The sequence below is a fragment of the Curcuma longa genome, chromosome 5 (assembly GCF_044706935.1).
Source record: "Curcuma longa cultivar G26 ecotype Majalengka, Jawa Barat chromosome 5, ITB_CL_G26_1.1, whole genome shotgun sequence".
Classification (NCBI taxonomy): domain Eukaryota; kingdom Viridiplantae; phylum Streptophyta; class Magnoliopsida; order Zingiberales; family Zingiberaceae; genus Curcuma; species Curcuma longa.
In genome coordinates, this window is record NC_133865.1 from 5463272 (window position 1) to 5520894 (window position 57623).

Here is a 57623-nt window from a genome sequence, read left to right on the forward strand (position 1 = left end):
ACCATACCGAATTTTTCGGTATCGGTAACGGTACGAAATTATTATTGTTCGGTATTTCGGTATAGCAACATTTTTGGTATAATACCGTACCGAAATTATCAGTATACCAAAATTTTCAGTATTTTCGGTGTAATATACTGAAAATTCGGTATTTCGGTATTTCGGTATACCGAAAATACCGAAATTCCGGTATACCGAATTTTCGGTATGGTAACGGTATAGATTTTTTTATGCCGAAATTTTCGGTACGGTATCGTATGCAAAATTCGGTATACCGTACCGACCCAGCCCTAAGCCTGCTATGCCTCCCAAACAACCAAGAACCGAGCCTCCTTCTGCCGCGGCCTCTGCAGCTGCTGCCGCGGCTCGCGCCGCTGCTGCCGCGGCCTCCGCCGCCAATGCCGCGGCCTCCGCCGCCGCTGCCGCGGTCTCCGTCGCCGATGCCGATGCCCCGGCCTCCGCCTCCGCCGCCCCGGATCGCGCCAGATCTGCCGGATCTTTCAATTTCAATCCGGCCCCGTGCGGAAGGCACACTCGCTTTCTAGACTAAATATCACTTTTGTTTTTGTCGCTAGAAGTTTTTAGCAATTTGTTTTGAGTCTGTTTTTTTGTCGCAAGAAGTTTTTAGCAATTTGTTTTGAGTCTGTTTTGAGTGTTTTTGTCCCGAATCAGAAAACCATAATAAAATTCTGCTTGGATTACACTAGTTTCTTGCTAGGGGTGGGAAAAAATATCGAATTTTCGGTATACCGCACATACCATATCGATATTTACCGTCCATATCGAAAATTTCGGTATACCGAAAATTTCGGTACGGTATAATACCATACCGAATTTTTCGGTATCGGTAACGGTACGAAATTATTATTGTTCGGTATTTCGGTATAGCAACATTTTTGGTATAATACCGTACCGAAATTATCAGTATACCAAAATTTTCAGTATTTTCGGTGTAATATACTGAAAATTCGGTATTTCGGTATTTCGGTATACCGAAAATACCGAAATTCCGGTATACCGAATTTTCGGTATGGTAACGGTATAGATTTTTTTATGCCGAAATTTTCGGTACGGTATCGTATGCAAAATTCGGTATACCGTACCGACCCAGCCCTAAGCCTGCTATGCCTCCCAAACAACCAAGAACCGAGCCTCCTTCTGCCGCGGCCTCTGCAGCTGCTGCCGCGGACTCCGCCGCTGCTGCCGCGGCCGCTGCCGCCGCTGCTGCCGCGGCCTCCGCCGCTCGCTGCCGCGGCCTCCGCCGCCGCTGCCGCGGCCTCCGATGCCGATGCCCCGGCCTCCGCCTCCGCCGCCCCGGATCGCGCCAGATCTGCCGGATCTTTCAATTTCAATCCGGCCCCGTGCGGAAGGCACACTCGCTTTCTAGACTAAATATCACTTTTGTTTTTGTCGCAAGAAGTTTTTAGCAATTTGTTTTGAGTCTGTTTTTTTGTCGCAAGAAGTTTTTAGCAATTTGTTTTGAGTCTGTTTTGAGTCTGTTTTTGTCCCGAATCAGAAAACCATAATAAAATTCTGCTTGGATTACACTAGTTTCTTGCTAGGGGTGGGAAAAAATATCGAATTTTCGGTATACCGCACATACCATATCGATATTTACCGTCCGAAAATTTCGGTATACCGAAAATTTCGGTACGGTATAATACCATACCGAATTTTTCGGTATCGGTAACGGTACGAAATTATTATTGTTCGGTATTTCGGTATAGCAACATTTTTGGTATAATACCGTACCGAAATTATCAGTATACCAAAATTTTCATTATTTTCGGTGTAATATACTGAAAATTCGGTATTTCGGTATTTCGGTATACCGAAAATACCGAAATTCCGGTATACCGAATTTTCGGTATGGTAACGGTATAGATTTTTTTATGCCGAAATTTTCGGTACGGTATCGTATGCAAAATTCGGTATACCGTACCGACCCAGCCCTAAGCCTGCTATGCCTCCCAAACAACCAAGAACCGAGCCTCCTTCTGCCGCGGCCTCTGCAGCTGCTGCCGCGGACTCCGCCGCTGCTGCCGCGGCCTCCGCCGCTGCTGCCGCGGCCTCCGCCGCCGCTGCCGCGTCCTCCGTCGCCGATGCCGCCTCCGTGCCGATGCCCCGGCCTCCGCCTCCGCCGCCCCGGATCGCGCCAGATCTGCCGGATCTTTCAATTTCAATCAGGCCCCGTGCGGAAGGCACACTCGCTTTCTAGACTAAATATCACTTTTGTTTTTGTCGCAAGAAGTTTTTAGCAATTTGTTTTGAGTCTGTTTTTTTGTCGCAAGAAGTTTTTAGCAATTTGTTTTGAGTCTGTTTTGAGTCTGTTTTTGTCCCGAATCAGAAAACCATAATAAAATTCTGCTTGGATTACACTAGTTTCTTGCTAGGGGTGGGAAAAAATATCGAATTTTCGGTATACCGCACATACCATATCGATATTTACCGTCCATATCGAAAATTTCGGTATACCGAAAATTTCGGTACGGTATAATACCATACCGAATTTTTCGGTATCGGTAACGGTACGAAATTATTATTGTTCGGTATTTCGGTATAGCAACATTTTTGGTATAATACCGTACCGAAATTATCAGTATACCAAAATTTTCATTATTTTCGGTGTAATATACTGAAAATTCGGTATTTCGGTATTTCGGTATACCGAAAATACCGAAATTCCGGTATACCGAATTTTCGGTATGGTAACGGTATAGATTTTTTTATGCCGAAATTTTCGGTACGGTATCGTATGCAAAATTCGGTATACCGTACCGACCCAGCCCTAAGCCTGCTATGCCTCCCAAACAACCAAGAACCGAGCCTCCTTCTGCCGCGGCCTCTGCAGCTGCTGCCGCGGACTCCGCCGCTGCTGCCGCGGCCTCCGCCGCCAATGCCGCGGCCTCCGCCGCCGCTGCCGCGGCCTCCGCCGCCGCTGCCGCGGCCTCCGTCGCCGATGCCGATGCCCCGGCCTCCGCCTCCGCCGCCCCGGATCGCGCCAGATCTGCCGGATCTTTCAATTTCAATCCGGCCCCGTGCGGAAGGCACACTCGCTTTCTAGACTAAATATCACTTTTGTTTTTGTCGCAAGAAGTTTTTAGCAATTTGTTTTGAGTCTGTTTTTTTGTCGCAAGAAGTTTTTAGCAATTTGTTTTGAGTCTGTTTTTGTCCCGAATCAGAAAACCATAATAAAATTCTGCTTGGATTACACTAGTTTCTTGCTAGGGGTGGGAAAAAATATCGAATTTTCGGTATACCGCACATACCATATCGATATTTACCGTCCATATCGAAAATTTTGGTATACCGAAAATTTCGGTACGGTATAATACCATACCGAATTTTTCGGTATCGGTAACGGTACGAAATTATTATTGTTCGGTATTTCGGTATAGCAACATTTTTGGTATAATACCGTACCGAAATTATCAGTATACCAAAATTTTCATTATTTTCGATGTAATATACTGAAAATTCGGTATTTCGGTATTTCGGTATATCGAAAATACCGAAATTCCGGTATACCGAATTTTCGGTATGGTAACGGTATAGATTTTTTTTGCCGAAATTTTCGGTACGGTATACGGTATCGTATGCAAAATTCGGTATACCGTACTGACCCAGCCTTATTTCTTGCTGCTTCAATGTTCCTTGATACGGCCTCGATTATGATTCGTTTTCTCGTTTTCACTCTTCGTTCTATTAGAAGAGTCTTCTTACACTTCTTCCCCTTCTTCCTTTGATGAGTTTTTATTCATGGGAACGTGGATCCTACTTTGCATCAGACAAATAGTCAGGAATAGTGGCATTTAGGGCTGGGTCGGTACGGTATACTGAATTTTGCATACGATACCGTATACCGTATCGAAAATTTTGGCATAAAAAAATCTATACCGTTACCATACCGAAAATTCGGTATACCAGAATTTCGGTATTTTCGGTATACCGAAATACCGAATTTTCAGTATATTACATCGAAAATACTGAAAATTTTGGTATACTGATAATTTCGGTACGGTATTATACCGAAAATGTTGCTATACCGAAATACCGAACAATAATAATTTCGTACCGTTACCGATACCGAAAAATTCGGTACGGTATTATACCGTACCGAAATTTTCGGTATACTGAAATTTTCGATATGGACGATAAATATCGATATGGTATGTGCGGTATACCGAAAATTCGGTATTTTTTCCCACCCCTAGTGGCATTCATCTCAAGAAGTATTGAACTCTAATTAGGATATGGGTGATTTGTCTCGTTAATTCTACAGTCAAATTTTACAATTAATACTGTGCTAGCAGTTCTGGACTCTGATTCTTTGGACGAAAGTAGCATATAAACTAACTTGTATTTTTTAGTACTAGATGGTTTACTGCTACTCATGTCATTTATCTCCAAACATAAGCACAAACTTGTCTTAGTAAAAAGTTGTTTGTCTCTGTCATTATAAAGGTTCAGCTAAGGTTCTGGCATTTACTGGAACCTACGGGATAAACTATGGCAGGATTGCAGACAATTTACCACCACCCGAAAGAGTGGTCACACTTCTTAAAACAGCAAAGATAAAGAATGTGAGAATCTATGATGCAGATCCCAGTGTGCTCAATGCATTCAAAGGGTCTGGGCTTGATTTGACTGTAGCAATTAATAATGGGTATCTGAGAGAAATGAGTGTAAATGAAGAACATGCTGTTAGCTGGATCAAGGTTAATGCATTCAAAGGGTCTGGGCTTGATTTGACTGTTAGCTTGTTGTAGTGTTTTCTCAGGTAAAAGATCTCTCTCTCTCTCTCTTTTAAAATTTATTATTTGTTTCCGTGGTCCCGAGCATTTGCGGAGTACAATATTAGAAGCTGCTAATGCTTATGATTTGAAGGAATTTTTAAGTGTTCTGTACATGTAAATAGCTATTGTTTTAATCTCAAAGTTAATCGTAGTGTTCATATCGTCATCTATTGTTCTTGAACAAACTGAAGAATGCTGAGAGATTCTGAAGTTTGAGGGACGATGGAGGCCACCTGGCTCGGGTGCATTGAGAATAATATAGGCATAAGATTAGGAGGGTGTACACAGCATACAGATTAGGGATTTGAGGTAACAATTTCGGATTTAGACCTAAAATGTTAGAATTTCTTCTGAAGTTGAATGCTAAGTTTCATCAATCCCGCCCTCTATTGTGATTAATTACTTTTGTAATTAACTTGGGAGCTGTAATTCTGATGTATGATCAAATACCAGAAAATAAATTTCAGTGGAAGGAGTTCATTCTTCCTAGCTCTTTGAGGCATTTTTATTTTTTTTTGGGATTTGTTACTTAAACTTTACCTCAATATATTAGTTCAACGAACCCATAGAACATTATCCTTTGCTTAAAAGCTCACTTTTTCAGGCATTCTTGACTTTGTTGAAATTTGACTTTTGCCTATTATAGTAATATCTACCTCGCTAGCCTACTCAATCATATATGCTCGCTCCAGGGCCAATCTATATTGTTGATTATATATAGTCTGTCGGATTAATCCGTCCTATTAAATAGTTTAAGCAAGTTAAATTGAAATTTTATCAATTTATTTTAAGGTGGATTAGAGTAGACCAATCCACCTAGGTCCATGACCCACATGGATCAATCCGTGATGGGTTTAGGTTGACCAGTGGGTTGAAATTTTTTTTAATTTAAAATTAAAGTAGAAAGCTCAATGAATTAGTGAATTTGATCTGTCCAAATTGGAATCCAAAATTAAAATTTTCAATATTTTTTAATTTTTTATGTTTTAACATGCCCGTGGATTGATCTGTCTAACTCTCCGTCTTGAATTGAAGATTTTTTAATCTGTCAAATTGATAGGTGAGTCCGTCTCCTCCCCTACTATATGATAGGTTTATGATGAATTAATCCGTCCCGTCATGAGTTGATTTATTTGACAAAAGGCTAGTTTAATAATCTAAGTCATTATTTTATCAATTCATATACTAGTTTAATAATTTGAAACATTTTAACAAAAGATGGAATTTGTCACCTTAGCGGCCCCACATAATTGATATCATAATCATTTGTAAAGAGGTAAATTAAAAAGTTGCAGATTGTCTGACTTTGTCGAGATTTGATCATTGTCTACTTCAATAAATCTGCTCTGTTATAATCAATTCAATTACGTTTCAAAAATAATAATTCAAAATATAAGTAAGAAGAGTCTGTTGGTGCCATTTGGGCGGCTGAAGAGTAGTTTGCGAGTAAATTATTTGTATCACTGACTGATAGAGTTGAACAAGTCTTCACGTTTTGGTAACCCTATGAGCAAGCCATTTGACTGAAACATGACGTCGTCTATTCCATTTTTTTTTTCTTGTGCCGTCGTATTGAAGGCTTGCACGGTTGATTTTGTCAAAATATGTAGTTTGAAAAAATCGGCAGAACTTTGTTGACTTCTTACTTTAATATTCTTTAATGTTGAAGCAAAAGGATGTGAAGGCAATAGATGATGTAACTTTTATGTTCTGTTCATTGCAATTGACATATATAGTAAGTCATCTAGAATTTATCAATTAATGTTGGACCTTGAACGGGATTGAAGGAGGTGGGGCAAGCAAGAGAAGATCTTGGCACCTAGAACAAGGAACTAAGGAATTAACTATGGCAGAGTAGTTTAAGAAGAGATCAACTAATCATAATTTTCCTCCAAGAAACAACATTGATAGTGGATGATCAAATAGGTATGATGCTATATGATAGAATGAGCATACATAATATTTGTTAGTTTTTAATGATTTTATAAAATCACACATTCAACTTTAACAAACTCCCAATGCTATCCTAAATTTGATATTTTCTATAAGGCACATTTATCCCTCAAATTTATTGGCGCAACGGAAATGATTCATGAATCGCTAGAGGGAGAGGGTGAATGATAACCTGCAAAATAATAATTTAATTTCTCTTACTAATATTTTAGCAAGGACACACTAATTAAATCAACAAGTGTAATATAAAAAAATAGTAGTACAAGACATGAATTACTTAGTTATAACCCTCAGGTTGTTAATTCAAGAACTGTAAAGTTCTACTCAAAATCTCTCTGTCAGAAACAATCTAGAGGTGAAGAAATCTCATATAACGGTTGAACGTAAAACACTAAAATAGACTAATCGAAAATGTAAATCGAGTGTGTTGTGTTTCCTTCTTCGAGCTTCAGTCTATTTATAGCTTTCACCTCGATATGACCGTTGTGCTAATATGGCAACTCCAGACGTCTAAAAGCCTTTTGGGCGCCTGAATCTGTCGAATCCAATTCACTATGATAACGGTCCGCTAACGGCTTTAGATGACTCCTTGCGATACGGATACCACGAAATGATCCGAGCTCCTGGATTCTGCTAACGTAGACTTCATATTGATCCGTCTCTACAATGGCTCGAGCTGACCTATAATGAGTATCCAAGCGTTCGAAATGGATCCGGACGCTTGAAGTCCGTTGAGTCCGAGCACCTGGAATAGTTCCAAGCGCTTGAAATGATCAACCTTATGTTGATCACTTTCCTCCTTCATTCTGTCTTAATTGATCGTCCTACACAATCTTCCTTCTAGTTTCTCGTCCCTTGAATGCACTGAGTCATTTCGACTTGCTCCCATGCATCCTTCTCGCTCTATCGGAATACTCTTTCGCAGCTATTTGTATCTCGAATGCACTGAACCCGTTTGCTCTTTTCCCGTATCATCCTTCTCGTGCATTCACGTCTCCTGTCAAGGTTCACCACCTGGATTATATGTGTTCTCTTAAGTCTTTATACACTTAGACACATATATTAAACATAACACTGATCAAATTTCAGCTATTTTTTGATCATATATATCAAAATTCCACTAGATACCGACAAAAATAACCTAGCAACTCTAAACTAGCATGTTAACTCAATTTTTTCTCGTCTCACCGAATTTAACCGTGGTAAAAAAACACACAACTAAGTGCATGGTTTAAACACACCTACCTCACCTGACCATAATTGCACCCCACAAATCAGTCAATATACCTTAATCAGGGAAGATAACGACATAGTTTACAAAATCATACATCCATTCACACAAATCACAATTAATGCAAGTAGATATGTGTTATTACCCTCTCTGTTATAGTTGTCTTCTCCACCATTTTAACACCAATAATAAATATTGTTATTTTCTTAAACAAAACAAATATATACATATATTTCAATAAAGGTGAAGAAATTAAATGATGAGGCGTGCAACAAACTTTATCTAAAGGTGGCCGTAGAGATGGAGTGGGTGGACCGCCGGTTGCGAAACCCGACCCACTTGTACATGCGAGTTCCACGTGGCAGCGTACGGTTACTCTTCTACAATTTTAATATGATTAATAGAATCTAAATAAATCTAAATCGAAAATAATATGTGAAAAATATTTGTTATCACTTTAATAAGAGGGTTTCGCCGTTGGCAGTTATTCGGGTCTTCTTTTTCTCTTTTGATCCTCCGAAGTTTGTCTATTTTCAGCGACATTTTAAGAAAGGGATATGAACGTAAAATAAGCAGAGCGTAGAGAAAACGTTAAGAATCAACGAGCAATAGCTCTGCTTCTTCTTCGTCTTCGAGTGTACGCATCTTGCTCGAATCCCTCTTCCTCAAGGGCTGGCTGGAGGAATAGTCTCCGAACCCCTCTTGCTCGGATCAGGTATTCATTGTTGCTCTATTCGATCGAGGATCAGATTGACGGCGTGCTCGTCCCATCGAGCTTTCGATCCGATTGGTGATATTCTCAATGATTTGGTGTTGCTTCTTAAATGGTTCCCCAATCGGAAATCATTCCTCGTTATTGATGGCCAAAAAGTCTGGAGCATCGCCGGCGATATTCTACTGGAAACCTGTCTAGAATTTCATTATTCTGATAAAGTTCGATTTTTTATAAAGAAAAAGCTAAAGGCGGAGATTTGTCTTTTCTTTTTCGCTCGTCTTGAAATCTGCTAGATTTCGTTTACCAAGTTCAATTTTTTTTTGTGGTTTGGTTAGCGAAGTAGGCGGAGATGGAGCAGTTCCGGAAGGTCGGGGAGGTGATCGGCAGTCTCAAGGCTCTTATGGTGTTTCAGGACGAGATACAGGTCAACCGTCGGCAGTGCTGCTTGCTTGTCGACGCCTTCGGCCTTGCCTTCGACAGTATCGCGGAGGAGCTCCGCACCCACTTCTGCTTCGCGGAGAAGACGGCAGCCAAGTGGCGCGCTCTAGAGCTCCCGCTGAAGGAGCTCCACCGCGTGTTCTGCGATGGCGAGCAGTACGTCCGGCAGTGCTTGGAGCCCGGCGACTGGTGGAGCAAGGCCATCTCGCACCACCGTAACACCGACTGCGTCGAGCTCCACCTCCACAACCTGCTCTGGTGCGTACCCGTCGTCCTCGAGGCCATCGAGAACGCCGCGGAGAGTGCCGACCACGACGAGCTGCACAAGAAGCGGCTCGTCTTCTCCAAGAAGTACGAGAGGGAATGGATGGATCCCAAGCTGTTCCAGCAGAAGCTGGGGAAGTCATACGTGACTTCGCAAGATTTCTGCAACAGACTCGACTCTGCTTGGAAAGAGGACTCGTGGATCCTCTCAGAAACCATAGCCGAGAGGAGAATTTCCACAGCGAGCCCTCTCACGAAACAGGAGAACAAGTTCGCCGAGCTCCTCGTTGACCCCAGAAGCCAGCTTTTCCCCAGCTCGGTCCTGCTTGGTTCGCCGGACTACCAAGTCCGGCGAAGATTTGGGGCCGGGAGTAACTACAAGGAGGTGCAGTGGATGGGCAACAGTTATGTGGTGAAGCATGTCATCGGCGATGTTGATACGCTGATGAACTGTATCTCGGTCCTGTCATCGGTTGCCCACCCAAATGTGATGCAGTATTTGTACTCCTTCGCCGACGAAGAGAAGAGAGAGTGCTTCATGGTGATGGAACTCATGAACAAGGATCTCTCCAGTCACATAAGAGAGACATCTTCCTCAAGGAGAAAGGTGCCATTCCCTCAGCTGGTGGCAGTGGATACCATGCTTCAGATTGCAAGAGGAATGGAGTACCTCCACTCGAAAAAGATTTATCATGGCGACTTGAATCCGTTCAACGTCTTGGTGAAGGCCAGGAATTCTTCCTCCGACGGATTTTTACATGTGAAGATCACCAGTTTTGGGCTCTCGCCGACGAAGAACTCCAAGGCTATCACAAATCCATGCATATGGCATTCGCCGGAGCAGCAGTCCGGCAATGCCTTGAGTTTGACAGATAAGGCTGATGTCTATAGCTTTGGGATGATATGCTTCGAGCTTTTGACAGGGAAAGTTCCCTTCGAGGACGACCACCTTCAAGGTGATAAAATGAGCAAGAACATCAGAGCTGGTGAGAGACCACTGTTTCCATCACAATGCCCCAAGTACCTCGCAAACTTGACAAGAAGATGTTGGCACTCTGATCCAGTGCAACGACCAAGCTTCAGTTCGCTTTGTAGAGTGCTCCGGTACATCAAACGGTTCTTGGTTTTGAATCCAGATCAAAGCCTGCCAGAACCGCCTACACCGCCTGTGGATTACTTCGACCTCGAGAGTAGCCTTTCCAAAATTCTCTCAAACTGGGCAAGGAGAGATGATCCCAGAGTCTGGGATGTTCCCTTTCAAATGTATGCTTATCGAGTCCTGGAAAGGGAGAAGACTGGTGCAAATATAAAGGACAGGACATCTGAATCTGGAAGTGAGGAGGGGGCATCCATTTGTGGAGATGAGAATGTATTCAATGGAATTCTAGATGATGCACTCTCAAACTCTAGTGATTCAGTCAAGTCGTCCCTGCAGACTACTACCCAGGATAAGGAAAAGAAAGCATCGCCAAGAACACTCAATGGCAAGGCAAATAAGCAATCAGTAGGTAACATATACTCTCTTTTGCACCCTATTCTCTCCTGTGCTATGAGAAAATATGTGTTGAATTGTAACCCTTATTTAGATCACATACTACAAGCAAAATAGAAAATTGTAACCCTGATAACATATTAAGCACTGTTATTCTTTCCCTCAGGTCAGAGCCAAAAGACAGGAGTCCTATTGCCACAAGCATCATCTGATCAAAGTGTGAGGAGGCATTCTGAGAGACAACACCAACAAGTAGCAATGAACCGAGGAAGGCGGAGGGCACAATCAAGTCATTCCTCAAATCCAGAATTAGTATGAGACTTAAACACTGTTATAATCGAGAATTGGTTTTCCCTAGAAAGTTGATCACAAGGTAGAAAGAGTCATGTTACAAGCAATTCATTACTACATAGCCAGTATCCATAATTTGTCTTGCAGTATCAAAAAATTGCATGTTTGATACAAAAATGAGTGTTTTGAAAGGTTTTGGGTGAAAAATTCCCTGTTACGGAGATAGAATTTGCCAGATTGGAATTTGTTGTGCTATAGTTTTCTCTGACCTCTCTAATTCTTGTCCTTGCAACTTAATTACATCATGACTAGTAAGGAACAAGATTAGGTTTGTGATATATGACCAGGAATGTACCAAATTCCTAACAAATTGTCTGAGACAACAACAAAAAGTATGAGCTGCAGGAAAAAGAATAGACTTTTTGTTCTATTGTCAGTAGAAATGCTATATTCATAAACAGCATTTCCTATAAACATATTCAATCCATCAAAAAATTGCTTGTATGAGATTCATCTTTCAATGCTTATTCGACTGTAAACACAATAAAAACAGTAACTCTCACATGCTAATTCCATGTGTTAGCATCACTACTGAGACCAAACCCCATTTCACAAAAAAATGTATAAATTTAATAAACTTGCAAAATTGTCTGCAGATCTAAAACAATATGTTTGTAACACCATGCACATTTGGTGCTGGTGAAAAGGAAAAAATGTATATATAAATATCAGACAACATCTAAACTCTAAAGGCTCTGCATTACTCTTTTATTTGTTCACCATTATCTTCAAGCATATTTGTTAGTCCATGCCACATTATTTCCGCAAAGGCTCATATAACCAATTCATCAGCAATTGTTGAGTTCTTCAGAATGACGGTGATGCCGGATCTTATATAGAAGCCTTCTGAAGATCTATTGGCTTCTTGTACACCCTGCAACCATGCACCAATTTGCAGCAACCTTCAGTTAGTACAAACTCCAAAAAGCAGTGAAGGATATTTTAGAAATTTCTCATTTGATGGAGAAACATATAGAAACAGATTTCTAATACAGAATATTTATGTTCTTTATGAATATGATTGAAAGAAATCTTCTTAATAGTTGATTCTATGAAAAAATCCAAATGAAAAAAATACTATTTTTGAAGAAATGAAATGCAAAAGGACTACAGACAGATTCCAAATGATGCTACCTATACTAATAGAAGTTTTGTGGAAAATGTTGTATAATACAAAGACAAGGAAAGCATACTTCTGAGTTTGCAATTATCACATTCTTCCCGATCCTTGCATTCTTGTCAATTATACAATTCCTGTAAAGTAGATGAAAGGATCTTAGATATCAGTAATAAAAATGATTGTCAGATCATACAACAAATAGTACCTTATCGTTGTGTTCTCTCCAATGCCAATAGGGACTCTCCCTCGATCTAGTAATGCTTCTCTTTCAGTTTCTGTCTCGTAATAATCAGCACCTAGCATAACTGTATCCTGCATTCATAAACTTGAGAAGGTAATGTCTACTAGCATAATGGAGGCTTGCTTCTTAAGGGTAATAAAATACCTTCAAGTGCACATTAGGGTTTATGCGAGATCTAACACCAACCACACAATGCTCTATCAAACAGTTGTCCAAGAAAGTTCCATGTGAAACAATTGAATCAGCAATCTGGAAAAGTAACAATCTTGCACATGAATACGCTTACAAAGCAACAAGTATTTCTTTACAGATACATTTAAGTCCTATAAGAATTACATCTCAATCTGCAAGAAGCATTTTATCACAAATCAATTTTCAACAAAGCCAATAGTTGAAATGAAGGAATATGTTTGATCACTCATGATAACCACAACAAAAACTAGAACAGCACCAAAAGGATGCAACCTTTACATAGATTTAATTGGGATAATTAACTGACCTTGCTGTTGTCAACTATTGATGGAGGTAAGTTTCTTCGTGATGTATACATTGGCTTTGCTGCATCATAAAAGCTGAAGCGAGGTGGCTGTATGGTGTACATCAAATTATTAGAAATCAAGCATGCAGTTCAGTACAAGTAATAATCGACAAGGTTTGAGTTCTAGTAACTACAAAGTTCATGGAATGAGTTATATACAATTTTCAAAAACCATATCCAAATTGAAGCCAACATAAGGGAGTGCAAAAGTATATACTAACCCGTGAACTTAACCGTCACAATGAACATAAAACAATTTTATGGACTAGCTGTACCTAAAATTAGCTATTAGGTAAATTTAGTTTTGAATTAAGTGAATTTTATGGCCAATCTAGTTGAACTCTCTATGCTATTTGCTTCCCTGTTTGCATTGAATTGAGTCAACTTTTTATGCACCTTGAATAAGAGCCAGCAAGTATAAATATCAAATGCAAGAAAAGGGATAGCATATAAATAAATTATCCGAGCACATATATATGAGAAACTTCTATTTCAGTGTGAAGAATACACTTACATGTGCAGCAAGTGCAAGATTTGCTTCAAAGAAGGATTTAATTGTCCCAATGTCTTCCCAATAATCATTAAAGAGAAATGCCTGTGTAAATATGTATGGCTTATGTAAGATAGGAGGAAGGGTAAAACATGTGGTGTGGTACTGATATTGGATTGCACCATCAATTGAATTTTTAGAAAAGTTAGAAATGACTAAGATAAGCTCTAACAAAATAAAAAGTCAATAGATTCAACCAACCTTAACAAAGTACTCATTAGCACAGGCAGGAATTATCTCAGATCCAAAGTCATTTGAGGTAGCAAACTGCGATCTGAACAACAATAGATACAGAATTTAATGCTCCTTAACAGCATAGAACACAGATTAAACTGAAAAAATGCTCTAGATAATGACAATGATAGTCTGCATTAACAAACAAGATGTCAAATTAAAAGATAGTAAAAGCTAACTGAAATGTGAGGATCAATTCTTCTATTTGACTTACTATAAATGATTGGGTTTCGAAAATAGTGATCAAAATATTAAGATACAAACACTCATGAAATTTTAAGTTGAATGAAGGGTTCAATTAATCATATCAACTGTCATGAAAAAGTCAATAGTGAGCATAGACAGATCCAATCATGTAGCAAAATCATACCTGAGAAGATCTAAGAGTAAATCCTTCTTGAATACATATACGCCCATTGATGCTATATATGGTTTTTTGGCAGCCTCTTCTTTTGACAACCCCAAAATCGTGGTGTCAACTTCCTATTTATAAGTATAGAACAATACATTAATAGATATTCATCATGAAAGAATTCATAAAATCAAATTGAGACTGAAATGAGAATTAGTTTGTGATTGTAATAATAGCTTTTGTAAACATTTTTTACCAAGAAAGCAATCATAAACAAAACAGGATAAAGATGAAAGTAAAAAAATACATATAGCAAAAGAACATGATTCCACTTTACAGTTTTCATGTTTTTTGTCTTACATTACAAAAAGGAGAACTCTGGTATATAGTAGGCTGTAGAATTGTGGATAAATTTGTTGATTTCAATAATCAACTAGTAGATTACTAACGAAATCATTAAATGGTTCTAGAATTAAATAGTTGGTTTCCACTATATATATATATATATATTAAATGAGCACAAGTGTTATAAATTTTAGATGTAAATATATATCACTTAGTGTTATAGATGTATTTGGGGAACTTGTGGCTGGCTTCAGAGTGTGAATGAAAGAAATACATGAAAATATGCATTCTCACAATAGACCACTGGGAAAGTCATAGTCACTATTAGTGTTATATTCAATACTAATGAATAAAGTAAAGAGGAATGACAATCGAATTTACCATTGCCTTTAATTCTTCTCCTTTTGGTTTTTCACTGAATGAAGTAATTTTTCCGATACTGTCAATCTTCATCAAACCAAAATCTGAAGCACGACTGATATTGAAACAAAACAGAAAAGGTCAAATTTGGGAATTAGGACTATACATGCATTACTAAATGCTAGTAGATTACAAATTTATCTAATAAAATGTAGTAGATATTTAAACACAAATTATTTTGTAATCAACTCAAGAACACATTTAACCTCTATTTCTAACATAACTAAAGCCAATACATTGAGTGAATAAAATGCCCACAAAGTTGATAGATTCATAGAAAAGCTCATTCAAATACCTAATATCCATTGGCATAGAAGAGACAGTAATATCAGCACCACTTTGTCGATGACTCTGAAAATGGAAATAACTACATTATTAAAATTTTCTACAATTAAGAGTTAATGGCAGTTACTTCAATCTTTACCTGAATTAAGTCCATATAATCCATGCGGTATAAATGATCTCCAGATAGAATAAGAACATCCTTGATATACTTGGCTTTGGCATCCTTTAAAGTATAACACAGTAATAATTGAAGATTAAGTAGTAGAATAGAATCAAAGGACATCAAGAGGAAGGAATGAGAAGAAATTGTCACTTTATTAATCCCACAGTACTAACTGAGGCTTCTTAAGCATGCGTAAATATAAAAAGTTCCCTATCTAAGTGCCTTGGTATGTTGGGATTGATTGGACTCCTTGAATTCTTACAATGATCAATACTAATGCAAGTATCAATCTCAAATAGACTTACGACGATGAATAATGGAGTAAAAAATAACTAGACCATATGGAATTGTCTTACGTCGAAAAGCCAATGAAATTGTCGAACAGCATCAGCAGTGCCCTGAAACCATCTCTTTCCATGCTCACCGGGAGTTTGAGTGGCTGCTAGCACCTAAAGAATAACATCAAATAAACAAGTTAACATCTGGTGTAACTTCAACCTCCAAGTTACCATACTCCTCCATGTACATATCTACTCCAGTGTTTCTCAAGGCAATTATTTTTTGGAAATTTGAGGCTCATTCTATTTTAAACTACCTATGTTGGTGTACTCCATCTATTTAAAACTACCTTTTCAGATTTTGTACCAAAAATTGAATTTATTGCATCAATGGTTGATCAACAACTTAACATGAGACGTCATAAAGGCAAACTAAAACGAACTAAAATTGAAGAACTCCTGCAATCACTTGTATGGATTACCCATGAGAAAACTCAAAATAAACGTCGTAGTGTACCTCAACATAGCCATCTCCAAAGCTTACGCCATTGCCTAAGTTGTACGCCCTTGCAATATGTCTATTCAACGATGCAGAATTGAACTGGGTTAGAATATACACTTTATTGATTCCGCTGTTGATGCAATTGCTCATCGGCACATCAATCAACCGATAAGCACCTCCAATTGGCACCTACAGATACAACATTTACGTAAGCTTCAAAAAAGACTCTGCTTTTCCACGTTTGGAAGTGCTAAAAAAGGGGAATAATCGAAGAGAATCATCCTCACAGCTGGTTTGGCCCTCTGCTTGGTAAGAGGGAAGAGACGGGTTCCAGCTCCCCCGCCAAGAATAACTGCAACGACGGACCCAGGATCAGTCCGCCCTGTATCCAAATCTTCAATCTTCAAATAAGACAAGCATTCGGGTTTCGTCATTGATAAACTCGAAAAGCCCATGGAAGACCTAGGTAAACAGAGATTTAACATAAAGGAACCACTTTTCTTAATTTGATACCTTGGCATCCATTTTCAGATGGCTCGCCTTGACGGACATGTGGGCGAGGGAACGTCTCTTGGTGGTAATAGAAAGAGATCTCCAATGCCGCCAACCCAACCCGATCCCCGCGCCTTGATCAATCGGCCGCCACCGTCGAGGGCACGGTAGGCGAGGGGTAGCTGTCGAAAGAGCCGTTCCGCTGCAGTTAACGCTAGCTGCCATTGTAGCCTCGCCGAAGAGCAACGAGTAGGAAGGGAATGAAGTAGCGGAGGAGAAGCGAAGGCAGGTCGATCCAAAGCTGCATAGGGATGGAGAATAAATAGAGGAACTCCGAGGTTTGCGTTAATGGAGACAGTCGATGCGGCCAGTTCCATCCCTTGCATGGCACCATGCAAGGAGACTTCGTCCCCCGCATCATGCGGCATAATAAAATTTATTTATAAATTAATTTAAACTAAAATATTATTATTATAAAAAAAATATTTCATTTGCAAATAATATTAAAAGAAAATCCTATTCTTATACTTTATTATCTCAAAAAGAAAAGAAAAGGCCTTTTAAAAATCAGCTAATTTTTTTTATCTAAATTAATTTTCCGCGCATATCAATATTCTATGTGAATGTGTCAAAATTCAAATTAATTAACAATATTTATGATCAGGAAACATTCTATTTAAAAATTATAACAGGAAATTCGAAATTATATGTTAAAAATATTATATTAAAATTAGAAAAAAAAAGAATAATTCAAAAAATAGGCATAATTGAAAAGCGAAAATAAAAAATTGGGACATTTATCAACTCGATTGCCATCCACCGTTGGATTGATATCGAGCGGCGGCCTTTCCTTCTCGCTCCTGTCCCGCTAACAGGAAACTAAGCCCTAGCGTAAACCTTAAAAAGGAGTCGTCTTCTAGCTGCCGTGCTCTCCCTTCGAAAAGCCCTTCCTCCTCCGACGACTCGACATCGCCCCGATGGGAAGCAGTGCGAATGGACCGTGCGCTCCGACGGAGGGAATGTCTGCCGCCAGAGCCACCGTGGACAAGGAGGTTGACTTCGCTAACTACTTCTGCACCTACGCGTTCCTCTACCATCAGAAGGAGATGCTCGCCGACCGCGTTCGAATGGACGCGTACTTTAACGCCGTCTTCCAGAACAAGCACCACTTCAAGGGAAAAGTTCGTTCCTTCCCTGCTTTTTCTCGTGTTTTTGTTCTGCTTTTTGCTTAATTAGCCCATGTTTTGGTGTGTGAGATTGGTAGTTTAGCTAATTTTATGATTTGGCGGTGGGGAAAAGGTTGTGTTGGATGTCGGCACAGGAAGCGGCATCCTTGCTATCTGGTGCGCACAAGCCGGTGCGAGGAAGGTTTATGCAGTCGAAGCTACAAATATGGCGGTGCATGCTCGTGAGCTTGCCAACGGAAACGACGTTGGTGATATTGTTGAAGTTATTCAAGGGTCGATGGAGGAGGTTATGCTGCCGGAGAAAGGTTGGCCTCATGTCTAAAATTTGTTATACACGATCAGTTTCTCTGATTGAGATCTTTTGTTATGTCAACAGTGGATGTTATCATCTCTGAGTGGATGGGATATTTTCTTCTCAGGGAGTCAATGTTTGACTCTGTAATATGTGCACGTGACCGATGGCTGAAACCTGATGGAGTAATGTAAGCCTAAAATCTTTTACCTTTCACTATCCTTAGGACACTTCTACGTTTCTAATAGCAAACTAAGCATAATACCCATTCTCTTATATTTCTAGTTGTGCTTGCTTTAAAAAGGACTGATTAGAATTAGGTCTCATGCATAATGTGAAAAAGGAACACTAAAAGAACCACATGCTCTTAAGAACTTTCAAACATTGTTTAACCTGAATGCAGATGAAGAGCTCCCTTAACTCTTACAAGTAATGAACTATTTTCACATCTAAATATTGTGTGAATATTGGTTGTGTGAATCTACTAGTACAACCTTTTGTTATCCAGCCTAATTCCCAAGATAGATATAATCACATAACTTTTCAAGCTAGAAATGGCATATATTCATTCTCATATTTCAACTAGAGATTATTATTTCATTTTTCATCTTATTTTTCTTGAAGATTTTGTTGGGATGCCTAATCTCTTCATCATATTTCATTCATTCAGATCAAAAGGAAATAAATGCTTAATGTGTGGATTATAAGTTAATGCTCATTAATAAGTATTGGTTATCAGCTTAATGCTGACACAAACAATTTAGCAAAAATTGATTTAGCTAAAATATGGGCTCTGAAAGTGCAATTAGTTGATGGTTTTGTGGATAGAAAAATCAATGGTTTCTTGCAAATTTAGCTCATTCTGCCGGATACAGTCATCTAATTTCCTGGATACTTTGTAGTTTTTTTCTAAAGTTTCCATTACTAAATTCAGTGACCATATTTAAAGTGAACAGATAATCTCACAAGATAATTTATGGTTTTGGCATATGATGCAGTGGAACTGTTGTTGTTGTTATTATTATTATTATTATTATTGCAAATGGGAACAAAAGATGCAATGCCAATGACATGTGCAAGTACAAAAAGTAGAGAAAGGAATATTCTTGTGTTAAAGTTATTTGATACTAACTATTAAATTCTGGATTCTCCATGTCCTGCCTTGTCGGTATGCATAGAATACAGTAAAAAAAAAAGGAGTTGGAGGTTTCTAGTCAAAATGAACATTTTTTCTATTTGTTTTGCTCCAATTTAGATTTATCTTACTTTTATAATTTGGAAAATATAAAGGTGAGAATACATCATCGGCTATTTCTATTTCTATAATTCTCTGCAAAAGTTTTTATGTTAGGTATTAACATGGGTATTCTTTTCTAAAATATGTTTTCTTACCTACGAAAGTATTGAATCTTGCCAAAAGTAGTTGTTGTGGCATCCTCATTGAGAAAGTTTGTGAACTTTTGTAAAGATTATTATGACTCAAATATAATCAATTACCATAAACTTTCACTGGGACGGTCTACATTTGTATTTAACGAGAAGCTATTTGTGCCCAGTTTGTTTACCAATTTTCTCATTAAACTCATCTATCTAGTGGTTAATTGCGGTTAGATATCTTGCTAGGATTAACATTAGACATTTATTGAATGGATATTCCACCCTATTTTGTCCAAGGTAATCCCCAATTTCTTACGTTTAATACCATACCAGAGGGTATTCATGCTTCTCAAATGTGGCAAAAAGATGATGATGTGTTGAGATAATGAGGAAGAAATATCTAGTTTTACAAATAGTTGTAATCATATTTGCTATGCAAATGGGTTATCTAATATCATTTTTCCCCATCTGTTGCGCTATGTTATTTAAAGTATCGAAATCGATAAGTAGTATCAAGATCAGATTGTTATTAAAAGAATTGAGATTAATAAGTAATACCAAGATCAGATTACAAACATAGTTATTCTTATTTGCCTAGTTAGTCCAAAAGTAACAGCCAGTTTTGATAAAAACTAGATCTTCTTTTACATATGTATCGTTGGTGTAGGTGTATGGATTCTATTATTTCCTTTGTTTTGCTCCGTTTCTGAATTTCAAGTTTGAGTTTGTAGCTTTCTCTTTTTTCTTTTCTGAATTACTATTTTTACAGTTAAACTTCTCAAGTGTAAGCTCGCATGACTCTTGATCACTTTCTTGTGCAGGTATCCTAGCCATGCTCAAATGTGGATGGCACCAATCAGATCTGGTCTAGGAGATAAAAAAGAAAATGATCTTGAATCCGCAATGAGTGATTGGGATAACTTTGTTGAAGAGACTGAAAGCTATTATGGGGTTAATATGAATGTGCTGACAAAACAATTCAGGGAAGAGCATGAGAAATACTATTTGAAGGTACCATTTACCAAGATAAAAATCTCCATCCTAACTTTGCTATAAGCACTTATTGTATTTAAGGAGAAAAATAAGTAGGCTGGCATTCTTATCCATCACATGAGAACAATCCAACACAGCTGGGATTATGCCTTTTTTTGTTAGGTATAGTAAGGGTGATTGTTACTCTTTTGTCTTTTGATATTGAAAATTTATATTTTTGAGTTTAATGATTTTTTTTTCAGTGAACTAGAAATTAGTGTTTTTAGTTATTTGAATAGGGGTCTAAAAAAATGAATCATACATGTAATGATACTGAATTCAGTTTTAAAAGACCCCATAGTAGGTTGTTAGTTATCTTCATTGTGAAGGCAATATTAAAGTAGCTCTATTTCGAGGAGTATCAATGATTTTAAGGAAATTTACAATTACAATTTCATTTGTGCTGAAAATAGAAGTAGCAAGTATAGTGATTGCACTAGCATATGAATTAGTCAAAATATCAATGACTTGGATATTCGAGTGGAATACAATTGTAATTATAGAAACAATAATGATAATGGTAATCCTGTCAAAGGTTCAGACATGTGCAGCTCAATCCGAATCACATTATAAACAATTTTTTGGTGAAAAAGATGCATATTTGTGAATTTTTTGGTGATAAAATCAATGATTTATTTGTCAAATAGATTAATTTTTTAATAAATCTTACATCATTGTTGGTCATTGTGGAACTTTTAACTAATATAAAATTCTTTTCAAAAAATATAAATAGTCTTTTTTTACATGATTTTGTATTAGCAAAAAATGACATGCAATTTGATAGCACTGAATTATGTAATTTGATTTGGTTGGACAAATGCAAATTGAGGCAACGTAAACTTTGCTTGACATAAATACATCCACCATCGAGTCTCATCCGATACCAAAATGTGCAATATTTACCTAAAATAGTTACCCATTGTCTTTTTTATCTAGAGGGTTTTCACTTAAAAAAAACCCCATGGGAATTTTAGGTTCCTTTTGATTTTAAGTCCCAATTCCAAAGCATCTGACATTATATAACTTTCTTGTGCTTGGTTTGGGTAATCTCCTAACTGTTTGATCAGGGTGGTTCCTTGTTCTCAATTTTTTTGACACAAGAAACGTTGTTATGTGATATTCATATTGATATATTCTGAAATATGCTTTTCTAACTCTTTGAATCTCAACGTAAGATCTTTGGCCTTGCTTAGAACTGCTGCAAATGCTTAAAACAAGTATTTAATTTAAGTCCTATTGTAGTTTTAATATTCTCTTAATAATCTGACAGACATCATTGTGGTGTAATCTTCATCCTGAACAAATTGTGGGCACTCCAGTGGTTATCAAGCAAATCGATTGTTTGACTGCTACAGTAGATGAAATTCGTACGGTTTCCTCAAAGTTCTCCTCATCTATTTATGTAGACAGGACAAGGTTGTCTGCCTTAGCTGGGTGGTTTGATGTTCACTTCCGAGTATGAACCATTAACTATGTTTTAGTAGATTCCTTTTAGATGTGAGAGATATTCTAATGTCTATGCTATTTAAATTACTCCAGGGTAGCTCGCATAATCCAGCATTGAATGAAATTGAGTTGACCACAGCTCCCAGTGTTGAGAACTCTACACATTGGGGTCAACAGGTTTGTTTGTGTTCAAATTCACCTTTTTGTCTTGGTTGAGTTGTCATTTTATGTTAAGACATTTTAAGATTTTCTTTCGCATAAGTTGGTTATTTCATCCTGTGCAAAGAATATATATGTTTCAAGGCCTGGTGATACCAACTTTTCTTTAAGTGATTTCCAGTGCATATAAAACTGGGTTTGGACTAGTGCAGCTTGTGCTGTAAAAAGCTCTTGTGAATTTAAGCACAATGACCTATAGGTTATATACAATCTAATTGGCTTTCAAATGATTTCCTATTAGGCTAAAACGACACTGGTCATTCTTGTCCTTCATGAAGTGGAGCCTGCAAACATTATTTTTGCCCTATTCTTCTTTTTTTTAAAAAAAAAAAAAATTATTCTAGGGATTGCAGTAATCTGTCACTCTAATTTGGTACTATCTGAACCCCAAATCTGAGCCAGATTAAGTACCCATTACTCGAACCTAGTAAAGACTCATCTCATGTTGTTATTCTTCTATCTGATCTTATCTGAATATGATAAATGACCACCCTATGTGTAGAGATCTAATTTAAATGTGTGTAATATGTGAGTATCCATGAAGTAAAATAAAACTTAAATTTGATCAGAATACCATTTGTCCGTTGAGATACCTGAACTTAAGTGCCTTCAGTAGCAGAAAATGCAATCAATGGACTTAACTAGTCTTTTTAAAAAAAAAAAATTAGGTGCATAACCATCATTCTTTTTTATTGTAAATATTTGGTCAGGTATTCCTTTTGCAACCTGCTCTCAGAGTCAATGAGGGAGATGTATTGGAAACTTCCTTTTCCATGCATCGCTCAAAGGAAAATCATCGGCTTATGAACGTGGATCTAACATTTGAATTGAAGCCGGCATCTGGAATTCGAGTTCCACCTTGCAGTTCCAAGTACTATGTAGAATGAGGCAGTGTTCAAGCAGTTTTAGGAACACAGGTACCTCGACTTCTCATTGCAAGCCTAAGCACGTTGCTAATTGATACAAAATAAAACATTTGAATTTTGAATCAGAACAATTTTTGTTCTCTTATATTTCTCATCATCTTAGATACGCTGCACCATATTTGACATGTCATCTCTAGAATTTAAAATCAAATTTGGTTTAAGAAAACCAAATTGCTTTCTTTGTAGCACACCATTTTATATGATAAGTCAATATTTATGGCCATTTGAACAAGACCCTAACAAGCAAAACCCAGTCTCACTAAGCTTGTAGGCTGAGTTTCAAATGTTTGTCCCAACTTTTCATCTTTCCTTGTGATTTTCCTTCCAAGTACGCATGCTTACAATGTCTGTGTGTTGTTCGCATGTTTCATGTACTATGGTTGTTGTGGCTGTTTCTAACCTTATTTTTTCTGGACTGCAAGGACTGTTGCCTCTTCTGTGAAAGCGGCATAGCTGAGGTCGATCGAATGCAAGATGTGTGTGCATGATTTGTATCTGTTTAGGTAACACTTGTGATGCATTCCTTTTTTCCCTATTTAAGATTTTGAGTTTTTCTGTTTTGAAAACAAGTGTGAAATTTGATTCGATAACATAGATTGTGAGTGTTTGTTGGATGTGAGAATCAAGATTAAATGTTTTGTGGAACAAGTAAAGCTTGTTAGAGGATGTTCAATAGGCCATTTAAATGTCAAACAGAAGGCATATATATTCCTGAGCAAAGGTGATCAAGCTGCAAGAAAAATAGCTTCTCAGGCAGTCCAAGCCGCCAGCAGCTACAGAAGATTTGGAGAAGGTAAATGCTTTGCATGGGCAACACTATGTGTATCTCATATTCTTCAAGTTATTAATTTCATCAACACAACAATTGTGTTGAAAAATAAACATTCTATGATAGGATTTTGATATGATTTATCATGTGATGGTTTTTCTCAAAAGCCTAGTCGCTTCTAAGCATCAGATGGGTACTTAAGTTCTGTTAAGTCATTGACTACGTTTGCAAGTGTCTCTGCAGCCATACCCGTAGAGTTCAGTTTTAAAAGCGAAGAGTCTAAGGACAGTAACTTACCTTCCTGAGACACAAAAACCCTTCTTCAAGTTAAACTACAGCCCACTAGAGTAAGCACCTCTGAACACCTTCCTAACTTGCTACAACCGCAATTATTTATCAAATATGAATCGGCTTAGATCATGGCCTTTTATGTAAAAGATGCATGCTTCTCATAACGGAAAGCGATGCTAAAAAATTGTATTAGTTGCAGAGCAAAAATCGACAGTTTTCAAACTACCTTTATAACCCACTTTAATTATTGTTTACCTAAACGGCACTAAGGGGGAAGAATAGCATCAAGGGAGTTCATCCATTACATAATGAGTATGCATACAAAGTTTAACGAGTACAAACAAGCGCCATCCAAATTCTAAGACAGAAAAAAACTCTAACTATTTGATTCCATCGAAAAAAAAAATCAACCCAACTGAAACAAAATAGTTGGAGCAAGCCCATTTCTTTACTTATATAGTAAGAATTGAACCAGTTGTCCCAAGCTGAATGAATCATGAATACTACAAACTTTTAAAAATTAATACATTTTAATTTCAACAAAAGATGAAATCCATCACTCCACCAATCTCACAGTCAGTCTCATAATCATATGTAAAAAGATAAATTAAAAAATTACAATTGATTACAATGAAAAAAATATTATTTTAATTTCATCAAAATTTGATTCTTATCCATTTCAACAAATCTATTCCGTCGTAATCAATTCAACTATGCCCCAAAAGCTTCAAAAATTAACACAGAATCATACAAAATGAACCCAAATAGCAAAATTGCAACTTGATGATCCGCAAGTTTCAGTTTTGAAAAGTACGTCAAAAACTCTAATAGTACACTGTAGTTGAAAACAAAATATATCATACACAATTGTGCAACCCAATCTAAAACAGTGGTTTATATATGAAGTTTCAAGTGCAATACAGGTGAGTAAATTCACTAGCTCCGTGCACCGTTGAAATGAAAATCTATGGCTGGCATAAGTAAATTGGCCAAAGAAAAACATGATTGTAACCAAAAAAATAAAGACAACTGACCAAAGCCAGCTAGTTTAACATCAGGAAATTATTACACCAAGAAATGTGCATCTTCCGAAAGTGATCAGCCACGAGCATGCTCGTTTCATGGAGGAGACGAGTCTTGAAACAAGTGTGCATACACAACTCACGTTGCCTACGTCAAGACAAGCAGGCGCCTACTCCCAGGGTAAAGAACTAAAATTATTCCTTGGTAATTTGTTTGACATGCAACTTCCCAACATTTAGATAGAACCTCAAACATGCAGAGGGCTGACACCAGTAGCCCAACATTTCACCTCTCAAGCTCAGAAAACATGCATACAATACCTCCAACCGTTCAAGGATTCTCTGAACAACGTGCTAAGGAGGTCAGGAAGCCTACACATGGTTAAGTTAGAAAACTCTTACATAAACTGCAAAAGAATGAAGATAAATGAACCTGTCAATAAAATTACAAATTGCAAATCACAAATCGCTGCACAAAAATGTGCAGAAGAAACTGCTCAATACACAAACTGTGCAATGAAGAAGATAAATGAACCTGTCATTCTAAAACTACAAATCACAAATCTTTCTGTACAACTATATGCAGATGAAACTGCTTTAAAATGTCCCATCTCAAAAAAAAAAAAAAACAATTTGTGGAGGTTAGCATCCCTATCCAACTACTAGAGACAGATATAAGACCAGTTTCACAAGGGTACAAACATACAACTTACAGAGAGATCACCTTTTTTTTAGGCAAATTCATATGAAAAACTTGGGAAGCAATTCAACCACACAATCACAAAGCCTTGATATCTGCAACCTACAAGGAGAATGGCATTATTATTATAATGCATTCTGAATGACTAAATCAAAACAAGAAGCAATATATTCAATTATTTGCTAAGATCGAACAGCTTGTATGTGCAGAGACAAATTTAGACAAATGGTCATGGTAAATCGTTGTCAATCAAGATATGCTTAATCCTTTTTACACGTAGTTTATGATTATTATATTGATGGAAATTTATATGGACTTTAGGAACATATTTACTGCGGTGAAAAGATGAGAGCAAAGAGGAAAAGGTGGAAAGGGGATCCACATTGCAACTTAGTGGGAAAGGATGATGGGATCATGACCTGTATATTATCCCTCAAACATCCCACCCATACTCAGGCCAGAAGGCAAGAGAAGATGAAGTTGAAGCCTGTTGACTGGCCTTATTATTAGTTTTAACTATTTTTCTCTAAAATCTCGTTTATTTTGAAGGACTTGACTATGGCGATATAACAATCCAGTTGGAAGTACAAATTCATATTTGAAGCATAACACAAAGTTATTGAATGACTTAACCTTCCTGTGTGTGCCAGTTAACAATATTCAGAAAACTGCTAAACTAAAGTATAAGATTGGCCTTTTAAATTCAAACACATTTTCTAGAAGAGTTACAGATAATTTGGTCCATTGCTATGATTTACAAAGGACACTAGCCAAGCACAAAGAAAACCATCAAGACTTTTACACTTAAAAAAAGATATTTAATCTCACATTAAATTACCACATTTTATCATGGTTTCCTACTCACTAATCGAGCTATCATCATGTTATTGACACACAAGGAAAAGTTGTTTTCTGTATGCAGAAGAAAAAGCAAAAAATCTTAAGAATCATGAAAATTATTCCTCATCGATGCTGAGAGCACTTCATCAATTCATTGATTAACATATCAATAGTAATATACACTATCAGATTGCTATTTTCTAATATAGGTTTCCTATATAATAAAAAGTCTCAATTATATATTACACCAAATAATTAATATAATGGTGTATCAAACAAATGAATATTCAATTGCTAACATATTTTATTAAATTACCATTACTAATGCATCAAATTCATATACAATTTATTAATTCATATATTAAATTTTTATCATTTATTATTTTCTCATTATCAATACATCTTACAGTTTACAATTGTTAATACACAATATTAAATTTCCTTTGATAATATAATTATAATAAAATACTAAATTATTATCATAAAACCTTGCTTTATGGAAGTTTGCTAGTCCACACACTACACATCTCCCTTCTCCCCACCTTGTTGTTCTGACAATTCACACAAACCCTTCCTTTTGTCTCCCTTACACAACCTCACTGGCTCCTTCTACCAGCCCCCCGCTGACATTGGAACACCCTCCACTGCTCTCCCGTTGCTCCTGTAGTCTTGCTTCTAGAATTTACAAGTTTATGTTGCTTATTTTCTTCTTATCACCTTCAATATTTCCACCAATTTGATGATTTCTGGCTTTTTTGTAACATTAGGATTGGGCTCATTGATTGAGATTTCCAAAAAAATAAGATCCCACCCGACAACCAATCCCCTTGCACAACTAAATTGGATCCATGTATAGATTGGCAATCATACAATTATGCATGAAAAACAAACACATGAAACAATCCTGCGGATATAGTTAAAAAGGACAATTCATATACTTGTCCCTGGTAAATGAGGATTTCCAACAAATATTATTTGATATATGCCTTGGCATAAGTAAAGGAAAAAATGGTACAAAGTAATAATTTCCATAACTGCTAGTGGGTTTGCAAAGTGCATAGTTATATGTTGGTGCAAGAAGCATTAGATCTTGTCCTAGAGTTTCGATACTTGACAATACACCTAAATCTGGTCAGTTTGACTAAGGATTGATCCAAACAGGACTTGATGTTTGGATATGAATGAAGTTTAGCTTGGCGGGTTGGAAAATCTCCAACCCAACTCAATCCAAGACGGGTTGCGGGTTAAGCGGGACAACTCACAGGCCTATCAAAAAATTAAAAAAAATATTTAAAATATTAAAAATTTTAAATTTGGATTATAATTTAAATTGATCAAGTTGAAATTCTTAAGCTTGAATTGTAATTTAGATGGATTAAGCCCACTAATCCATTGAATTTTCTACTTTAATTTTAAATTTTAAAATAAATAAATAAACTTTCTCAACCAGCGGGCCAACCCAAGCAGGCTGCGGGCCAACCCACGCGGGTCGCGGGCCTAAGCGGGCCAACCCATCTGAACCCATCTTAAAATGGGTTGATAAAATTTCAACCCAACCCACCTAAATTATTTGACAGGGCGGGCCAATTTACAAGACGGACCTAACCCAAATCGACAGCTATTTTATAAGCCTACCAAAGATGTAACAGAAGATAGGGAAACATATCCAAAATAGTTATTATACTCTAATTAAAAAAATACGTGCAAGAAAACTCAGAAAAATAGAGCAGAGATAAAAATGTAAAAAAAAAAAGGGTAAATTTGATCCCAACAAAAATTATTGTCTAATGGAAAAACACATGCAGGTACGTTCAGAATAAAAGCAGATAATAAATCCAAATGTAAATATGATTGTGATTTGTAGCCCCAGCAAAATCATGATATTGTGATTGTAATACAAGCTACATAACACTTCGTACCTTCCATAAAAGCTATTTTATTTCATGTTCAAGATCAATGTGGCACATCTGATTCATATGACGAGGAGCTTTCACTGTCAGAGTCTGAAAATAGAGAGTATAAGTTCAAAAATGTACACAATTAAAACCAACAATATGCAATAGCTACATATATCAAGATTCTCAAAAGAAAAAAAATCACTAATATAGCAATCTGACAGTAGGGTCTCCAATAAAAAGTATAAGTTCATCAATATAATCAAAAACAAAACCTATTCAATTCTCTCCATTGACTCACAGAATGATAAAATATATAATAGTTACACACATCATGCATTTTCAATTGGAAAACAAAAAATATACTTAATTTAGCAATTTGACAGAATTGCATCAAAATGTTACCACTATCAGAGGAGCCTGAATCACTGCTAGATTCACTGGAACTACTTGATCCATTTGCATCATCACCATTGTTCACTCCTGCAACAACTAGATGAGCAGCAGCATTCTTCTGGTCTACTCTTGCCAAATAAATGAGCAAGTTAGTCAACACAATATGAGAAAACAACCGGTAACAATCAGCAAAATCCCTAAATTTGTTTCATACCTTTTTCAGTTTGTTGTACTGAAGAAGTAACAACTGGATCAGGACCCTGTCACAAATGAATAGAGGAACATATAACTAGGATCGATGAAGATTATATATCTCCAATTCAACTGTGAAGTCTTACCCCTCTGCTTAACCTTTCTTGGTTAAGGCACTCTGCCTCAGCCCTAGCTAGCATTGCCAGCTCTGCCTTCCTTTTGTGCTTGCTTAATGTCTTCTTATAATTTGAAACAAATCTATCAAGTTCCCAGAGTGTATCTGTGTCCACACTATCAATATCCACTTCAATCTCATCATCATGTTGACTCAACGCAAAGTTCCTCTTCTTAATAATTTCCACAACCAAATCCAACTTCTCTGCCGGCAGGCTCTCCAAGTGACGACTTAAAGTTTGCTTCTCCTTCAATGTCATCTCCCTCTTGTACAAGTCTTTAGCCTTTGGCTTCTTCAGAGGCACAGGCCGGCCAAAATTGTGATACTGATTATCTTCTTTTCTCAAATCAACAACAATTGGATTCACTGTGGAGTCTGACCTTTCAAGAGTTCCCCTAACAAGAGAAGTCCTTTTTCTATTGGCTGAATATAACTGATGCAATTGATCTGTGAACTCAGTCTCAATCACAAACCACCTTTCCTCAAAGATGTCAGACAGCTGCTGTGCCATGACATGAACATCCTGCCCCACGGAATTATATGTCATTGCATTCCGGAGAGTAAGTCTAACATCTGCTGCAAATTCCTCAGGAGTTTCATAGAAATTATCAGAAAGGCGAGATTTTACAGTGCCAAAGTCCATTGGGTGTTTAATGATTGAGAAATAATCATAGAGACCAAGGGCTTCAACATCTACTGGTTTGTTGAACACCCATCCAAACCTGTGCTTCATGAGCTTCTCCAACAATGCCCGACAGCGCTTGAAGGCACTAGAATATATTTTCTTCTCAGGTGATGTCTTGTAATCTGATTCTGCCAAATGCTTCTTGCTTTTGCTGGCCTTGGACTTCTTCAGAGGTGTTAGTGGAGGAATCTTATCCTTACCCAAGATGAAATCTGAACTATGAAAGTATTGGTTGGCCTTAGGTGTCCTCTTCTCCTTCTGAAAGGACAATTCACTGACATTGTTCCTTGAACCAGCACCATGTGGCACAACAATGCTAAGCCGAGGACGAAAAGGGAGAAGAGCAGGGCTGGTTGGAACAGCATCAAAGATTACAGGTGCTCTCTTCATCGTCACAGGTGTCGTTGCATGGTTCACTGAGAGTTGGGAACGAGCACCACCACCAGCTGCAACAGGCACAGAAAATATCTCATCCACCAGCATTGAGTCAGCTATGCTGTTCCTTGCACTGACACTAGGAGGCACTGAAATGTTGAACTGGGAGTGTGATGGAGGAGGGTCCACCAGAAGAGCCTCGACAAGGGTTGGCGCTCTCTTCTTTGACATAGTAATGTTTCCATGGTTAGCTGAGAATTGAGAAGGAGCTCCACCATCCACACGCTCAGCAAAGAGCTCCGAGTGGCGGGCCTCGAGCCTCTTCAAAAGATCCCTCACCTGACCTAGATCAGCAAGGAGCTTCTTCCGGATCTTCCGTACCTCCTGCTGTGACGTCTCATCTTTCCCGTTCTCCAAAGAGCCATTTTCGTCGAGGGCATTGGCCTTGCAGTCAAGCACGGCCTTTCCCTCCGGGCATGGAAGGTTGAGACTGAAAGGCTCGTTATCCGACGAGGAGCGGAGGCTGACCTGAAGCTGATGTCCAGATGGAGGCTCCGCCGGAGGCTGCTGGAGCGAGGATTGAAGGTCGTCCTTGGTCTTTGTCGTCGGCGTCGCTAAGGTTTCACGGGATGACGGCTGAGGGTTTTCATCAAAGGTTTTGAGTAATGAGGGCTGAGGGTTCTCGGCTAGGGTTTCACGGGACGACGGCTGCGGGTTCTCGGCCTCGGCCGGAGGGTTCTTCTTGGCACGGTTCCTGCGGGTATAGACCTTGCAATCCGCCCATCGGCGACTCTCGCCGCCGTCATAGTCCAGGCCTGCGGCAGCAAGGGGACCGGAATCCATGCATCCAATGGAGGAGGAAGGGACGCCGGCGGCCCGATCGGGCCTCGCAGACGTTCGGGAGGGAAAACCCGATCGAAAGGAGTGACTAGTGAGTGACGAGCGGAGGTGGAGAAAACCCTAACCCTAGAATCGCGATCTCGCTTCCTCGCTCGCGGTGGAATAATAACAGGGTCGAAGGGGGACGAGGATGAGGTGTCTAGGTCGGTTCGAAGCATTCCGGCCAATCAAAAGACCACGCGTCTCGTGTAGTACTTGAATTGCCGAAGTCCGTGGGACCCCTGCGGAGCCCGTGACATTAATCCAATCACCTGTCAGGTAATCCGGGACGTATGTCCCGTTCGGGCACGTGGCGACGGACTGGGACCCGGCTTGCTACCTGTAGGCTGTTGCCCTCCATTTAGAGCATCTGCTTTACCATGTTATAACACTAAAATAATAATAAAAAATACATGTGGTGGGTCAGCCTCTGGCTGATCCACCTCATTGCACATGAACGCGTTCAAAACATTGAACGTGTTCATGTGCCACATCATTTTTTTCTCTCTGTTGGATGTTATTAACGTCGATTAATGCAACGTTGCGGATGCTCTTACTAGGAACTGGTCTGGTGATAGGTGAGATGACGTGGGATGACGTGGGGAGCGGGATTGTTGCATAATTATGGCCACATGGAATCTCTAGAGCTTCTGTTGGCGAGAGCGAACGATGGCAGCAGTCCAAAGCTAGACAGGCGGTCGATCATGTATTTGATGAGCATCCATAATTCAATCCCATTATAACACCTTTCATCTTATTAAAAAAATATAAGATTCATTATTATATATTTATTATTATAATATATATTTTTCACCTATATTTCTTTTAACATTAATACTCATTATTTATATGTCCCATCGTCTATTCAATTATCTTAAAATTATATCATATTAAATAAATATATTTTAAAATTAACCGTTATTCAATTTTAAAATAATCATTAAAACTAACTATTTTAGTAAATATAATTAAAAAATAAAAAAATATATATGAGGCACCTATTCCACTTTTAATTGAACGTGTTCAATTAGAGGGGTGTTATAATACCTCTCCACATTGGTATTTAACACCAATAAAATGTTATAACATTCTGTTAACGTAATCATTGTGGATGCTAACAAGGAGAACTAATATAAATGATGGATTTCAGTTTTCTTTATTTTTTAATATAAATTTAAGAAAAAAAGGCATATTAAAAAATAGATAAAAATTAAGATTATGTCCCAAATTAATTGAATAGTCAAAAGATTTTTTAAAATAAAAAATAAAAAGGATATATATTTTTTATTGGAAATACCTTTTTATTTCAATGCTGTTATAACTACTAACTTTAATTGCTTTAATGAATTTTTTAGTTTAACTTAATAAAAATATATATAAAGTACTTCTAAATAAATAAAAAAATCCTTTATCAAAGTGATAACAAAAAATAATCTCGATCAAAATCATTTAGATTCTTGTACCGAGAAAATCTGTTGAGGATACAGTTGATTTTAATAAGAAACAAAAGGTTGTTTTGTACGATTGCACGGGATAGTAATTAGTAGCCGAAATATAGAAAGGCAGATAAGATGATCTTAAATTGTATTGATGAATTAAAAAATATATAAATAGTCTAATATATTAAAATAATATAAAATATAATTACTAATCCACTGACTTCTATTTAGTTGCCATCTTGCTCGGTGAGTAGCCTCCTGTCCAAGGTTAGTACTAATTTGTTAATTTTGAGAAAAAATAATTTTAAATTTTTATTACTACTTTTAAATTAAAAATATCAAATCTCGTATCCACATTGATTAGACCTTTCTTGTTTCATAAACCTCTTCAAAAACCTTATATATGTCCTAACTCAATCTTTCTAGTGTAATGTTAATGGCGTCCACGTTATAACCACTGAATGCATATTCGAATGTTACTTCCCTATCGACGACCTCTCTTGAACCCATTGACTCTTCATGGAGCACAGTTGCATAAGAGGACAAGAGTTCAAATCTCAACGAAGTTGAGGTAATATCCTCTTTTGTCATGATCAATTGCAACTTCTCGATTTACCTTTTCACATATAATCGTGAGATCGATCGGTAAGACCGCTATGGTGAATTTCACTGTTTGCAACAGAGAGGTTTAGATACAATGTTTTTCTCTTTCTCTCGAATTGAGCTTGATCTAGTCATTCACAATTAGGGCTTCCCCTCCCACTCGGACTCAAATATGTCCAGAGTTGGGCTTGCAACGAGTCAAGTCCAGAAAGCAAAGGCGCCCAACGAATTATTGATGTAAGATTGTCTTAGGGGTATTAATAAATTAATTATTATTATTTTTTTATTTGTTTAAAAACTGATGAGTTTAATTTTATTTTAAAAAATTATATTTGTTAATATTCTTTAATTTTACAATTTACGTGAAGCCCGTCCTCATCACAGAGTCCTTACTATTAAATTGATTTCGTTTTCCTTATTTTATTATTTAATTTTTGACACCGGCCGTTGGCGCTCCGAGCCAAGCGTCGCGTCCCGAGCTTCTCCCTCCACGTGCGCCAGTCGGTCGCTGCCTGCGTTGCCTCCCAACTTCCTTTTTGGCGAGCATGAAAAATGCGGCTGCTACTGCTGCTGATGAATAATCATGGACCACGGCCCCAACAATATTTAATTAATATTCTCCGGGACCGCGTGTCGTCTTGCGCCTAGTGGCGATCGAACGTGTACGATCGAGTGACCAGTATTGCCGTACACAGCCCCGAAGCACTGGTTCAACTTTACGATGTGAACAAGGGAGAGGGAGGCAGTGTGTTTTAATCCAACAAGCAACGTATGAAGTGCTCTGACCCACTCAAATTATTACTCAACTGTCCAAATTCTTGTCCATTTCCCAGAAACTACCCCCCATCGCCCAGCAACTTCCTCCAGCATTCATTCAGGCAGCCTCCATGCAGATTCATCATCATCATCAGACGACTCGGTTCCGGCCGCTTACTGACGAAATTCCCTCGCCTTTGAATTCTCACGCGCTTCTTCAATTCGTCCTTCTATAACTCCTCCTCGCCTCCGCCTCGATCGAAGCTGCTCGATCGGTTCCCCATGAAGGCCGATGCCTGCGTCGCTGCTCTTCTGGCGGAGCTCAAGCAGGCCCTGGAGCTGATCGAGCATCTGGAGTCCCACCTGCACGACCCCGAGCTCTGCAGGGCTTTAGTGCCCAGGCTCATGTCCTCCATCCAGAACTCGATTCTCATTGCTAGTGATGATCGGCCTCCGCGCTCCTCGCACTTCCAGGGACCTCGCAGCGAGGCCGAGACGCCCAAGAGAAGGTAGTACTTAATTCGCGAGCGCGCGCATTAATGCCCGCGCGGGCACGAAGCTGACCGGCGATGAATTTGCAGGAAGACGCTGCTGCACTCGTGGACGCGTAAAGTGAGGCTGAGCTCGGTGGCCGGGGGAGTCGAAGGCGCTGGGCATGACGACGGCTTCACTTGGAGGAAGTACGGGCAGAAAGAGATCCTCGGAGCCAAATATCCAAGGTCAGTCACTCTACTCTACTAGATCGATCTACTCTATTCTTAACCACTTCGATTATGAACTCTTCTTGTTTCAGAGCCTATTTCCGGTGCGCCCACAGCGCCTCCCACGGCTGCCCGGCGAAGAAGCAGGTGCAGCGATCGGACGACGACCTGCTGGTCTTCGACGTCACCTACCACGGGCACCACACTTGCCTTCAGCAGCCAAGGGAGCAGGGAAGCGACAGTCATGCAATGTGCGAGAGGCAAGAACAGAGCATGGCGGCGAGGCTTGAAGCAGAGGAGTTTGTGGCGCAAACTGTGCCGTCTCTTGGTTCTTCCATGGATGAGTTTGCATCCTTTGGGCCTCTGTATGACTACTGTTTCTCCCCTTCGCCTTGCCAAATGCCAGATTGGGAGCTTTCATGGAGTGGAGAAAAGTTTGCTCACGGAGGCGCTTGATCGGGACTTAGAAATTGACTCATGTTCTTGGCAAGAAGAACAGAACTGTAGTAGTGATAATAATAATACTAATAATAATAATTACTGATAAAAATTGATAACAAAAGATGTCAATCATATTCTTCTACAAAAAGATAGAATCTATCATTTTAGCGATTTCATACGATCAGCCTCATGATCATTTGTGAAAAAGATAAATCGAAAAACTACAGTTGATCATGACGCAGGAGGACATTGACTGACTTGATGTCAAGCATATTCGATCATATCTTTTGTTATGTCAATTATATCTCTAATTAAAAAATCAACAGTTTGTTCTTTAAAAGAAATATAAGGTAGATCTAATTATTTATCTCGATAATAATGACAAATAAAGTAGCGAATTATCTCGATGTCTCGATGTGCGTTCATTTTTCATGAAAAAAAATATATTTTAAGTAAAGTAGTATGAATTACACTTTTATTATTATAGGGAATAAATATTCTATCACGTAAAAAATAAAATCCTACATTTCAACAGTTTCACACAAGTCAATCCTATGATAATTAACTAAGTCAAATAACTTTGGTTGAAGTAGTGTACGTTCATGTTAGGTATGCCCTTCTGAGTCTATTTTGGCCCATTTTAATAATTTTGAAGACTTTGTGACAATTTTAATCATAATAAATAAATAAATCACACCATCCTTTACCATCCATTGCGTGACTTTAGTGTTTTTTTAAAAATAAAATTATTATTATAAAAAAAATGATAAATCTAAGTTAGTCCCATTCATTATTTTTGAAAGTGATCGATCCAGTTCCATGGAAGTTTCTCACTAGCCACCAGGGTAAATCAGGAAGTGCACGCAACGACCAATCCAGACACCCAGCATCCTTTGATTGTGCTTCACATTTGAAAGAAAAATTCCTACAAATACGCCGTAGCTGGGGATCAAATCGTAGGTACTTGGGTGATAACTTGGATGCCCTACCGCGGCACCATTGTCTCGAGGACAATAAAACTGCTATTATAGTATATATATATATATATACTAATAATTATGATTTAAAGGTGTCAATTTAGATGCATCTGAGCAGATGAATTCGGATCGAATTAAAATAAAATATTATTAAAAATTATTAATTCAAATTCAATCTGAACTCGAATTCAATTCTAAACATGAACTGTATAATCTGACTAATTTAAAAAATCTCAATAATCTGAGATTTTTTACTATTTGCTTGATAATTTTTTAATTTTATCTTAATATTTTATTAATGTCATACTAATATTATATAAAATATTTTAATCTTGAAAAAAAAATTAATTTAATTCTATATATTTTTTTAATTTAAATTCGGATCGAACGACTTAAATGTAAACAAAAATCACAGTGTTGTAATTAGATTAATTTGCACCCTTAAATAATGACTAGTAAGGGTGCTAATGCAACGGTAGGACATCCGGGTTGTAGAGGGACGGTTCGCAACGGCGATGGATTAACCATGCAGCAAAGGTTTGAGACACTTGTTGGGCATTAGTAAGGGTGCGGACACCCATGCAGAGACACTTGTTGGGCATTCGAAAATTTATATAATTAGGTCGTCGGGCTATGAATAGCTATATTTCTCATATGGCATTGTTGGACACCATGAAGCTTGAAAGTTTATATAATTAGGTTGTGCTATGGATATCTATATTTCTCATATTTATTCTGATGATCAATGAGGAATTCCACGAATTGAGATTTTTTTTTTAAATTTAAAATTAAAGTAGAAAATTAAATTAACTTGACTCATCTAAATCACAATCTAAATTTAAAAATTTTAACTTTTTATTTAAAATAGAATGCAAATTGAAAATTTTTAATATTTTTTAATTATACTTTTGATAGACTCATGTGTTGTCCGTCTAACTCGCACCCTCCGGCTTGAGTTGGATTAGAATGAAGATTTTTTCAATTCGCTTGTTGCCGCCGCCGTCGTCGTCACTCACCATCATCTCTTCTAGATGTCTACTTACTCGTCGGAGATCCCTACGGATCTCTTATACTCAATCCTATCCAAGCTCTCCATCCCCGACCTCTTTCACTGCGCCGCCGTATGCTCACATTGGTCCTCCGTGGTCGATAAGCTCCGCCGCCGTCCCGGCGATCACCGTCCTCAGATCCCATGGCTTGTGCCGGAAGAGCAATTCCTCATGAACGGAAGATATAACCGTCGCAACAAGTACGGAACCTTCGGGAAGGTCAGCGTGCAGCTCCTGACCCCTATCTGGGAGATCACGAAGTCAATGAGGTGGGTGGGACATAAAGTCGGTGAGATATGGAGTTGGTTAGGTCGGTCAAGTGTGGAGTCGGTCGGGCGTAGAGTCGATCGGGCATGGAGTCAATTAGGCACGGAGTTAGTCAGTCCATCCAATGTGTTATCTCCACTTGGACCAAACCTTGATTTTTTTTTACCAGTATATATCAACCCATAACACATATTTAACTAGAGTGGTCAATTTGGATTGAATTTGTCGGATTAGACCACCCTGTCAAATAATTTAAGTAGGTTAAGTTAAACTTTTATCAACTGATTTTAAGGTATATTTGGGTGGACCGACTCGACTAGGCTAGTGACCCTTATGGGTTGATATGTGGCGGGCTTGGATTGACTCGTAGGATGAGAAAATTTAATTTTTTTTAAAAAAATTTAAAATTAAAATAAAAAATTAAATGGACTTGACCTGTGTAAATCGCAATCTAAACTTAAAAATTTTAACTTGACTCAGTTAAAGTGGAATCTAAATTTAAAATTTTTAATATCTTTTTATTATACTTTTGATAGTCCTATGGATTGACCCGCCTAATTCGCAACACATCTTGGGTTGGGTTGGAATGAAGATTTTTGAATCCGTCAAGTTGATGGGTCGGTCCGTTGCTCCACCTTATCGTATGATGGATTTTTGACGAGTTGGCCCACCGCCACGTAGGGGTGACCAAAAATTCAGTTAAACCAATCAAACTTCGAAATTTCAATTATTTTTTAAAAAATCAGTTAATTCGATTTGATTTTAAAATTTTTTATTCGTTTAAACTAAAATAATTGAATTAATCAAAAAAAAAATAATTTATAAATGTCTAAGTAAGTAAATTTATAAATCCCTAACAAATTGGTAAAATTTTTATAATATTTAAAAATTTTAGTTATTTCGATTAATTCGGTCAAAAATTGAATTAATTGATATTTTATCGATTCTGTTTGTTCGATTTTTATTTAAAAATTCAATCGATTCGGTTAGTTAAAAATAAATTTAATTTGGTTTGATTTTGATTAATTCGGTTCGATTGGATTCGATTTTAATGGAATACCATGGTTTGACCGTTCTATATTTAACTAATTAATATACTACGCTTAAATTTAAATTATATTTAAGGTAAAAAATATTAAAATGATAAAAGATTTTGCTATATATATTATTTCCAACTAAAAAGGAAACGAATTTAACACAACTAAAACAAGAAATCTTAATTTTCTATAAAAAAATTAAACATATTGGATTAGAAACAGTTCGTATCAAATATAAATTTAAACAGGACTATATTTTATGCCATTTTAAAATAATTTATATAAATAGAATATTTCCTTATTATAAAAATTATTATACTAATAATCTGTAACAAATTAATAAAATATACATGGATTTTGACTTATTCACATGAATATTAATTAATGTGGGAAAAAATAATTTAGAAAAAGACTAAGCAACAAAACGGAAATAGTTAGATGGTAAATCTCGACGTCCTTTAAAAAGGGTGGTAGGCAAGGAAGAGGGATATCCAATTCAATTCGCTTGTTCGCCGCCGCCGTCGCCGCCGTCGTCATCACTCACCATCATCTCTTCTAGATGTCTACTTACTGGTCGGAGATTCCTACGGATCTCTTATACTCAATCCTATCCAGGCTCTCCGTCCCCGACCTCTTTCACTGCGCCGCCGTATGCTCACATTGGGCTGCCGTGGTCGATCAGCTCCGCCGCCGTCCCGGTGATCACCGTCCTCAGATCCCATGGCTTGTGCCGGAAGGGCAATTCCTCATGAACGGAAGATATAACCGTCACAACAAGTACAACTTCTTCAGCTTATCGGAGGGGCGCGTGTATAATATCCCAAGCCCCGCTACTCGCACCCTCAATACCGTCGTCGGATCTTCCTACGGTTGGCTCATAACCGTCGGGAAGGTCAGTGTGCAGTCAGCCCTTTCACCGGCGTGCACAGTGTGCAGCTCCTGAACCCTATCACCGGCGTGCATATCAACCTTCCCTCGATCTCCACCATGGACGTCGGATGGGATTTGGAAGGACTTCAAGGGGGTCTTGTCCTCGGATCCCTCCAGAGGGGGAGATTACAGCGTCGTCTTTGTGTTCTACAGCTATTCTCTGCGGAAAGAAATTATTTTGTACTTTGTTAATGCCGGAGATGAGAAGTGGAAGATGATATCTGGAGGTCATTATTATCACTACCACGACATAGCCTTTCACAAGGGCAAGCTCTATGCGGTGTCACGATCCGAAGAAAACGACGACGAAGTGACGATAGCGGCGTGTGATCTCATCACGCCGGACTCGACTCCGACATGGACGCCGGTGGTGGTTCTGTCAGACGCCGCTTGGGATTTTGACGTCGTCTTTTACTTTCTCTGTCCGTCTTCCGATGATCTACTGATGGCACGGACCAGTACGAAAAAATCAGAAGGTTATATCAAATTAGAGGTTTGGAATGTGGATACAGAGAAAGGCGCCATCATCGCCATGAATAATTTGGGGAAGCGTGCTCTGTTCTTGAGCACAGGTTCTTCGCTTTGCATCGATACTTCTTCGTTGCCGGATTTGAAGTCGAACTCCGTTTATATCTCGGTCGACTTGTATTATACCGGCTTTTAGTGAAAACTCGGTTTACAGCATGGAGGACGAAAGCTTCGCCGCCTTGAGTTTGCGGCCATTTACATTTCGGCGGCCAATTCTTGTTTGGTTTGCACCCAGTATTGCATACTGATCCAATGTAAACTTAAAGCCTTTTTTTTTTTCATATCTCATTTCTATGTGATTCTATGGCTATGGCAATCAATTATGATCGTAAGGAACTATTTCAAGAGCTGCTAGACAAATGTTAATGTCAAACTATCGACGAAGTACTGGAAAGTCATACTTTAAATAATCAAAACCATCAGTGATGAGTTGCAGTAGCAAATGCTGATGCGACAAAGCAATGAAGAATGGAAAATGTTTCTTCCCAACATGAAAACAATTTTTATTTGATGTAAACTAAGTAGCGAACCTTCCCCGACTCCCAGCTTCAGGAACTTGCAAATTCAACCTCATTGCGCAGAAAGCCTAGCTCTCAGCTCAGATGCCACTGCATCGATGAACTCTTCGGTGTTCAGATAATGAACTCGAGTGACGCTGGGGAAACAGGCACTTTAGTTAGAAAACATGAAAACAGTTGTTGCTTGAGCAGTTGTAGTAGAAAGAGGCTAAGAATACCCGGATCCATGAACGAGAATCGCCAGATCTTTGGTCATCTTTCCACATTCAACAGTTCCGACACAAGCAGCTTCCAGCTTTTCAGTGAAATCGAGCAGTCTGGCGTTGTCATCCAACTTTGCCCTAACAAATCACCACAAGGTATCAAAGTGACTCAGCCATTTCTTGAGGTCGATGTTCCAGCCAGCAAAATATTTCATGTATGAATTTTTTGTCATTATGAAAACTATTCCTCATTTGTCCTTTACAACAATTTTAAAAATCAAATATAGACATTCAAATGAAGCATTTATTCCATAGTAAAAGTTATTCAATTCTGTGAATCAAACGGTTTCAGAGCCTATTTCGATTATAAACTCTTCTTGTTTCAGAGATCCAGTATTTAACATCACATCACTAAAGCCGCTCAACCATTGAGCCATTGCTACATCTCCAAGAATGAAATGACTAATAAGTTTATTGAACGGATCTACTGATATTTTTCTTTTTAAAATATACTTTTTATTTTGTATAGCAAGCTAGGCACTGATCAATCTTCACGTCCCAACTCAAGAATGAGTGTTAGAGTATATAGTTTCGTCCCATATGACATAATAAGTCATTAGGTATTATTTTTGGGCAATGTATGAATCTAATTACCAATTAGATAATTGGCATAAGCTCTCATAAACAAGGATTAATCATAATAACTAATTAGGATAAACACACTTTGATGTTGCTGCATTATTATTAACAAGGATAAAAAAAAAATCTCAAACAATGAAGTTTATCAGTGTGTCAAGTAAACTTGCCATAATGGGTAGGATATGCTAGAGAAGACACAAACTAAAATCAAAGATCGTAGAATCTGTCATCCCAGCAGTCCTATACAATCAGCTCCACGATCATTTATGAGAAAGTAAATCGGAAAGCTACAATTGACCATTACAGAGATTAAATTTGCTCCCTCAAATAATGACAAGGGTACTAATGCGATGATCTCGGCAAAGTCGAGGTAATGCCCTCCTTCGTAGTGGTCAACTGTAACTTCCCGATTTACCTCCTTACCGATGATCGTGAGGCCGACCGTGTGGGGCCGCTGGGGCGATAGATTCCACCTTTTGCTGAAAAAGAATACTAATGCGATGATAAACAGCAAGATGGATTAACCATGCAGCAAAGGTTTGAGACTCTTGTTGGGCATTATCGGACACCCATGGAGTTCGAAAAATTGTGTAACTAGGTCGTCGAGCTATGATATCAACGTTTTCTGAATTTATCCTGATAGCCGATAGGGAATTCCATAGGAACTAGTCACTTTAAAATTACGATGTACACTTTTGCAATTAATCAAGCATCCATGGATCGATTTTCAACTATGACTCAGTACAGATTAATTTCTTTCCGTGGAAAAGCAACCCTGGAATGTTGATTATAGACCGACCATCGTTCGCACTTCCTGATTTACTTTGATGACAAATGAAAAACTTCTATGGGATCGAACCGTTCACCTCTACGATTAATCCATTCGAAGAGTTGGATATTTGGATTTCTATATAAGTAAGGGTGCTAATGATCCCCTTGGGCTATGATAAAAGGTTAGATATGTTTCCTAAATAACGATAGTTCAAATCTCACCAATGACACATTACACATTGGAAGTTTAAAAAATTTATGAGCTTGATTGACCATCAAGATCCATTTGTGCTTCGCAATTTATTTTGATGACTGGAGAACAATTTTCGTGAGGTACCGATCACTTTCAAAATTAATCAAAAGGATGGTAACACAAATCGAGCTTGTTTCGTTGAGGTCCTAAGGTCATAGTATAGTATGCTCGTGAGCTCGACGATCGCTCTCGCTCATGACCTCGTCGCTGCCCATCAACCTCTCGGCCATAATCAAGCGTCCCGTTGATGTTTTTTTTTCTTTTTATATTGTATTGGTGAACTAACGATGGATGATTTTTTTTATCTATAAAGGTACGTAACTATAAGGATCAGGGCCGGCCCTGGGCCAGGGCAACCAGGGCGACAGCTACCAAGGGTCCATAATTTGATAAGGGCCTAATTTTTGGCCGACAAAGAATAGAGGGTGGGAAATTTTTTACATAAAAAAACCTGCTAGGGTTCGTTCGTCGGTAGGATGCTATTCGACCGTTGCCGGCGACGTTAAATCAAGCGAGATCGAGATGGGCAAGGGATGACAAGAGAGAAGCGCGAGCAGGGGACAGCGATCGGTTGTAGAAGTGGAGGGTTCTGCCATTGAAGTGGAATTTATATGAATTTAAAAATTCTAAAATAAGTAAATGAATAAATTTAAATAAATACGACAATTACCTTTAAAAAAAATTTTTTTGCACCGAAACCTACCTTCGTAAAATTTAAAAAAAAAAGTGGTAGACAAATAATTAATAAAAGATAAATTTTTAAAAAATCATTTGAAGAAAATTTATTTAATATTTAATTCACTAATTTTAAAGGCTATGATAAAAACATTTTTTTTTAAAAAATAATATTCATCCCTTCTTCTCGATCGAATAAACTCACAATCCATAATTGAAAGATAAAAAATTCTTTAGAATGAATCAAAAAATTGGCTTTTTTGTGAGGAAAAATTTCAATTTATTGTCTATCATCGTCAGCTTTATTCAAAATATAATGTTAATTTTATTATGGATCATTTTTCATCATCGAGATTCTCTATTTTCAGGGCAATCCTGGGATAGGTCAACCAGGACGACTGCTCAGGATCACAAATTGGTGGGACCCTAATTTTAGATTAAATTTTATATAATCTTAACTTTTAATTATTCTCCTTCAAAGAATATTAAAAGTATTCTTTGATCAGATCCAAAAAAAAAAATATGAACGGTCAACTCTGTAATTCTTTGCCTATCTATCCATCCAAAAAAAATTAAACGATCAACTAGTTTTTGAGTCCTACTCGCCGATCCTTTTTCTGTTCATTCCATCAAGCACAAGCACTTGATCTCGATAAGTTGTGGATCTCGTCACCAGATCTTTTTTCTGTTCATTCTACGGGTTGTGGATCTCTGCCGCGAACTGCCCCCACAGACCACAAGGCCCACAACCGCTTCTACAGTTCCACATGTCGCGAAAGTGCCCATCCATATTAGGTTTTATTGTTCTTTGCTTATTGCTTATTGTTCATAATTATCTATCATTATTGTTCCGGCTCTTTGCCGACGATAGCCGAGTCACCAGACAGGGGGGATGCCGCGTCACCCGGTTCTTCCACAGCGGAGGAGAGGGTCCTGAAAAGAGGGACACTGAACGTACGGATTAGCTGGGCGCCGGAAAGTTCCGGCGTGGCCACTCCGACGCTCAAGTCAGGAAAGGAGAACACTAGTGTGTATTCAGAATTCAAGATGGTTGGAGTGTCATACCTGAGGGGTTTATATAGGGCTGGAGGGAGCGGTACCTTCGGATCTAGGTGCCTGTGATTGGAAGAGAGGGCGGAATCGCAGGGTCAAGCATGTGACAGATTCCGCAGATCAGACGGTTCATCCGCGTGTCTTATCTTCTTTGAAGGGCTATGATCGAATTGGACCAAGTAAGGAGACTTGGTTTACAAACCGCTTCTTTTAGATAAGTTATGTGAAGAAATAGGCGCATGATCCGTTAATATCATCTCCGCGTCGAGAGTGGCCGATATGTGCGGTTGAGATGCACGGATGCAAGGTATTCTCAACCGCGCTGATGAGAAGTGCTCGGTCCGTCCCGAGCTCTTTGCGTGCTTTGTGGCTGAAGGAATCAGTATGGGATCCACGTCCTGAGGTAGGCATATGATGCTGCGACCAAGTCATGAGATCGGCATATGATGCCGGGACCAAGTCATGAGGTCGGTAGATGAGGCTAGGACCATGCCATGAGGTCAGTATGTAATACTGAGACCGAGTCATGAGGTCGGCCTCTGGAATTAGTTTACTTCTATAGGAGTCATAGAGCGTTGAATACAGTACACCGAGGTCTGAGGGAGCTCGGTTGGTATATTGAACCTTGTTCCGACCTTGCGGGCAGGTGAGATAGGGAGTTTTATGCATACTTGAGCTTGGTGGGTAGTGATAGGGGAGATATATGATCTGATAGTGAGGTCGAACTATGCGATTTCCTTAAGGGTAGCCGTGGGCTAAGTTATGAGGAGTTGTGTTAGGTGCGCCGCGGTCCAGGAGAGCTCGGCTGCTGGCTTAAGTTGTGTATCGATCTCTCGGTAGGGTGACTCACAGATCATTGTAAAAGATCAAGCCTTGTAGACCATGGTAAGCAAGATTTATGACCTGATAATGAGGTCGGAACGTTAGCCTAAGCTGCGAGGAGCTCATATGGTATATTGAGGTGTGTGCTTATCTCGAGATGAGGTGGGCAGTCGTTAGTTATTCGGGTGCGAGAAGGTTAGGGCAGCTAGAAGGGGGGGTTGAGTGTTCCGGGTGAAGTCTTGAGGACTTCCTGGTCGCAATACTGAAGATTTGGCTTCCCTGCCGAGGGGGTTAGTTTTACCCACCTTTTTCCCTCCTAAAAGTATCGGGTCCTTCCTGTTCAACGCCACGTCGGTGCCACGTGTCCTCTTGGGGGACCCCTGTTTCCTACCTGTCCCGCTACGTCATTCCAGCCGGATCAATTATAAAACAACCATCTAGATATCAAAAAAGACAAAAAAAAAAAAAAGAGAGAGGAAGAGATAGCCCAAAGCTTAAGAGGTTCATTGAATAAATATTTTAGTAAAAAAAATCACATGACACAATGGAAAACTTAGTTCAGATTTTAACTAATGAATCAAATGCAAATGAAGATTTCGTTGAAAACAAGAATGATGAAAATGAAGAATTTGTGACTAGTTAATCAACTTTTTCTAGTAGTCCATATGTTTAATTTTTGCGTGATAAAATTATTATCTCATTACCAATCAAGTGAGGGATTCAAGTCTTCGAACTGTGTTGCATGTTCACCAACTTCATGTTTGCAACTTGTGTTTTTGTTTCCTTCTCTTATTTTTAGCCATACAGGTCTTTAAATTTTCTCGTTGTATATTTTTCATTGTGCATCAAAATACTTTTCTTGATGTTTTGATATGACAAAGTTTATACCTTTTGGTGGAGCAGACAAGGAAATATTATGAGCGGTTATCAAAAAAATTCAATGTTCGATGACGACCTTCATTCAGTTTAGAGTTTCTTCACTACGAAGAAGAAAAAGAGTATTTCAATGAAATTTGCAATGACAATTCAAAAAATTTCAATTTTTTTATTATTTTTTGTATGTTCTAACTATTATTTAGAGTATCGTTATCATTTTAAATAAGATAAATTATTTTTTTATCTTTGAACTCTAGTTGCTTGGAGAGCATTGTTTCATATAAAATATTTTTATCTTGGAACTCTTATTATTTGAAAATCATAATTTATCAAGCTTTAAAAATTAAATATGTCATTATGTCAGGGCCCAAAAATTATAATTTCGCCCAGGGCCCTTGTACAACCAGGACCGGCTCTGATAAGGATGATCCATTCATTTCATCATTCATGTATAGTGAAGTCACATATGATAAAATCATAGTATTGTTATTAAATTTGTTATTAGAAGTCACAACTGGCCAAAAAAAGCCATATTATTCTTGCTTGAGATCGTCTCCGGATGAGTCATCGGATACCTGACTTCTACGTTGAAGAAATTACATGGGGCCCACGAGCAGCTGGGAGAAGACTGTGGCCCTGCAAGGCTTCTAAGAAGAGACAGAGGGTTAAAATGGAGGCTAAAGGTGCCTTGGCTCAGTCACTCCGACGTCCAAATCAGTCCGTCATCGATTGGAGATGGAGAAAAAGAACAGAAAAAGTGAAGAATGAGAGTAAAGAGTGTGTGTACATGTGCCCCGATATCTGAGCCCACGGGAAACAGAGTTCTTTTATAGAGTTATTAGAGGATATGTCACATCAAAAGTAAGGAACATATATCCTATCGTGATGGTAAAGCAGGTCTCATCACCCATGCTTAGTACTATAAAAGGTTATGATGTACTAATGTAGTAGGTTATCTATCGTTATGTACTTTAACATTCCACGTGTCACTCAGACGGCTAGTAGGTGGGATGAGCAAGGGAAGTAGTATTGAGGGAGTGGGGCTACTTGGGCAAGAGTGCGGACTCGATAAGACTGAGCCAACCTCTATCTGGGAGATCACGAAGTCAATGAGGTGGGTGGGACATAAAGTCGGTCAGATATGGACTTGGTTACGGTCAAGTGTGTAGCCGGTCGGGCATGGAGTTAATCAGGCACGGAGTTAGTCGGTCCATCCAATGTGTTATCTCCACTTGGACCAAACCTTGATTTTCTTGACCAGGATATATCAGCCCATAACACATATTTTACTAGAGTGGTCAATTTGGATCGAATTTGTCGGATTAGACCACCTTGTCAAATAATTTAAGCAGGTTAAGTTAAACTTTTATCAATTCATTTTAAGGTGGATTTGGGTGAACCGACCCGCCTAGGCTAGTGACCCTTATGGGTCGATCCGTGGCGGGCTTGGATTGATCCGCGGATTGAGAAAATTTAATTTTTTAAAAAAATTTAAAATTAAAATAAAAAAATAAATGGACTTGATCTGTCTAAATCGCAATCTAAACATAAAAAATTTAACTTGACTCATTGAAGTAGAATCTAAATTTAAAATTTTTAATATCTTTTTATTATACTTTTGACAGCCCTATGGATTGACCCGCCTAATTCGCAACACATCTTGGGTTGGGTTGGAATGAAAATTTTCGAATCCGTCAAGTTGATGGGTCGGTCCGTTGCTCCACCTTATCGTATGATGGATTTTTGACGAGTTGGCCCACCGCCACGTAGGGGTGACCAAAAATTCAGTTAAACCAATCAAACCGATCGAAATTTCAATTATTTTTTAAAAAATCAGTTAATTCGATTTGATTTTAAAATTTTTTATTCGTTTAAACTAAAATAATTGAATTAATCGAAATAAAAAAATAATTTATAAATTCCTAAGTAAATAAATTTATAAATCCCTAACTAATTGGTAAAATTTTTATAATATTTAAAAATTTTAATTATTTTGGTTAATTCGATCAAAAATTAAATTAATTAATATTTTATCGATTTAGTTTGTTAGATTTTTATTTAAAAATTCTATCGATTCGGTTAGTTAAAAATAAATTTAATTTGTTCGATTTTGATTAATTCAATTTGATTGGATTCAATTTTAATCGAATACCACGGTTTGATTCGTTCTATATTTAACTAATTAATATACTATGCTTAAATTTAAATTATATTTAAGGTAAAAAAAATTAAAATGATAAAAGATTTTGCTATATATATTATTTCCAACTAAAAAGTAAACGAATTTAACACAACTAAAACAAGAAATCTTAATTTTCTATTAAAAAAATTAAACATATTGGATTAGAAACAGTTCGTATCAAATATAAATTTAAACAGGACTATATTTTATGCTATTTTAAAATAATTTATATAAATAGAATATTTCCTTATTTAAAAATTATACTAATTAACAAATTAATAACATGGATTTTATTATTCACATGAATATTAATTAATGTGGGAAAAAATAATTTAGAAAAAGACTAAGCAACAAAACGGAAATAGTTAGATGGTAAATCTCGACGTCCTTTAAAAAGGGTGGTAGGCCGAAGGAAGAGGGATATCCAATTCAATTCGCCGCCGCCGCATCCGCCGCCATCGCCGCCGCTGCCGTCGTCACTTACCATCATCTCTTCTAGATGTCTACTTACTCGTCGGAGATCCCTACGGATCTCTTATATTCAATCCTATCCAAGCTCTCCGTCCCCGACCTCTTTCACTGCGCCGCCGTATGCTCACATTGGGCTGCCGTGGTCGATCAGCTCCGCCGCCGTCCCGGTGATCACCGTCCTCAGATCCCATGGCTTGTGCCGGAAGGGCAATTCCTCATGAACGGAAGATATAACCCTCACAACAAGTACAACTTCTTCAGCTTATCGGAGGGGCGCGTGTATAATATCCCAAGCCCCGCTACTCGCACCCTCAATACCGTCGTCGGATCTTCCTACGGTTGGCTCATAACCGTCGGGAAGCCCTTTCACCGGCGTCAGTGTGCAGCTCCTGAACCCTATCACCGGCGTGCATATCAACCTTCCCTCGATCTCCACCATGGACGTCGGATGGGCTTTGAAGGAGTTCAAGGGGGTCTTGTCCTCGGATCCCTCCAGAGGGGGAGATTACAGCGTCGTCTTTGTGTTCTACAGCTATTCTCTGCGGAAATACATTTTGTGCTCTGTTAATGCCGGAGATGAGAAGTGGAAGATGATAGGTGATTATTATCACTACCACGACATAGCCTTTCACAAGGGCAAGCTCTATGTGATGTCACGATCCGAAGAAAACGACGAAGTGACGATAGCGGCGTGTGATCTCATCACGCCGGACTCGACTCCGACATGGACGCCGGTGGTGGTTCTGTCAGACGCCGCTTGGGATTTTGACGTCGTCTTTTACTTTCTCTGTCCGTCTTCCGATGATCTACTGATGGCACGGACCAGTACGAAAAAATCAGAAGGTTATATCAAATTAGAGGTTTGGAATGTGGATACAGAGAAAGGCGCCATCATCGCCATGAATAATTTGGGGAAGCGTGCTCTGTTCTTGAGCACAGGTTCTTCGCTTTGCATCGATACTTCTTCGTTGCCGGATTTGAAGTCGAACTCCGTTTATATCTCGGTCGACTTGTATTATACCGGCTTTAGTAGTGAAAACTCGGTTTACAGCATGGAGGACGAAAGCTTCGCCGCCTTGAGTTTGCGGCCATTTACATTTCGGCGGCCAATTCTTGTTTGGTTTGCACCCAGTATTGCATACTGATCCAATGTAAACTTAAAGCCTTTTTTTTTTTTCATATCTCATTTCTATGTGATTCTATGGCTATGGCAATCAATTATGATCGTAAGGAACTATTTCAAGAGCTGCTAGACAAATGTTAATGTCAAACTATCGACGAAGTACTGGAAAGTCATACTTTAAATAATCAAAACCATCAGTGATGAGTTGCAGTAGCAAATGCTGATCGACAAAGCAATGAAGAATGGAAAATGTTTCTTCCCAACATGAAAACAATTTTTATTTGATGTAAACTAAGTAGCGAACCTTCCCCGACTCCCAGCTTCAGGAACTTGCAAATTCAACCTCATTGCGCAGAAAGCCTAGCTCTCAGCTCAGATGCCACTGCATCGATGAACTCTTCGGTGTTCAGATAATGAGCTCGAGTGACGCTGAGGGAAACAGGCACTTTAGTTAGAAAACATGAAAATAGTTGTTGCTTGAGCAGTTGTAGTAGAAAGAGGCTAGGATTACCCGGATCCATGAATGAGAAGCGCCAGATCTTTGGTCATCTTTCCACATTCAACAGTTCCGACACAAGCAGCTTCCAGCTTTTCAGTGAAATCGAGCAGTCTGGCGTTGTCATCCAACTTTGCCCTAACAAATCACCACAAGGTATCAAAGTGACTCAGCCATTTCTTGAGGTCGATGTTCCAGCCAGCAAAATATTTCATGTATGAATTTTTTGTCATTATGAAAACTATTCCTCATTTGTCCTTTACAACAATTTTAAAAATCAAATATAGACATTCAAATGAAGCATTTATTCCATAGTAAAAGTTATTCAATTCTGTGAATCAAACGGTTTCAGAGCCTATTTCGATTATAAACTCTTCTTGTTTCAGAGATCCAGTATTTAACATCACATCACTAAAGCCGCTCAACCATTGAGCCATTGCTACATCTCCAAGAATGAAATGACTAATAAGTTTATTGAACGGATCTACTGATATTTTTCTTTTTAAAATATACTTTTTATTTTGTATAGCAAGCTAGGCACTGATCAATCTTCACGTCCCAACTCAAGAATGAGTGTTAGAGTATATAGTTTCGTCCCATATGACATAATAAGTCATTAGGTATTATTTTTGGGCAATGTATGAATCTAATTACCAATTAGATAATTGGCATAAGCTCTCATAAACAAGGATTAATCATAATAACTAATTAGGATAAACACACTTTGATGTTGCTGCATTATTATTAACAAGGATAAAAAAAAAATCTCAAACAATGAAGTTTATCAGTGTGTCAAGTAAACTTGCCATAATGGGTAGGATATGCTAGAGAAGACACAAACTAAAATCAAAGATCGTGGAATCTGTCATCCCAGCAGTCCTATACAATCAGCTCCACGATCATTTATGAGAAAGTAAATCGGAAAGCTACAATTGACCATTACGGAGATTAAATTTGCTCCCTCAAATAATGACAAGGGTACTAATGCGATGATCTCGGCAAAGTCGAGGTAATGCCCTCCTTCGTAGTGGTCAACTGTAACTTCCCGATTTACCTCCTTACCGATGATCGTGAGGCCGACCGTGTGGGGCCGCTGGGGCGATAGATTCCACCTTTTGCTGAAAAAGAATACTAATGCGATGATAAACAGCAAGATGGATTAACCATGCAGCAAAGGTTTGAGACTCTTGTTGGGCATTATCGGACACCCATGGAGTTCGAAAAATTGTGTAACTAGGTCGTCGAGCTATGATATCAACGTTTTCTGAATTTATCCTGATAGCCGATAGGGAATTCCATAGGAACTAGTCACTTTAAAATTACGATGTACACTTTTGCAATTAATCAAGCATCCATGGATCGATTTTCAACTATGACTCAGTACAGATTAATTTCTTTCCGTGGAAAAGCAACCCTGGAATGTTGATTATAGAGCGACCATCGTTCGCACTTCCTGATTTACTTTGATGACAAATGAAAAACTTCTATGGGATCGAACCGTTCACCTCTACGATTAATCCATTCGAAGAGTTGGATATTTGGATTTCTATATAAGTAAGGGTGCTAATGATCCCCTTGGGCTATGATAAAAGGTTAGATATGTTTCCTAAATAACGATAGTTCAAATCTCACCAATGACACATTACACATTGGAAGTTTAAAAAATTTATGAGCTTGATTGACCATCAAGATCCATTTGTGCTTCGCAATTTATTTTGATGACTGGAGAACAATTTTCGTGAGGTACCGATCACTTTCAAAATTAATCAAAAGGATGGTAACACAAATCGAGCTTGTTCCGTTGAGGTCCTAAGGTCATAGTATAGTATGCTCGTGAGCTCGACGATCGCTCTCGCTCATGACCTCGTCGCTGCCCATCAACCTCTCGGCCATAATCAAGCGTCCCGTTGATGTTTTTTTTTCTTTTTATATTGTATTGGTGAACTAACGATGGATGATTTTTTTTATCTATAAAGGTACGTAACTATAAGGATCAGGGCCGGCCCTGGGCTAGGGCAACCAGGGCGACTGCCAAGGGTCCATAATTTGATAAGGGCCTAATTTTTGGCCGACAAAGAACAGAGGGTGGGAAATTTTTTACATAAAAAAACATGCTAGGGTTCGTTCGTCGGTAGGATGCTATTCGACCGTTGCCGGCGACGTTAAATCAAGCGAGATCGAGATGGGCAAGGGATGACAAGAGAGAAGCGCGAGCAGGGGACGGCGATCGGTTGTAGAAGTGGAGGGTTCTGCCATTGAAGTGGAATTTATATGAATTTAAAAATTCTAAAATAAGTAAATGAATAAATTTAAATAAATACGACAATTACCTTTAAAAAAATTTTTTTGCACCGAAACCTACCTTCGTAAAATTTAAAAAAAAAAGTGGTAGACAAATAATTAATAAAAGATAAATTTTTAAAAAATCATTTGAAGAAAATTTATTTAATATTTAATTCACTAATTTTAAAGGCTATGATAAAAACATTTATTTTTTAAAAAAATAATATTCATCCCTTCTTCTCGATCGAATAAACTCACAATCCATAATTGAAAGATAAAAAAATTCTTTAGAATGAATCAAAAAATTGGCTTTTTTGTGAGGAAAAATTTCAATTTATTGTCTATCATCGTCAGCTTTATTCAAAATATAATGTTAATTTTATTATGGATCATTTTTCATCATCGAGATTCTCTATTTTCAGGGCAATCCTGGGATAGGTCAACCAGGACGACTGCTCAGGATCACAAATTGGTGGGACCCTAATTTTTTAGATTAAATTTTATATAATCTTAACTTTTAATTATTCTCTCTCAAAGAATATTAAAAGTATTCTTTGATCAGATCCAAAAAAAAAATATGAACGGTCAACTCTGTAATTCTTTGTCTATCTATCCATCCAAAACAAAATTAAACGATCAACTAGTTTTTGAGTCCTACTCGCCGATCCTTTTTCTGTTCATTCCATCAAGCACAAGCACTTGATCTCGATAAGTTGTGGATCTCGTCACCAGATCTTTTTTCTGTTCATTCTACGGGTTGTGGATCTCTGCCGCGAACTGCCCCCACAGACCACAAGGCCCACAACCGCTTCTATAGTTCCACATGTCGCGAAAGTGCCCATCCATATTAGGTTTTATTGTTCTTTGCTTATTGCTTATTGTTCATAATTATCTATCATTATTGTTCCGGCTCTTTGCCGACGATAGCCGAGTCACCAGACAGGGGGCATGCCGCGTCACCCGGTTCTTCCACAGCGGAGGAGAGGGTCCTGAAAAGAGGGACACTGAACGTACGGATTAGCCGGGCGCCGGAAAGTTCCGCCGTGGCCACTCCGACGCTCAAGTCAGGAAAAGGAGAACACTAGTGTGTATTCAGAATTCAAGATGGTTGGAGTGTCATACCTGAGGGGTTTATATAGGGCTGGAGGGAGCGGTACCTTCGGATCTAGGTGTGTGTGATTGGAAGAGAGGGCGGAATCGCAGGGTCAAGCATGTGACAGATTTCGCAGATCAGACGGTTCATCCGCGTGTCTTATCTTCTTTGAAGGGCTATGATCGAATTGGACCAAGTAAGGAGACTTGGTTTACAAACCGCTTCTTTTAGATAAGTTATGTGAAGAAATAGGTGCATGATCCCTTAATATCATCTCCGTGTCGAGAGTCGTCGATATGTGCGGTTGAGATGCACGGATGCAAGGTATTCTCAACCGCGCTGATGAGAAGTGCTCGGTCCGTCCCGAGCTCTTTGCGTGCTTTGTGGCTGAAGGAATCAGTATGGGATCCACGTCCTGAGGTAGGCATATGATGCTGCGACCAAGTCATGAGATCGGCATATGATGCCGGGATCAAGTCATGAGGTCGGTAGATGAGGCTAGGACCATGCCATGAGGTCAGTATGTAATACTGAGACTGAGTCATGAGGTCGGCCTCTGGAATTAGTTTACTTCTATAGGAGTCATAGAGCGTTGAATACAGTACACCGAGGTCTGAGGGAGCTCGGTTGGTATATTGAACCTTGTTCCGACCTTGCGGGCAGGTGAGATAGGGAGTTTTATGCATACTTGAGCTTGGTGGGTAGTGATAGGGGAGATATATGATCTGATAGTGAGGTCGAACTATGCGATTTCCTTAAGGGTAGCCGTGGGCTAAGTTATGAGGAGTTGTGTTAGGTGCGCCGCGGTCCAGGAGAGCTCGGCTGCTGGCTTAAGTTGTGTATCGATCTCTCGGTAGGGTGACTCACAGATCATTGTAAAAGATCAAGCCTTGTAGACCATGGTAAGCAAGATTTATGACCTGATAATGAGATCGGAACGTTAGCCTAAGCTGCGAGGAGCTCATATGGTATATTGAGGTGTGTGCTTATCTCGAGATGAGGTGGGCAGTCGTTAGTTATTCGGGTGCGAGAAGGTTAGGGCAGCTAGAAGGGGGGGTTGAGTGTTCCGGGTGAAGTCTTGAGGACTTCCTGGTCGCAATACTGAAGATTTGGCTTCCCTGCCGAGGGGGTTAGTTTTACCCACCTTTTTCCCTCCTAAAAGTATCGGGTCCTTCCTGTTCAACGCCACGTCGGTGCCACGTGTCCTCTTGGGGGACCCCTGTTTCCTACCTGTCACGCTACGTCATTCCAGCCGGATCAATTATAAAACAACTATCTAGATATCAAAAAAGACAAAAAAAAAAAAAAAAAAGAGGAAGAGATAGCCCAAAGCTTAAGAGGTTCATTGAATAAATATTTTAGTAAAAAAAATCACATGACACAATAGAAAACTTAGTTCAGATTTTAACTAATGAATCAAATGCAAATGAAGATTTCGTTGAAAACAAGAATGATGAAAATGAAGAATTTGTGACTAGTTAATCAACTTTTTCTAGTAGTCCATATGTTTAATTTTTGCGTGATAAAATTATTATCTCATTACCAATCAAGTGAGGTATACAAGTCTTCGAACTGTGTTGCATGTTCACCAACTTCATGTTTGCAACTTGTGTTTTTGTTTCCTTCTCTTATTTTTAGCCATACAGGTCTTTAAATTTTCTCGTTGTATATTTTTCTTTGTGCATCAAAATACTTTTCTTGATGTTTTGATATGACAAAGTTTATACCTTTTGGTGGAGCAGACAAGGAAATATTATGAGCGGTTATCAAAAAAATTCAATGTTCGATGACGACCTTCATTCAGTTTGGAGTTTCTTCACTACGAAGAAGAAAAAGAGTATTTCAATGGAATTTGCAATGACAATTCAAAAAACCTCAACTTTTTTTTGTTATTTTTTGTATGTTCTAAATATTATTTAGAGTATCGTTATCATTTTAAATAGGAGAAATTATTTTTTTATCTTTGAACTCTAGTTGCTTGGAGAGCATTGTTTCGTATAAAATATTTTTATCTTGGAACTCTTATTATTTGAAAATCATAATTTATCAAGCTTTAAAAATTAAATATGTCATTGTGTCAGGGCCCAAAAATTATAATTTCGCCCAGGGCCCTTGTACAACCAGGACCGGCTCTGATAAGGATGATCCATCCATTTCATCATTCATGTATAGTGAAGTCACATATGATAAAATCGCAGTTTTGTTATTAAATTTGTCATTAGAAGTCACAACTGGCCAAAAAAAGCCATATTATTCTTGCTTGAGATCGTCTCCGGATGAGTCATCGGATACCTGACTTCTACGTTGAAGAAATTACATGGGGCCCACGAGCAGCTGGGAGAAGACTGTGGCCCTGCAAGGCTTCTAAGAAGAGACAAAGGGTTAAAATGGAGGCTAAAGGTGCCTTGGCTCAACCACTCCGACGTCCAAATCAGTCCGTCATCGATTGGAGATGGAGAAAAAGAACAGAAAAAGTGAAGAATGAGAGTAAAGAGTGTGTGCACATGTGCCCGGATATCTGGGCCCACGGGAAACAGGGTTCTTTTATAGAGTTATTAGAGGATATGCCACATCAAAAGTAAGGAACATATATCCTATGGTGATGGTAAAGCATGTCTCATCACCCATGCTTAGTACTATAAAAGGTTATGATGTATTAATGTAGTAGGTTATCTATCGTTATGTACTTTAACATTCCACGTGTCACTCAGACGGCTAGTAGGTGGGATGAGCAAGGGAAGTAGTATTGAGGGAGTGGGGCTACTTGGGCAGGAGTGCGGACTCGATAAGACTGAGCCAACCTCTATCTGGGAGATCACGAAGTCAATGGTGTGGGTGGGACATAAAGTCGGTCAGATATGGAGTTGGTTAGGCCGGTCAAGTGTGGAGCCGGTCGGGCATGGAGCCGATCGGACACAAAGTCAATCAGGCACGGAGTTAGTCGGTCCATCCAATGTGTTATCTCCACTTGGACCAAACCTTGATTTTCTTGACCAAGATATATCAGCCCATAACACATATTTAACTAGAGTGGTAAATTTGGATCGAATCTGTCGGATTAGACCACCCTGTCAAATAATTTAAGCAGGTTAAGTTAAACTTTTATCAACTCATTTTAAGGTGGATTTGGGTGGACCAATCCGCCTAGGTTAGTGACCCTTTTGGGTCGATCCATAGCGGGCTTGGATTGACCCGCGGATTGAGAAAATTTAATTTTTTTAAAAAAAATATAAAATTTAAATAAAAAATTAAATGGACTTGACCTGTCTAAACCGCAATCTAAACTTAAAAATTTTAACTTGACTCGTTAAAGTGGAATCTAAATTTAAAATTTTTAATATCTTTTAATTATACTTTTGACAGCCTTATGGATTGACCCGCCTAATTCGCAACACATCTTGGGTTGGATTGGAATGAAGATTTTCAAATCCGTCAAGTTGATGGGTCGGTCCGTTGCTCCACCTTATCGTATGATGGATTTTTGACGAGCTAGCCCACCGCCACGTAGGGGTGACCAAAAATTTAGTTAAACCGATCAAACCGACTGAAATTTCAATTATTTTTAAAAAAAATCAGTTAATTCGGTTTGATTTTAAAATTTTTTATTCGATTAAACTACAAAAACTAAATTAATCGAAAAAAATAATTTATAAATTTCTAAGTAAATAAACTTATAAATTCCTAACTAATGGGTAAAATTTTCATAATATTTAAAAATTTTAGTTATTTTGGTTAATTCGATCAAAAATTAAATTAATTAATATTTTATCGATTCAGTTTGTTCGATTTTTATTTGAAAATTCAGTAGATTCGGTTAGTTAAAAATAAATTTAATTTGGTTTGATTTTGATTAATTTAGTTTGATTGGATTCGATTTTAATCGAATACCACGGTTTGACCGTTCTATATTTAACTAATTAATATACTACGCTTAAATTTAAATTATATTTAAGGTAAAAAAAATAAAATGATAAAAAGA

The 57623-nt window shown here is 38.3% G+C and overlaps 5 protein-coding genes, 1 long non-coding RNA gene and 2 pseudogenes across 7 annotated transcripts; 5 read left to right on the top strand and 3 right to left on the bottom strand.

The window, feature by feature from the left end:
• The first annotated feature begins 8617 nt into the window (after positions 1-8617).
• On the top strand, positions 8618-11372 carry LOC141829562 (RAF-like serine/threonine-protein kinase PRAF). Of its 2 annotated transcripts, none has more exons than XM_074717073.1 (3): positions 8618-8695; positions 9031-10905; positions 11056-11372. In XM_074717073.1, the coding sequence occupies exons 2-3, from the start codon at positions 9045-9047 to the stop codon at positions 11205-11207; spliced, it is 2013 nt and encodes a 670-aa protein (XP_074573174.1). In that variant the 5' UTR covers positions 8618-8695; positions 9031-9044; the 3' UTR covers positions 11208-11372. The 2 variants fall into 2 exon arrangements, with proteins under 2 accessions (XP_074573174.1, XP_074573175.1); XM_074717074.1 differs by having other exon boundaries at positions 9031-10901.
• A 640-nt stretch (positions 11373-12012) lies between these two features.
• LOC141829052 (glucose-1-phosphate adenylyltransferase large subunit 1, chloroplastic-like) lies at positions 12013-16820 on the bottom strand. Its single transcript, XM_074716472.1, has 15 exons — positions 16782-16820; positions 16556-16669; positions 16284-16457; positions 15845-15937; positions 15465-15548; positions 15336-15391; positions 15002-15095; positions 14294-14406; positions 13891-13963; positions 13654-13734; positions 13101-13187; positions 12746-12850; positions 12566-12672; positions 12434-12494; positions 12013-12114 (listed from the first exon to the last, which is right to left on the bottom strand). The coding sequence occupies exons 1-15, from the start codon at positions 16818-16820 to the stop codon at positions 12013-12015; spliced, it is 1383 nt and encodes a 460-aa protein (XP_074572573.1).
• An 885-nt stretch (positions 16821-17705) lies between these two features.
• LOC141829051 (protein arginine N-methyltransferase PRMT10) lies at positions 17706-23861 on the top strand. Its single transcript, XM_074716471.1, has 8 exons — positions 17706-17941; positions 18060-18252; positions 18324-18429; positions 20438-20627; positions 21919-22104; positions 22188-22271; positions 23024-23230; positions 23662-23861. Exons 1-7 carry the CDS (start codon positions 17738-17740, stop codon positions 23198-23200), a joined length of 1140 nt encoding a protein of 379 aa, XP_074572572.1. The 5' UTR covers positions 17706-17737; the 3' UTR covers positions 23201-23230; positions 23662-23861.
• A 1972-nt stretch (positions 23862-25833) lies between these two features.
• Positions 25834-31541, bottom strand: LOC141830094 (uncharacterized). The gene is made up of 5 exons (XM_074717581.1): positions 29491-31541; positions 29367-29412; positions 29162-29275; positions 28781-28864; positions 25834-26123 (listed from the first exon to the last, which is right to left on the bottom strand). Exons 1-4 carry the CDS (start codon positions 31420-31422, stop codon positions 28815-28817), a joined length of 2142 nt encoding a protein of 713 aa, XP_074573682.1. The 5' UTR covers positions 31423-31541; the 3' UTR covers positions 25834-26123; positions 28781-28814.
• Positions 31542-34538: 2997 nt separating this feature from the next.
• On the top strand, positions 34539-35453 carry LOC141830076 (transcription factor WRKY19-like). The gene is made up of 3 exons (XM_074717556.1): positions 34539-34765; positions 34838-34975; positions 35050-35453. The coding sequence occupies exons 1-3, from the start codon at positions 34539-34541 to the stop codon at positions 35411-35413; spliced, it is 729 nt and encodes a 242-aa protein (XP_074573657.1). The 3' UTR covers positions 35414-35453.
• A 3834-nt stretch (positions 35454-39287) lies between these two features.
• On the top strand, positions 39288-40434 carry LOC141828898 (uncharacterized; annotated as a pseudogene).
• An 8243-nt stretch (positions 40435-48677) lies between these two features.
• LOC141829765 (uncharacterized) lies at positions 48678-49794 on the top strand (annotated as a pseudogene).
• A 138-nt stretch (positions 49795-49932) lies between these two features.
• LOC141828811 (uncharacterized) lies at positions 49933-50412 on the bottom strand. Its single transcript, XR_012601834.1, has 2 exons — positions 50284-50412; positions 49933-50201 (listed from the first exon to the last, which is right to left on the bottom strand). It is a non-coding gene; the product is annotated as an uncharacterized LOC141828811 (long non-coding RNA).
• Positions 50413-57623: the final 7211 nt, after the last annotated feature.

Excerpts from the sequence above, each read along its gene's own strand:
- LOC141829562 (XM_074717073.1), top strand. The coding sequence starts at position 9,045 with ATGGAGCAGTTCCGGAAGGTCGGGGAGGTGATCGGCAGTCTCAAGGCT. Across the intron at positions 10,906-11,055 it reads GGCAAATAAGCAATCAGTAG|GTCAGAGCCAAAAGACAGGA; the intron begins GTAACATATACT and ends TCTTTCCCTCAG.
- LOC141829052 (XM_074716472.1), bottom strand. The coding sequence starts at position 16,820 with ATGTCCGTCAAGGCGAGCCATCTGAAAATGGATGCCAAG. Across the intron at positions 14,407-15,001 it reads GAGAAGAATTAAAGGCAATG|GAAGTTGACACCACGATTTT; the intron begins GTAAATTCGATT and ends ACTTATAAATAG. Across the intron at positions 12,673-12,745 it reads ACCCTAATGTGCACTTGAAG|GATACAGTTATGCTAGGTGC; the intron begins GTATTTTATTAC and ends TTATGAATGCAG.
- LOC141829051 (XM_074716471.1), top strand. The coding sequence starts at position 17,738 with ATGGGAAGCAGTGCGAATGGACCGTGCGCTCCGACGGAGGGAATGTCT. Across the intron at positions 18,430-20,437 it reads CTGAAACCTGATGGAGTAAT|GTATCCTAGCCATGCTCAAA; the intron begins GTAAGCCTAAAA and ends TTTCTTGTGCAG. Across the intron at positions 22,272-23,023 it reads CTACACATTGGGGTCAACAG|GTATTCCTTTTGCAACCTGC; the intron begins GTTTGTTTGTGT and ends ATATTTGGTCAG.
- LOC141830094 (XM_074717581.1), bottom strand. The coding sequence starts at position 31,422 with ATGGATTCCGGTCCCCTTGCTGCCGCAGGCCTGGACTATGACGGCGGC. Across the intron at positions 29,413-29,490 it reads AAGAAAGGTTAAGCAGAGGG|GGTCCTGATCCAGTTGTTAC; the intron begins GTAAGACTTCAC and ends CATTTGTGACAG. Across the intron at positions 28,865-29,161 it reads TTCAGGCTCCTCTGATAGTG|ACTCTGACAGTGAAAGCTCC; the intron begins GTAACATTTTGA and ends CTCTATTTTCAG.
- LOC141830076 (XM_074717556.1), top strand. The coding sequence starts at position 34,539 with ATGAAGGCCGATGCCTGCGTCGCTGCTCTTCTGGCGGAGCTCAAGCAG. Across the intron at positions 34,766-34,837 it reads GCCGAGACGCCCAAGAGAAG|GAAGACGCTGCTGCACTCGT; the intron begins GTAGTACTTAAT and ends ATGAATTTGCAG. Across the intron at positions 34,976-35,049 it reads CTCGGAGCCAAATATCCAAG|AGCCTATTTCCGGTGCGCCC; the intron begins GTCAGTCACTCT and ends TTCTTGTTTCAG.